Raw genomic sequence first — 72089 nt, forward strand, 5'->3', positions numbered from 1 at the left:
CTTCCTCTCTTTTTCTGTTCCCTTTTTTCCCTTACTATTCTTTTTTCCTAATTCTATATTTATTATTGTTACCCCCCCTCCCACACTTTTAACCTCTGATATTCTTATATATTCGTCATTACCCCACACACACACCCACCCTTGTTTTCCTTTTAACAACTATTTTTTATTATTCTATTTTTCTTTTGGACAGAATTTGCATATTACTTATTGAAATGCAGTTTTTCTTGAATGTTAACAACAACGCGACACACCAAATTTTACTATCAGATTTATTTAATATGTTTGAGATGCATATTCATTGAGTAACCTAGTATATAAACGCTTATTTAAGAGATTTAACTTGAATTTATAACCATCTAAATTTAGCTCGACTGAAGTATAGTTCTTAAGTGTAAGGACATTTGAACATTTCAAACACTTCAAATGTGAAAAGCGGCAAATTTTTCAACCAAGACACAAACCGGATTCAACACATTTAAATCACTTTGCTTAGGCGGGAAAATCCAAACTTTACAATTGTTTTCCAACGTTAAAACATTTACGCGGCTATTTCAAAACCCTGCAATTGTTTTCCGAGCTGAACAATTGCTTTCCTTTAACACCCGCTTTAACATATCATTATTTTTAGTATCCGACTGTTCAAATCCTGTGAGCGGTACATTTTTTTGCATTGTTTTTACATACAAAATCTAAATTTTAATCATATTTGTATTATACCTTCAAAATTATATTCTTCCTTTGGCACTTAGAACACTAAATAAAAAATTTAAATAGTTATCTATAAAACATTAGGGAATTATATCGCGATTAAGCGGTTTTCGCTCAAGTTTTACGTTTAAAATTATAAAGAAAAGTTTTCTTATAAAACAGAAAACATGTAATGGATTTTTCACGGATTCTCTTCTCTTACAAAACTTATTTTATTGCTTTGCGCTTAGAATAGCAAATATAATATATTATTATCTATTTGCAAATCGTTAAAAAATTATACTGACATGCAGTTAATTCAATGTTGTTAATTATTAAAATGTGTATTGCGACTCACCACGTTTTCTGAAAAATGCTGAGATGCTGAGGTGCTATTCCTACCAACGGCTTCTTGGTGAAGATGTTGTAGCCGATGGAGAAGAAAGCTGCTTGGAGCCTCGACACCTCACGAAAATTAGGAGCTTCGGGGCTTGTTCTTCAAGGGATATGGCAGACATTTGATCCTACTCTTCTCTTCTGATCCATGGTGCTGTCTGATGGTGCCTATGGCCCTCTTCATGGCTTCCCTGCTCTCGGATCCACGCGAAGTGCTGCATATCTGCTTTGCCGACAAGTTTCTGCTGTTCCTTCTCCATGTGGCCAGCCTAATAATTCGCCAACGTCGAAGGGAGGAAGTCCTCAGTGTATCCTCTCGGGAATCCTGAGTGAGATTTGTCTTCTCAGACTGTTTTTCTCTTCGAACGTTCCATGGCTCTCTTCTACACTTTCACTGTTCGTTACTGATGTGGATGTGGGGTGCTCCCTGGCACTCCTGACCACCACACCACAGCAATCAATTTTTTTTCACAACTTTTCAATACAATACGATTTTGTCATGTGTCGCCTCTGCGAATCCCGTAGCCAAAATAAGATACCGTTAGAGTGAATGAAGCTATTAACAGATTGAGATTAAAATTAAATCCTGAAAAATGTTCCGTATGGTCTTTGATAATAGCCGTATAGTAATTTTTTTTCTTTTTTTGCGCTTACAAAAGTAAATAGAGAATTTAATTATCTATCTAAAAATCACTAGAGAATTTTTCCGCAAAATAAAATTGGCATTTTTATGTGATTTATTAAAAATACCTAGCTTGGCCTTCGCGGGATCAAATTTATGCGCCCTCCATGACTTTGTTGACGAGATTGTAAAGAAATGGCGAGAGGTTCTCCTTTGGCTTCCTGATCACCAACTTTATGGTGACCTTGATGGTGCTCTGAGTAACAGCCAGTGGTCGTCTAGTAGGTGGAGATGGGCTCGAGGTTTGTTGAGAGAAATATGCTGTAGCCGGGGGAGACGAAAATCCCAATTTGCGACTAAAGCTTAAATAATATATTTATCCTTGAGGGAAAAAACAGCTTTGTCGGAAAAGGAATTATGCAGCACTTCGCGTGGATCCTGGAGCAGGGAAGCCATAACGAGGGCCATGGAGACCATAAAGCAGTACCATGGATCAGGAGAGAAGAGCATGAACCAAATATCTCCCCTATTCCTTGAAGAACAAGCCCCTGAGTCTCCCCAAGGACGTCGTGATCTATCGAGGCTTGAAGGGTTTAAAAGGGATTAGCTATCAAAGTTATGACGATAACTATTTACCCCTGAAATGGTAAAGGCAATCAGAGTTTGCACTTTGAACCCTTAATCGACATTATTCACCTCCGCATGAATATTATATAAACTTCAGTCACAAATTGGGATTTTCGTCTTCCCCCACTGCAACATCTTTCAATGCGGAGGATTCAATGGGGACTTCCTCCACGGCGCGTAGACGAATGATGAGGTTTGCCATAGGCAGATTCCACATTCTCCTTGTGACCAGCCTCATTATTCGTCCACGCGCCAGGGAGGAAGTCATCATTGAATGCTCCCCGGAATCCTGAATGAGCTTTCTTTTTCTTCTCAAACTGCTTTTTTCCTCGGACTTCTATGCGGTTTGTCGGTCGTTTCTAAATATCACACTAAACACTTGCACTATTCCAACTCATTTTTTCAGCCCTTCACTAGACTAGACTAGACACTATTTTTCCTGTCTCTGCGACTCCCATTTCTGTATCCAAAAACGAGAAATACCGTTAGCAGGTTGTGGTGTCGTGGTGTCTTGCATTGCAAAGTAACGCAACATTTCGAAAAGTGGAATTTATGCCAATGTCAACCGCTAGATGGCACTACATATCATAAATGTCGTTTATGAAGTTTCAAAATTCAAATTATCATCAGAATGATTGCAGCGCTCCTGTGTCTCAACAGAAAAACAGAGCATTTGTTTATTCCGGAGTCAGAAAAAAGTTTCTCCTCTGCGCTATTGGCGCTATTACTTCTTGCTATTGAGATATTCTATTATTCAAGTTAATCGCTTAAGAAGTGGTTGGTTGTGAGTACATTAATATTAGACAATGTGTCCCATTGTAGAAAACATTTAGTTATTTTTGCGAGCTTCCAACAAAGTGAGTATCATAACCTTATTTTGGTGTCCACTGCGGCGCAAATTTTAATCAATTTCCGGTTTTTTTTAGCAGATTCATCCCCAATTGTATTATGAAAGCCGTAAGTCTGAATAGCAGAAATCCTCCATTGGGGATCAGATATAAAAATGCTGCAATGAAATAAGGACTGTTTTACATCCCCTCAGCGAGGATTTCTCAAAATGGGGACACTCATAGAATTGTCTGGGATTAGATATTTAGCTCTGAGTGCAGTAAAGTTGATTAAGCAAAAGATCACCTTGCTTATTGTCACCAGCCACACTTTTCAATTTTCCCTCTAAAAGGCAATTTTTGAAATTTTCAACAAAAAGAATATGAATATGAGAGGATATTTAGTAGACCAACAGCTTTGGACAAGTATGCTTTTAATTAATTGTCTACTAAGGGGCAAAAAGATAGATTCCCTCGACAGCTCAATTTAACGGATTTAACGGAAACGACATCAGGACAATTCCATAGTTCGTGAGTATTTTGCCAGATTTCACTACAATTCGTCGGATATATTTGCGAGAGATTATTCATAAGGAAGTTGATCATCATTCATCACACTATTGTAGTCAATAATGAAAGACTTCCTATTCCTGAACATCTCTTTCATTTTTCTAGTATTGGGATCCAGGAGATGGGTTTACCAAATACTGTCATGAATGATTTAACAGCCTGTCCGCCTGAGACATTTGAGCATCTCTTGGGCAATACTATATTTGTAGTGGATCAGCGGAATCAGCTCATAATCTTGGAAAAAAACAAGATTTCAGCAAGAAATTCGAGCTCTCGTTTCTCAAGAGTACAGAATCCATGTAAAAATTGCCTACAAGGCTGCTTCTTCTGCTTGGCAGGATGAAAGAAAATCAGCCAGAGTCGGGACTCCAAGAATGAACGAATTTTACGAATGTCGGAAATCTTGTTAATTATCTGTAAGATGTGGAGACTCATCAGGCAACGCTTAAGTCCGGAAGAGCGTAATGACGGAGATTGAAGAGGTGCTCTCCCTGTAACGGAAGATTACACCATGTTGGTCAGGTCAGGAATACGGTCAGTATTACTACTTTGTCTTACGAAGTGATAAAGATCGTCTTTTGTTTTTAAATATCGGTCTTTCATTTGCGCAGTTCCACGTACTCTTCTTGGCAATGGCTGGGATGCAAATGATGCCTTTCGTAATGAGAACGATGTCAGCTAATATCGTACTCTAAGTGCTCAACTTCCTCACCCTGAACACAAGTAAGTTTGCGTATAAAACAAAAGCATTAAAATTTTCCTAATATTTTCAAAGTAATTATTTTAAATTTTTCATCTTTCCAATTTACCGATTTATAATCGTTTTGAACGACAGGGACAAAAATAGCCCAAAAACTAATTATTTTCGCTATAATGAAAAATATGTAAGAGTGTGGTAGTTTTTATTTCCAAAATGGGGTTGCTTAAAAAAAGGGGTGGCAAAGTGTCCCAGGCTTTGCGAAATGCTCGAACTCGTGACTTAAATGCTATACCTCAAAAGTACTTTCGCATCATTTACGGTTTACCAGTACTTAACCGATTTGAATCGATTTATAAATCACTTAATAGATTCCACAAAATAGTTTAAAGAGTAATAAAAATTGTATTCGAACAAAAATTACGTATCGGTAAATAACCGGTTCATTATCGGTTTACAACCGATTTGAACCGACTTATAAATCACTCAAAATATTTCCCAAAATACACCTCAAGAGTAATTTAATTGAATTTTGTATAAAAATTATTTATCAGTTATGAATCGGTTCATTATCGCTTCAAAACCGATTAGAACCCAGTTCAGTTTTGTTAGAAATTCCCAGACCTTTCCAACGAGCTCAAACATGACACCATTCGCTTGATAAATGCGCTCTCTAGTGTCTTTTTAATCTTTGACCTTGAAAAACCGTTGTTAGGAATGATTCAACGGTATTTTCGTCTAAAAACGAAATGTCCACCTGGGTAATCTCTAAAACATATTCAAAAATGAAAAAAATCGCACAATACGTTTTCGAGCAATCCCAAAAATACATGGTTTTTTAAGAGAAGGGGAGGGGTGGGGGGAAAATGAGGGGCATGTTAACGATCCTTAGGTCGACTTATGGGGGTGTCCCCCGAAGGTCCCGAGTCGCTATCTCTAACCGTTTGGCCTCTAGATCTGGCGACAGCCGGACGGACAGACGGACAAACAGTGTGACACCAAAAAACTCGAAACTTCAGATTTCCAAAATTCTACCAAAATACGACTCCTTGGGGGGTAAGGAGTCGAAATGTATATATGTATAATTCAAAATCGAGGGATTATATATACTGCTCTCTCTGTTGTAACCCCTTCAGGGTCACAACATCTCCGTGGAGTTCAAACAGTAATAAGAAGTATAAAAAATAAATAAAATAAATTATGAATTTGAGATTTAAAAAATCTTCATTTTTGAGCTTATATAAGTATTTATTAAATATCAAGTAGCTAGAGACTTGCAAGAAATATTCTAAATTCCTTTAACCTCTTACTTTACAATTATGTACAAAACTTAGAAAAATTTTTTATTTATTTACGAAAACTTCAAATTACATGGTTAAAAGTCCGGAAGTCAGAGTTTGAAATAAAAATTCTTGCAGCTGTTGAATCATATTGAGAATATCCTTAAGAATACAATAAGTATAGAGAAAAAGGAAAAACAATTTTTTTGACCTTGTCGCAAATGTAGGAAAAAGTAGAAAAAAAAACTGATAGAAAAAAATCTTCATGAAAGTGAATTTAAAAGTAAGATACAACAATATAGTATTAGCTGAAGGCAAAGAGAAGATATACAATAATTCTAAAAATTCTATACGTTTTTTTCCTTAAAATTATCATAGAAAACTCATCCATAAGAAACGTTCAATATTCATTTATTTTACTACTATAGGGGAAACTGGGGCACCACCAAACACGGGGTACCACCAAACACTGCGATTTTTTAATCGGATATTGGATATCAGAGGATAAGACCGATAGGAATTTATAGGCACTATAGGGATGCTTGTATACTGAAGGAATGGTCGTGATAGTCCTAGTAGTTTAGAAATAAAAATTAGTGTTTGGTGGTACCCCGTGTTTGGTGGTGCCCCAGTTTCCCCTATTTGTTCACTGGTCTTCAATAAAAATATTTCAGTCTTTTGATGCCTTATGGCCTCTACATCTACACACTAGACAAAATTATGTCGATATACGCAAATTCCCTACGCTTGTGTAGGAAAAACTCTTCAATATGTACATAATTTTCTCCAGTGTGGAGAGGCCTTTAACTCTTTCGTCTCCTTAGGGACTCTGGGTACACATGGAAAAAAGAATTTTTTTTAGACTATTTAGAATCGATAAAATTCCGATTTTTGTGGATGATTACAAACTATAAGGATGTCCAAATCTAGGATATTTTTTGCAGCATCCCAATTAACTCCTGAGCTAAGATATTCTTGGTCAAAAATCGTGAATTTTCGATTTTCTGCTTCCTTGCAGATATTGTGACCCGAATAAGGAAAAACCTCTCGGGGCCAATAAGTATGATAACTAACAATTACAGATTGCATAAATTCGAAAAACAATTTTTTCTTAAATTTTCAAAAAACTTGTTCAAACTTGATGGGAATTCTCGTCCGCAAGAATTTAAAGGTCATATGTAAGGTTATCCCGCCAATGTCCGCCATTTGCTTTTTGACACCAACCTTGTAAGAAAATTCCAAGCGGGAGCGAAATTTTTGTCAATATGGCCGATAATTTTGACACATGGCAGCGAGATTTTTGATTTTTGATTGTCCAGGAAGTGTTTTTTTGGCTCTTGAGAAAGCTTAATGTGTCTGCAATAACATCCTGTTGAGAGAAATATGTGTTAAAGTGTTATTCTGTGAAATATTTTGAGGAATCTGTTGGCAACCAGAAGCTGGGTGTCCTTTTTAGCACTTCCTGGACATCCCACAAGATACTAGTCAATAATTCTTCTTGTTTTAGTTATCAACATTGTAAAGGAGTCATTTGACACGCAAAAATAATTCACAAAATTGATATTATTGGCTTTTGAAAAATTGAAGTTTGTCCAAGTTTGTATCCTTTGCAGCAGCCTGAACTACGTACCAATTTGACAGTACCAAATTTCGCAATAAGGTACACTAAAAAAAAAAGTAGTAGGGTAAGTGTGCCAAATTCCGGCCAGCTTGCAATTTCGGCCACCTTTTTTGTTCCTCGAATTTCCATGAACTTTTAGATTTTACGTACTCTAGAGATTATACAATGCAAAACGATAACAAAAAATGTAGCTACGACAAACGAGATTGCGTAAAAAGATATTGGAAGACTTCCCGAAGGGCAAGGAACTATGAGAATGAAGGTGGCCGAAATAGGGCACCAAAGCTGTGTCTATATTTTTATTCATTTTAAAATGTATTAAGAATGATTTTAGAGTAAATAAAGATTGTAAACTCTTTACAAGGTTCCAAGAAACACTCTTTCAGAAGAAAGAATAAAAAAATCAATTTGTATTTAAAATATTACATTTCAAACTTAAGGCTTTGACGCTTGCATGCAACTATGCCGAAATTTGGCACACTTACCCTACAAATTGAAATGAAAACAAAGTGGTTTTTCAGCGTTTTAGTGGAAATTACACACAAATTCCATCCTCAGAGCCTCAGTGAATCCTGTACTGACTCCCAGAAACTTTAATGAAACTTGTGCTATAGTGAAAATAACGCATTTTATTAAATTTGTGGCTCAGTACAAATTAGCCAGCTGTCAAATTGGTACGAAGTTCAGCTTGCTATTCTTTGCGTTCTTTAGGGGACGAGAGTTCCCATGAGTTTTCCAATTTCCCAGAGGCGGAGAAAATTCTTTCTCTACAAAAGTATCATATTTGACCACTAAGACTTACAATAAAGTGAGTTTTACTGAAATTCGTTCGCTGGATATGTTGTGGTCCGGAAAGAGTTAAACAGATTTGACCGTTTACAGACGGTCTTTACCTTTTCTCATATGGTGCCCAAATGAAAACAAATAATGAAGAACGGATGTTTAGTTGGATTTTGGGGGTAGAAAATCGCAACGAGCCATTTTATCTGTTTCTGTCGCCAAAAACAGCAACGCTATTCTTACTTAATCCCAAGATCCAATGCACAGTCGAATTTGTACGCATTATAGATTACAAATACTCCAAATTGTACGCATTTCGAGGTCGCATGTAAAGAAAACTTATCTGGGCTTATTATTTTTTTCTAATTGTTTTATAAACAATTAGAACTTTTACAATATCTGTATACGTTTAAATTAATACTTTATTTGACAAAAAAAAGAAACAATTTCGAAAATTAGACTGCTTTTTCTTAAAATTGTAGTATATTATAGTGAGACTTTTCCAACGGTGGGTCACGCTCCTTTCTCGATGTACCCTGAACCAAAAATATTTTGACCGGACCGTATTTTCGGTGTTTGTGAAACGATTTCGAAGAAATTTTAGTATATAATTGTATCTGAGATCAAGATCTTTTTAACGATAGGTCCCATCCGTTTCTGCTCCACCCCACTGACTGTACCCAAACCTTTACTATAAAGGAATCCACTGGACTCTATCTTTAATGTTACTTGACTGATTTTAATAAATTTTCCTTTTTTTTTAGTTGGTCTTCTGTATACTCAAACTATTTATAATAGAAAGTGACCAGTCATAAGCTCAGATAAGATAAGGAGACCTCGGAGTGCTTGTAAATCCGGGTGCTTGCAACTCTTTATGCGTGAAAATTCGTTTGTGAGTTAAGTTTTTTAGGGGTTTTAGGGCTAAAGATTCGCGTCAAATCAATTTTATCCGTTTCGCCTGTAGATAACGGTTTGCGCGACGCAAGCGTATATCTCTAAAATTCACGAATAAATTAAAGAATTTTCACGCATTCCGAGTTGCAATCCAAGCACTCCAAGGTCCCCTGTAAAAAATCTCAGCTACCATATCAGGGCTTTTTTGTTAAATACAAATAGACATTTTTAAAATGAAAATGTTTTTGTTTCAAAAACAGAATTGAAACAGGGACTAAATAAAATAAAAATGCGTTAACTTACTGTGATACTGTAAGGATGAAAAGCCTCTAGGGGAGACCGGGGTACAATTAGCCAGGGGCAGAAGTAGACAGTGGATTTTTCTCGGTTCCCTTAAAATGTACCTTGAGCAAAGTATTTTTTAATGAAAGTAGGAACACATCCCCATATTCCCAGAAATATTTATAAGTCTGATCCTGTTGTCCTACAATTTAGAAGCATTTTTATAAAATGGGTATAAAACTGCAGTTTTGATGTTTCAGTTTTTGGACCAGCATTTGGTTTTCTGAGTTTGTAGTTAAGATTTCATAGTTTTACCTCGTTTCTGGTTTCATAAACCTAATTAAAAAATATTTTTCACTTGGATAATAATTATCCAATTTTTTTATATAAGATGAAAAACACTAAAACAGCCCTCGGGGCAGTTGTAGTCACTCTTCCGTGGCCGGATAAAACCATCAATGATTTTTCACTAATACATGGATAATTGTTAGATGAAAGAGTACTACTGATATTCCAAGCAATATTGCCATTCGGATGAAAAATTTGTGAAATAGATTTTTTCAGGATATTTTCATCAATTTTGCCACAATTACAAAAATGTCATAAAAAAGTCGGCTAAAGTCTTTTTCATTAGTTTTAAGTTGCATATTTAGTATCAGTGGGCTTCAGTGGATCAAGTGAAATAACACTTGGTATTTCCAGTTTTAAAATTTCGTCTGGAAAACTGGTGGCAAATAGCACCCCGAAAGTGGCTAAATCTACCCAGGCCGGGGCAGGTGTAGCCAATGTGTCATACTTTTTTCATTATCCTCTCTAGAAAAAGCCAAGGATTTGAGAGCTCTGAACTATACGGTTTTATACATTATCTTAATGCTACTCATGAAACATAAATACATTAGACAAACTTTATCATTTTTTCACAAATCATGCGCGAAAAAAAGCTTCATTTGCTGGCTAATTCTACCCCTGTCTCCCCTACGTCTTTCAATTCCGTAAGTTCCAACGGAGGCTGTTTGTGTGGTGTTGCTGACCAAAAAGAGATTAACCACCGATTTCCTGTATATCGATCCTGCCAGTAGTCGTTGAGGACATGTTGTTGAGGACAAAAAGAACAACACCCAGGAGAGTTCAAGTCCCAATGGTCATGTAGGTCATGTAGAATGGTGAGAAATTACCGTATATAAATGTTTGGTGAAGAACGGATTGCCCAGTGTTGTATCCTCTCTCTCTCTCTCTTCTCAGACAACCTTTTAGCGCTTCTGTGTGGTTTTTTCACTCATACTAAAAATATATTATTCATCTCACTGCAACGTACATACACTGAGAGAAATCCGAAAAAGTTAAAATAACATTCCGGAAATGTTAATTTTACCCTGCAGTATTCATCCAAAATCGGTGTAAATATTACCCTTTTTAGGTGTATTAGGGGTTAAAGGTACCCTTCTTCATGTTAATTTTACCCTTAATTAGGCGTAAAATTAACATTAAAAAATGTTGATATATTTTCACACCTAAAAAGTGTTAAACTTATGAGGAAAAAAATGTTAATCGCACCCTCTTTTTTTTCTCAGTGTAGGAAATGTCTAAAAGAGTGAAGTTAAGAAAATTATTAATTCGTGATACATTTGGACGTCAGTTTTTTGGTAAGGTGTTGAGACACTTGAAAATGCGTTGCTATATATAAGCACAATTCAGAGTGGAATTTTCTGCTGTTTATTATTGCTTGAAAATCAAGAATTGTTTTAAGGGAAAATTGTAAACCGGTTCATAATCGATAACTAATTTTTATCCGAAATACAGTTATAATATTCCTAAAGTATTTTGAGCAATATTTTGAGTTATTTATAAATCAGTTGTGAACCAGTAATGAATCGCTGATTAATTTTTGCCAGAAAATCAATTGTATTACTTTTAAAAATCAGTGATAAGGCCAGATAAGCTTATGGTAGTTGAGATTCATTACAGGCTGTGCAACTCGGAATATCTAAAAAAACTCGATTGTGAATTGTATTTTGGGGGTAAAGAATTGCGTTGAGCTAATTTTATTCGTTACTGCGGCTGAAAATAGTTTGCTCGATTCGAATCTCTACCCCCAAAATTCAACTCACAATCGAATTTTCACGCATTCCGAGTTACAAGTACTCCGAGTTGCACGCATTTCGTGGTCACATCTAAAGAATTCCAGCTACCATAAGCTTATCTGGGCTTATTACTGGTCATTTTCTTTTTCAAATAGTTTGAGTACAAAAGACTAACAAAAGGAAAAAAAGTTCATTGAAATTGGTTATTAAACATTAGGAAATAGATAAACAAAAAATAATACACTATGCCACTAGACTAGGGGATAAGTTATTATTATAGGAATAAGTAGGGTTATTCGTGGTACAATTCACCTATAAATTTATAAAAAAAATTCAATATACAGGAAGAAGATTTGTGATTTCGCGAGATATTGTGATCAATAATGATTAACAGCGGCTAGGCCAACGCGTCCACTGGTACAAGGGGTACGAGGCATTGGATTTCGTGGTTCGGCATAGCTGTGGCGATATCCCTTTACTAGATTTCTTGATATCATACGGGGTGGCTCATGATCGCGATATGTCGGCACAGAAATGTTCTGCAATGAAAGATCTTCATCTGAACTCCAGTCGTCCTTACAAAGTATTGGACTCGATCTTAGATGCTGTAAGGAGTGCCTCGAAGAAGGATCGAGCGATTCCCTTTTGGATGCCATTACATCATATGAACGACTTGGCTTATGAACTCCACATTCCATAGCTTTGAATTTCTCTCTAGCATTGTAAAAACGCTCTTTTGGAGACACCTTCTTTCCTTCAATTACATAATCACGTCGACTCGGCTTAAACTCTTCTTGAGCATACTGATACATTTTGACATCCTCATGATAGCGTTTCTGCGATAAATAACTTTTCTTGTCATTCCATGTTTCTTCCATGGGAATAATCTCAAGATGATACTTAGAATCATCAAAGGATTTGTATCGCATTACTGGAGACTTTATCATCTTCTCAATTGATTCCCGGTAAGGCTGACTTTCTAGCTCATGATAGGGATTTCTCTCAATTCCATCTTCTGCAGCAAAGTCCCCGTACTTGGATATTTCTACTGATTTTTCCCGACTCGCATTACTGGATTTTTCTGACAAATGCAATTTATAACGTGGCTTCTCTTCACGATATTTTACATTTTCCATCTTCTCAATCATATTGTCCATTTGATCAGATCGTAATCTTCCTCGATGACAATTTTGTCGACATTTTTCTGCCATATATTTTTGTTTGTCTGTCAGGTTCTCTCTGAAATTTTAAATATAATATATTGAAAAAAACTTATAAAAAATATGAATAATTTTGAAATTACCTAAATTTAAAATCAATTTCCTTTGTTTTTGTAGAAGACACCCTTCTTACTGGTCTCTCAATTTCATCTTTTTCTAAGACATCCTTTTCATCTTCAGAGAATTGGTTTTTTTTTAACTCTACAGCATAATTTTTACCTTGATCAAATACCTCTCGAAACCGAGTTGACTCATTGTATGGATGGCGATTTTTTGTTAGAATTGGTTTTACCTCGTCTTCACGTGATTGTGAAGAATCACTCCTTCGTCGCTCTTCAGCCGGTGCTTTTAAAGGAATTATTCGGTGCTTGAGAAGTACATTGTGATTGTCAACAAACTGATCATTACGTGGAGCTTCGTCGGGATACAAATATGTGGTTATTGGTCTCTGAGTCGACAATCCGATGGGTGTCAGATTATCTGGGGCAGGTCTCCGTGGTGCCTGCATAATAATAATTGATTCTTGATGATCATTGGTCCAATCATCATCTGTAGAGAATAAAACATATTTTAAAGATTAAAAGTAAAAATTATTAACTCTCTCTTATTTTCTCATTTCTAAAACAATTAACCTAAATTTTAAGAGAGAAATTTTTTCATACTTTATTTATTTTTCATACTTTTCTAATATCAATGTGTGGAAACAATATTAGAGTATTTTAACTCTTTCGTATCTTTTGGGACTCTGAGTATCCAAAGCAGCATATGAATATTCAGTGAAAAACAGAGTTTTTTAATTATTCAGAACTGAGAAAAATTCAATTCTTTTGGATGATTACATACTATATAAGGATGTCCGAATGTAAGATATTTTTTGTAGGACCTCAATTAATTCCTGAGCTTAAATATTTTTGATTAAAAAATTGTGAAATTAGCTTGCAGCATATGCTGCGGTCCGGAAAGAGTTTACTCTTTCCGGACCGAAGCATATGCTGCAAGCCAATTTCATCATTTTTTAATCAAAAATATCTAAGTTCAGGAATTAATTGAGGTCCTACAAAAATATCTTACATTTGGACATCTTTATAGTTTGTAATCATCCACAAGAATCGGATTTTTATCAATTCTGAATAATTAAAAAAGATTGTTTTTCACAGAGCATTCATATGCTGCTTTGGGTACTCAGAGTCGCCCAAAAAAGAGACGAAAGAGTTAAGCTTCAAAGTGCGGCCGGCCAGGAACGTAACTTTGCCACACATATATTCGTGATCAGGAAGTAGCGAAACACATATTGGCAAAGTTTGGGCCTGATCGGAGGACGTGAAATTTTGGTAGGATTGTAGTAGGTGAGATTGTTAAGAATCTCACCTAATATCAGAAAAGAAATTACAGGCAATTCCTAATGAGAGGAAAAAACACATATTGGCAAAGTTTGGGCCTGATCGGAGGACGTGAAATTTTGGTAGGATTGTAGTAGGTGAGATTGTTAAGAATCTCACCTAATATCAGAAAAGAAATTACAGGCAATTCCTAATGAGAGGAAAAAATGACCAATGATAAGCCCGCAAAGCTTATGTTAGCTGAGATTATTTACAGGTGGCCTCGAAATGTGTGCAACTCGGTATACTTGTAATTGCAACTCGATATACATGAAAATTCGATTGTGTGTTGAATTTTCACGCATTTCGGGTTGCAAGCACCCCGAGTTCCACGTATACCGAGGTCATCTTTAAAGAATCTCAACTATCATAAGTTTATCTGGACTTATCATTGGACATTTTCTATTTTAAATAGTTTGAGTACAGAAGGCCAACAAAATATAGTTTCTGAGGCCCAAATTTATTTTCTCAATAGCTCAGCCCCTATGGCATCGATCAATCTCAAACTTTTATAATATGATATAGACGGGCCTAAGACATTTCGAGTAAAAAAAAGTTAAAGGTGACCCAAACTACAAGGTCAAAAATTGAATTTTCAAATGGCCATATCTTCAGTTCTAATTTCCAGAATTTGAAAATTTTCGGTTTTCTGAAAAGCTCTCTTAGAATCCTATAACTTTTTAGACGATGTTGAATATTTCGAAAACTAGACGATGCTTTTTCTCGAAAGAGATATAGACAAGCGGTTTTAGACAAAGGTTAAAAAAATGTTGTTGGACGGCTAGAAGTTGATGATGTCAGATCTACCCGCGCCCCCTTCCCCTTTTTTGGAATACCCTCAAATTTTGTTTTCTCAATAACTCAGCTCCTATGGCATCAATCGATCTCAAATTTTAGTATGCTATAGTTAAACCTGAGCTTTCGACTAAAAAAATTAAGCCCCCCAAAACCCCTGACCTGAATTACAAGGGGTCAAAAATTGAATTTTCAATATGATCATATCTCCAGTTCTGATTGTCAGAATTTAAAAAGTTTTGGTATTTTGGAAAGCTCTCATGGAGTACTACAACTCTTATGACACATCAATTTAATATGATTTAATCAAAGGTCCGCTTACTCGAAAAATCGATTTTCGAGTTTTTGATCTCAAATATTTTAAAAACTAGACGACGCTTTTCTTTTAGATTTTAGTATGTTGCAACTGAGATCGAGACCTTTCCAATGGTAAGTCGCAATCCTTCGATGTTCCCTGACCTAAGTTAAAATCAAAAATGCCGTGACCTGACTGTGTTTTCCGTGTCTATGAAGAGATTTCTCTGAAATTTTAATATAGTAATTCGAGAAGATATGGACCATTTCGGCTCCTGCCTAAACCCCACGCAGCATCTACACCTCATTTGGTCTATTTAAGCTCTTCAACATTCAAATGAAAATCCCCAAGTTACAGCTTTACCTTAAAAATTGTCCGAGAAAATAAAAATTGAATTTTTGGGTAACCAAAAAACGGCCAAAAGTTTTTGTTTTACCATAAGAATACGTGTAGTCTACTGTATTTGTATGACGTTCATCAGAGAAAAGTAGGAATTCGATTTCACATATATTCGTGTGGGAATGTGCAATAATTTCTCTCATTGTAATTCTCCGCAGAGAAATATTTGAGAAAAAGCACTATAGAATGTCTAGGACTTTGCTGGACAACTAAAATGAGAGGGAATATGTGAAATGAAACTTCTATTTGACCTGACGAATACCGCACAAATACTTGTGACTTCCTATTTTGCGCCCGGCCGGGAAGCTGTCAAATGTTTTGATGTATGGAAAAATAGGATTTAGAGGCACACGACATTAGCATTTAAATTTAAAGGCTGCTGCAGGGTGATATTTGCAAATTTTTGCCACCCACAAAAATTGTGTCATCTGAACCAAAATGTATTAACAGAAATATTAAGCCTGATTAACCTTCTATGTGTCACAATGGAAGATTTATTTGTAAAATGATTTTTACTATGAAAAATTTGTGGAGCATTAAAATTACAGTTTAGAGCTCATTTTCATTTTTTTTTATCCACCATATAGGAAATAGGAGCTAGGCTCTCCATTTTTGATGATTTGTGAGGATGATGGATAGCTACCTAATAGTTAATAGAATATAATTTATGCTTTTGAGAACAACGAAAAAATCGCAACATTTAAAGGCTGCTGCATTTAAAGGCAGACGACTTTCCCCTATGTTCCGATTTTGACGTTGTAGTATGTTCAAAGAAAAGTCCTGATTTGTATCAATATGTTTTGTAGACCTGAGGAAGGAGGAAACCCCCTTCGAAACGTCGGTTTTATGAGAAAATAAAGGAGAAGGACCCAAAGGTCAAATCCGTGTTCACAATTTTATCCATTTCGACCAACAAGAACAGTTTAATCTACACGATTGTTTGCACACATTTTGAGTTGCAAGCATCCCTAGTTGCATGCATTTCGAGGTATCCTGTACAGAATTTCAGCTATGCTATAAGCTTATCTAGGCTTATCACTGGTTTTTTCAACAGACATGTAATTGTATAAATTTAAAATTTATAAATATATAAAAACTATGTGAAAATCTCCTATTATATTAATCTATATTGTATTCTTTATATATCAAATTCATGTAATATAATTCCCTTATACTTTAGCAATGTGCTACAAATCGGATCAAGATTTTTGCTCCGAAGTACCAATTTATTGCTTAAGCTTATTTATGTTGTGTTTTTGAGGATCTCTTTAAATCACACTTTAAGGAAACACTCAAGAATTAATATATCTCAATATATAGCAAAAGAAAAGTTTTACAGGAACTGTTTGATAATACATCATCCAAAACGCACTTGATGACACAAACTAAACTAACATGAGAGCGGTCTTCAATTTTAGACTACACTGCTAATGCTCATTATCACAACAATTTGAACCAAGACAGCTCAGTAAGCGATATAGCAATAATAACTATAATCTCAGTAGAGTTCCGTGACTTCTTGAGAATGACCGTCAATAATATAATTGCAAAATTGCTCTAAATGATGATGCGAATCAGTATTTTTTGTGTGACACCTGTGACACTGTGTTTCTATGTTGATAAAAACTATGCACACTCATGGACGTCAATGATTTGGCTCACAATGATCGAACGATGTTAAATAAAACCATCATAATAATGGCTCGTTAATTACAAAGTGACTCACCACTAGATATTTGTATATCCTGACGCTCAGGACTGGGTGCTAGATCTGATCCAATGCCAGAAGACCCACGCGAGGACACACCCTGCTTTCCAGAATCTGGTCCACCTACAATCGACTGGTTTTGACACCGCCGAAGTTCAGTGGCTGCTAGATTTCCCTTTGAACGGTGCACAGTGTCGTAATCACGTGGCGGAAGCAGTATGGGAGGGCCTTTTCCGTTCAATTTGGCACGCAATTCTGCCGCCAAAGAATCATAAAGTGTTGTCTTTGGTACTCCTATAGTCATTGAACATATGGGACTGATGGGTGAGCGCTCCCCACTACATTCAGATTCACGATTGCTGGTGTCATCACTGCCTACCGAAGGCACAAAAGTTTTCGAAGGATGTGTAGAATGTTCCAATTCAACACGGTGGCCATATATCGGATTAGATATTTTCGGGGACAGCTTAGGGGATACATGAATCATCTGTGGGAGACCCAACCTGCAAAGATAAGACATATGTATATGTCAAGACCTCAATGAACACAAATTGAGTTACTCTAGTTTCGCATGGTAAATATTCCATCAAGGTTTACGTTTGCTCCTTATGAAAAAAAATCGCATTACTCAATATGTATACATAGGTATATGAACTAAAAAGAATCAGACATAATTCTCTTTCATATACATGATATCTATACACATAAAGCTATTTTACCAACCAACGGCTTTTCATATTACCCAACTACACATGTCTAATTTTCTCACGGAAAATTTTTAGTTATTGTTGTTAGTTGCTAATCAAATGAGCACGTGTGTGTCTGTGCCCTTAAGCCCTATATGACATTTTTTTTTCGACATTTTGGAGCAAGAGCCATTTTCTCTTTCAACTTGTTTCCCTTAGGAAATGTGATCAACATATGATCCATCGATCTGTTAACTTTCTACTTGCTATTTCCTTTGTATTATAAGATCGAATGGGGATCTCAGTGGCGCAATAGGCAAAACCGTTGGCTCTTGGGCGGTGAGATCTCTGACTCGACTCTCACAGCTGTGAGTTCAAGTCACGTCCGGTGCAAGCAACTAAATGTATAAAAACAAAATACATTTTCACATGTGATAAAACGTAATTTAATGCACCTCCTCTCTGCCCAAAAAGTTCAGAAGCACGGAAGAAGCATTCACTACGGAAAAGGTGTTACTGAACGATCTACGATCAGAGCAGATTCTTCCAACATGGGACGCATTGTAATGATTACATTGTAATAGCAAATAAAGTGTATCTATACGATTAATAATAAGATTTAATATGCATTCACTAGTCGGAATTTAAACAAACGATTTAATGTAGCATCAATTGGTGTAATTTTATAATTATTTGCGTAAGTATATTGGCCTACTCACAAGACTCAAAATGCTAAAAATGCCTCTTAATATTTACAGTCATTAGTATTGTAAATATTAATTTCCTTTCATTTGTAATCCAGAGTATTAGTGTAGCATTAGTTTATTTCTACGTTTGCTGATTTTTTTTATTTTTTACAATTTTCGTAGATAATCATTTCGCGCAAAAAAACAATTTTATTGTATAATTAAAAGATGTTTTTTTTTTAAATAGTCTATGTCTATACAATGTGTGGCATTTGTGAAGAATCTAAGTCAAATACCGAGAAATTTAAAGCACTTTAGTGGCGTTTTCTCAAGATTCTTTCGTTAAAAGAACACGTTTTCTCTACAAATATTCAATTTTTTCTCTCGAAACTATACAAATTCTCTTATTTATGCTCTATAAAATAAAATTATTTAAATTTGAACGCAAAATCAACGTGGGAAATGTGTTCAGCAAATGCCATTTCTATATCTCAATATGTGACTGAAATTAAGTATAATATAGATAATAGATAATAGTTATTATTAATCGTATTGAGATATACAAGGTAATAATTTTTACAATATCAATTCCCGTGGTGTGGATGCTTCTTCCATGCTCCCGGAGTTGTCAGGCGAAGGCGGTGCATTATATTTCGTTATTGTTAATGTGAAAATTGTCTAAATCAGACATTCAGACATTTGCACTGGGCGGGCTCGAACTCTCAACTGTAAGAGTTGAGTCAGAGATCTCATCCGTCCAAGAGCCATCGGTCTTGCCTATTGCGCCATTGAGATCCCCTATAATAGTGACACTTTAGAAATAAAAACGCGAGTCGCACAGTGTCTGCGGTCAAAGCCAGTCGCGCTTGCTTGTGTTCTTATTTTGCATAATTTGTCATCGTGGCTTTTAACCTGTTGAAAGGTAAAAGTTCTGTTAAAAAATCCCCAGTGCCTTTGCCCCCGGATCCCAAAGGAGCTTGTGTTAAAAGTGATCCTTCAACACTCCCTCCCTCGACCCCAAAGAGGGCGAGGAGCTCGGATGAGGAGTGCGGCCCTAGAACTAGAAAAGTTTCTCGTGAGGAAGTGCCATTTACACCATCCCCTCTTGGGTCCAGTGATAGTGACAGTGAGATAAGAGACTCAATAATCATGCCCAATATTTTTGAGCATCTAAAAGATGATGACAGTGGGGACGCTCTCGGTGCATCCAATGTTCAGAGGAGGTCATTACCTCCTCCACTCATTATAAATCATGCTGACGCAAAAAATCATGCAGTTTTGGAATGTCTGCGCAAGTTGATTCCGAGCAAATTCCACACGAAGTATATGAGCATTGGGCTCAAATTACAACTTCTTGATAACAGTGCATATAAAGATATTAAAGACACTTTGATTAAAATGAACATCAAGTTCTACACCCACGATATGAAGAGTGAGAGTATGAAGAAGTACATCTTAACAGGCCTCCCTGAGATCAGCAGCTTGGAGTCTGAGGTCATCTCAGAAATGAAAGATGTCTATGGACTTACACCGAAGGAAGTGAGAAAAATCCCGCCAAAAAATAGGCGATATTCAGATGATTGCATCTTAATAGTTATTTTTGACAAAAATGGTCCAAGTCTTAATGACCTACTTAAGATCCAATACATCTACAATGTAAGAGTTAAATGGAGCCACTTTAAGCCAAAACCCAGAGGTCCCACCCTCTGTGATAAATGTTATCTCTTCGGCCACGGAGCCAAAAATTGCTTCATGGAGGTTTGCTGCAAACGGTGCAGTGGCCCACATGGTGTGGATAAATGTCCTTTTAAAGCAAAGTTTAAGTGCCGAAACTGCGAAGGACCTCATGCTGCTGATGATCCCGATTGTCCGGCGAAAACGAAATTTCTAGCTATGCGACAACGGTTGAGCCAAAACAAGCGTAACCCCCGCTCCCGTAGATTTTCTTCTACCTATGAAAGACAACCAACATCGCGTAGGAGCTCCATAGTTCAGGATAGACGTCCACCACCACCCACCGCAAGAGACTTTCCTCGCCCAGACTTTTTGACTGAACAACCTGCTAGAAAACCAGAAGGCGCTTGGGGCGGCAGAAACTTTGATCGACCATTCAACAAGTCTGACAGCAACCTATTTACTGCACAGGAGATCCTTGCTATCTCCAAAGAGCTCATCAGTGGCCTGAGAAAGTGCAGGAGCAAGAGCGAACAACTGGACTTAATGTTCACCATTACTGTCAAATACCTGAATGACTAATCAGGAACCATGTCTAAGTATCATGTTCTGGAATGCCCAGAGCATCTCGAATAAGATATCTGAATTTTCTCAATTTTTATATCATAATAATATTGATATTGCTCTTGTTTCAGAGACCTGGTGGAGTCCAAAACACTCAGCGACCTTGCAAGGATACTCTATTTATAGGAATGATAGAGATTTGAAGATTGGTGGTGGCGTTGCTGCCATTCTTAAAGAAGACATAAGACATAAAGTATTACCTGTGCCTAACACTAAAGTTATAGAGGTACTTGGAATTCAAATTTTTGGGCATAAGATATTTACAATTTATGTTGCATATTTTCCTGGGACTCAGTTGTCTCCTCAGAAATTGACAGATTTTAAAAGAGATATTCAATTACTGACCTCGACTCGGGGGGATTATATTATATGCGGAGACTTTAATTCTAAGCATCGCTATTGGAATTGTTTTCGAGCTAATAACGCTGGTAATATTTTGTACAAGGAGATGATTGACCGGAACTTCTTTATTTTATTTCCATCAACCCCTACCTTTTTTCCTCACCAGGCTAACAAAAATACTAATTCTACGTTGGATCTATGTCTAACAAATAATCCAGAGCTTGTCCAAAATATTCAAACCGCTCAAGATTTATCATCTGATCACCGTCCTGTAATATTTCTAAACTCCTACGGACTAAACCCTAATCCAACTACCAGCACTAGCAGCTTCAATTTCGATAAAGCCAATTGGCGTAAATTTCGTAAAATTATATGTTCTGAAGTTCAAAAGAAGTTTCCTTCTAAGATTGGTCTTATCTCTACGCAAAATGAAATAAACCTTAAAATTAATTCGTTCACTGATATAGTCCTGTCAGCTTCTAAAGAAACCATTCCTTTTGTTAATAGTAGTAAATCATTTCATTCACCCTTGCCGAATCATATTTTAAATTACATTTCTTACAAAAATTCTTTGCGTGTTCGTTGGCAAAGAACTCGTGATCCTTTTCTTAAACAACAATTAAATCAATGGAATTGTTTTATCAAAAATGAAGTTAAAGAACATAGAAATAAGCAATGGAACCACCGATTGTTAAAACTTAAAAACAACAGCAAAGATTTCTGGAAAATTACCAAATCTCTTAAGAACCGGAACTCTCAAATTGCGCCATTAAAAGTTGACGACACCTGCATTTTAGATGATGCAGATAAAGCCAAAATTTTAGGTAAACAGTTCGCCAGTGCACACAATTTAACATCAAATACCAAAACTGATCCTGGTCTCGAAAATATGGTCCAAGCGAATGCTAAAATGATAGATTTTATAAAATCTGATCCATCTGAAATTGACTTACCTACCACCAATGAGCTCCGTGAACTTATAAAGGAACTTAAACCCAGAAAAGCTCCAGGTCCAGACAATATTTTTCCCAAAATGATCAAAAATCTACCTTTGAATGCCATAAATTTCCTAACTTCAATTTTTTGTTCCTGCATTTTATTGGGATATTTTCCAGTAGCATGGAAAGAAGCCCGGGTTGTACCTATCCCAAAGCCTGGAAAGGATCTTTCAAATCCAACTAGTTATAGACCAATCAGTTTGTTAAGTTCTTTAGGTAAACTCTTTGAAAAAGTCTTACTAAATCGCCTAAGGCTAATTCTTGATAGCAAAGATATTATTCCCAAGGAGCAATTTGGATTTAGGCCCAATCATTCCACTGTTCACCAGTTAACTCGAGTGAAAAATATAATTTCGAAATCTTTCCGAGATAAGAAGTCTACAGGAATGTTGTCATTCGATTTGGAAAAGTGTTTCGACACGATATGGCACGAAGGCCTGATCTATAAAATGTCTAAGCTCAAAATTCCTTTTTATTTAATCAAAATTATCCATTCTTTTCTTATTGATCGTTCTTTTCAAGTTAAAGTTCGAGATTCCCTATCGTCTAAGCAACTGATTCCAGCAGGTGTTCCTCAAGGGAGTACCCTCAGTCCTACCTTATTCAACATTTTTGTACATGATTTACCATCTATATTCAAAAATTGCCATGTTTCTCTTTTCGCAGATGATACGGCAATTTTATACTCTTCGAAGAATCCAAACAAAATCATAAATTTGCTAACCCTTAATGCTGAGAAATTTGCTGATTATTGCGGCAAGTGGAAACTAAAGTTAAATGCAGACAAAACGCAGTCAATCTTCTTTACAAAAAGGAAATCTGCCAAATTTAAGCCAGAACGCCCAATAACTTTTCAAAATAAAAATATCCAATGGTCCTGTAGTTTAAAATATCTTGGCCTTGTTTTTGATCCAACTTTAACTTGGAAAGAGCATATCCATCATTCCCAGGAAAAAGCGATAAAATGCATCAAAATTTTTTATCCTTTAATTCATAGAAAATCTAAACTTTCAGAGAAAAATAAAATGCTTGTTCTAACAGCCATTGTCAGAGCATTCCTTTTATATGGTTGCCCAGTTTGGGGAAATTGTGCTAAGACACACATCTCTAAACTTCAAATTGTACAAAACAAATTTTTGAGGTTAATACTAAATTTACCTATTTTCACTCCTACACATTGGCTACACGAAATAGCAAAAATCGAAACTATTGGTCATCTCGTTGTCAAAATTTCAACGACTTTTCAGGAAAAATGTCACAGTAGTGCGCACCCTATTATACAAGATCTTATGGTTATGGACTCCACCTCGTCTTAATTCTTATAAGAATACAGTTTATGAAGTTTTTATTCCTAATTTTCTTCTTCACTATTTTATAAACCAAACCTTGTAAAATTCATGTTAAAACTTTTGAATATTGTATAAAGTTGAAAAGTGTAGTAACACTGAACACTAATTTTATTGTTAAAAAAAAAATTTTGTAATGTTATCAATATAATTTAGAAATAAATCGTTGTTGAAAAAAAAAAAAAAAAAAAAAAAAAAAAAGAAATAAAAACGCAAAAATAAATGTTTTCGAAAATAGTTAGTTGTATTGACTACATACTTTCACTGCAGCAGTACTATGGGAAAACTCTTTTGTTTTACAGTAAATCGACGAAATTGGATAGATGACATAATCTGAGCAAAAAATAATGTATGGACGAAATATAGACATAAATGTCTTCTACTATTACCCGTCAAATCATTATTCTACCTGCCGATTTTACTCTGAGGTTTTTTGAATTTTAACGGTATATTCTAGTACATTCAGAGAAAATCTGCAGATTCTCGGCAGAATTTCTCCCTAGAAAATTTGCATAACCTCCATTACTTCACAAAAATATTGTTGATTTATGAAGAAACTGTAGAAGTTATAAAGAAAATTGTATGCTCTGCTTAACAAGCATTACCGAGTACACATTTTAGATAAGTAAAAAAACTGCGAGCAAAAATACTAATTTCTTAAAAATCGCCAATCGAATGATACAAAAACACGAAATTTTGGTCGACACTCTGTTTAAAGTTTTCACTTCACTTTTCTCTACTTGTAACACGGCGTCGCAGAATTCTTTATTTTATATAAACACCGTGATATCACTAAGAATAACTCTATAGAATTTAGCAAACTTCAGTGAAAAATTTTTCCATCTCTTCTGACACATCTTGTCTGGAAAGTCTGGAATGTAGAAAAAATCTACAGAATATCTACAGAAATTCGTTTAGAGATTCGTCAGAAAATCTGCCGAAATATTCTGACGAATTTTGTCCCAAGCCCAAATAAAATTCGTAAGAATATCTACAGAATTTATCTGCAGATATTCTGTAGAGGTGTAGATTTTCTCTACAGAAGTCTTAAAGATATCTGCAGATATTATTTGACGGGTATTTTAAAGTAATCATCAAAATTGGTTAAGTGGAAGTCGAGACAATTGAGGTTATGTGCTATGAAAATTGGTTTTTCGACTGTGGCGTCCATATAGCCTTGGTCCTACAAAGTTTAAATTTTCTAGAAAGTTGTTGTGCTTACCGAAAACTTTTCGTTTTTGCGCCCTCACTTCAAATGCGGTAAAATAGAACCGGAGATATTGGGTTTCGAATTACATGAACTTTAACCCAATATCTCCAGTTCTATCGTAACCACAGCGATCCCACAGTCCCACATCACTTTTTGTAAACTTCATAGCCTAGTAGACTGCAACACCACAAAATGCACAAATGGTGTTTTTGAGAAAAATTAATTTGAATTTTTATGTGAAGAATTTACAACCACTATCGTTGGTAATTTTTGCACGAGCATTATAGTTGTGAGGTTTGTGTATTTGAATTTTTATGTTATCACATAGCACCACTGACTGGTGAAATTTTAAATTATCTTCTAATATCGCTGATCGTGACAAACCCACAAAGAAAAATTCAGGTCAAAATGTTAATTATAACCAGAGAGAGTAAGACGGAGTAATTTGGAATCAAGCCTATTTTGCAATTTTTAGAGGTTCTCACTGTTTCATATGGTCAAAGGAAATAAGAAAACCACGAGGCAGTACAGGACTTTACGTTCAAAAGTACTTCTTCGTAGTTTTATTGTTTTGCCATCTGAAATTGGTTGGAAATCTCATAGTTCCAAATTAGACATGATTCCAAATTACCACATCTTACCCTATAGTCGGGTCAATTTTTGAACTTTGATCCCTTCCTTACAGCTCGGATCAGGGATGTTTGAGACAATTAAGATTTTTTTAAGATATAATATTAGATTTTATTTAGATATTTAAACGTAACTACAGCATACTAAAATTTCAGCTCAATCCACGCCATAGGGCCAGAACTACAGGGGAAAGCGACCTGCCTTTGAATATTTCAATTTTTCTATTTATTTTCCAAAGCAAAAACCCTATTCTCTAAACTGTAGTGTTTAAAACCTTAGAGAAAATTGGGGCAGCAATAAACACAGGGTAGTTATAAAAATTGCAATTTTTTAAAATTAGATAGTAGACTAGGACGAAACTTATATGAATTCACAGTTGCTGTAGGGATCCTTGTTCAGTAAAGAAATAGTCGACATAAATCCAAGTAGGTATAGACATAAATATCAGTGTTTATTTCTACCTTGTGTTTCAAAATTCAACAATTCTCTGACATTGTATCACTTTGTTATATAGAGGGGGAGTGGGGCACCTTTTAGCCTACACAGTAAAAAAATTTACAACCACTATTGTTGGTAATTTTTGCACGAGCATTATAGTTGTGAGGTTTGTGTATTGGAAATGTTGTGTATTGGCAAAGTTGTGTATTGTCAATTTTATAAAATGACTTCCTGTCTATAATTTTGATTGTAGAGCAATTTTGTTCGGTTTATGTGTATTATATCTGTGAAAAGTCTCTGTATTAAACTAAGAAAAAAGAAAAAAAAGAACAAAAAAAGAAAAAAACATGAAGAGAGGGGGGGTGTCTGAGACTTGAACCCCTAACCTTTGCGTTGATGGTCTCGCGTTTTCCGGCCGCGCCACGAACTTGCTTACTTCTCTTAAGTAAATGGCCAAGAGTTGCATCGTCAATTTTTCTAATTTATGTGATGCTTCCTTTGTTTTCTTTTATTACATAATTATTCCTCATTTTTTACGACTAAGGTATATTTTAAGAAACCAATGAATGATTCTAGAAGACAATTAGACAATTAGAAATGCGAAAAATGACTAAAATTGCAGTAGTAAACAATGAAATTTTGATAGTTCTCACACAAATTTTCCCATACACAAATTCCATTACACAAACATAATTTTACTAGCATTATGTTAGTATGGTACTACAAATATGATAGTAATTTTACAATTTACAACCAAAATGCTTGTGACATTACACAACTTTTCCCATACACAACTTTATTTTTCACACAATTTTTTACGTGTATTTTTAAATAAAATTGATCTCATCAATAATATAATTTAGTTAGATGCACAAAAAGATTGAGAAGCTAAATTACATTATGTTATGGCTAAATTAAACTTAAACATAGGAGAAAAAGCCCAATTTCAAAGGTACCCAACTTCCCCCTACTAGGCGCTCTCTGGTCAAAAAATGAATTGAACAACCAATAAATTAAATTATCTCAGTCCAGAGCAACAGATAACAGATCAAGGTCTTCGACAAAATTATAAAGGACTCTAGTCAATATTTCACCCATAATATTGTTTTTCGGTTGGTTCATCCAAATCTTACACAGAAAAAATATTTCATAGAATTGTACGTAAATATTTGTAAGTGCCCATCCCAAGCGGCATTTGATATCCAAATAATGTATGTCTCAAATGTAACCAACATATTTTCAACGTAACCAATCTATTTCTAAAAAATATAATGTATGAACAAAATGGAAGTATATAAACTGAAAATTGTACGCGATAAATACCAAAAAAACAACTTAACTAAAAAATGTATAGAAAATATTAGTTATTTTCTATCAATAAGAATAATACTTTTTATTTGATAAATTACAGTTAATATATTGAAATTTCCCCTTAAAATTACGACTAAATGTTTTTAGATCCATCAAAAGGTCATAATATAATCCATTTTTGAGTGAAAATGTGTAAATCTATGTCGAAAACATCGAAAGTATATTTATTTTACATAGTGAGAAAAACGTTTGGTGAAGTTCCTTGAGATAGTATTTAGTGAATTTCTGAAGAAAATCTTCTAAATGCAAGGGAGCAGTGTTTTTCTGGAGATGTCGTTCCTGGTGGAATCCAACCCAGCCTTTGAAGGAACATTTCCTGTGATTTTCCTCCAGAAATTGCCGGAAGTTAATCCATCTGTGTATTCTTGAGGTGTTCCACAGTACAGTGACCTCGTACTCCATGGATTGCAAGATGGATGGAAAGGAGAAAATTTACGGGCACTATCTCAAGGAACTTCACCAAACGTTTTTCTCACTTAATTATCCGAAATCCGATTTTGGAACAGTTCAATCCCAATCTAATGCGGCGGTGTAAATAGCCTCAATGTTTGATTTTATGACAGGATCCCGTGATATAAACATTAAATGAATAAATTAGGGACAGTTTCACTCAGCTAAACTTTTTTTCAAAGTTTGTTTGCTAAACGAATAAGAACCAAATTTAAAATAATAATTTTTTATTAGTTTCTCTCGAATATGAAAATAAAAAAATAAAATTGCTCACCATAATTCTCAGTCAAAAATGTTGTGTTTTCGTAAGTAATACATTCGTGAAACTACCCCACCCTAGCCTAATTATGAATTGCCGAATTGCCTAACGCGATCTTATAACAGATTTGTTGGAAAAATACATAAATAATACGTAAGGAAAAATTGGTTGTCATTTAAGAGTTTGGTTGTTTTTTCATCATTTACGATAGTATGTAAATGATAGAGAAATTTCTTAGGTACAGCATCATGCATTTCATCACGCAACTTAATGTAATATAAGTCATTGTCAATAAGTATCCAGTGGTATAATTAATTTATGTCTGAGAGGAAAAAAAGAAAAGACCACTCACCTCGATTCGAGTTCATTGAATCGTTTCTGATTTTCTGGTCGATTGATCAATATTTGAAGTTGCTGTTGAAGAGCCTTAGCTGTACCTTCCGAGTCACATCTATAGGCATGCACATGTAGAGGACACCGTGTTGCTGGATTGTATAGGAGAAGAATACATGCTACAAGATCATCCGTTTGCATTGAACAGGTGATCGCACTGTGCGGTATAAAATGCTTTGAAGAACCCTGTTAGACAAAAATGTAGAGAAGGTACTTACGTCATCGGAAGTTTTATAACTTTAAGAAAAAGCAACCTAATTATATACATCAATACTCCCATTATAAAGAATATTTTACAACTCGACATGTTAGAAGATGGAAAAAACACAGAAAAATGCACAATTTTGGGTGCACTTTTTCAAAAAAATCTTTAAAAAATACACTTTACTTTCAGCGTAGGTTCTTGATATGTTCACAAGAGTTATAGAGGATGAAATTACGCATCATTTTAGCTTTATGTGACTACTACCGAATAAATAGGACCGGAGATATAAATTTTTGAATTTTAGAAAACAGCAAAAAACTAAAAATGTATATTCAAAAAAAATCCGGACGTGACCCGGACAAACGGATTTCAGATTTGAGTTCCCTAAATGACCCTCTAACAAATTTTTGCACTCTCGTCAGAAACACCCACAAAAACCTAAATTTTATCTCACAGTGATATTATACAAAATTAAAGTGTTTCCACTCGTTGGATACGCTGCAAATATTTTACAATTTTCTAAGTAGCTGTAGCCCTACGGCACGGATCGAGCTAAAATTTTAATATGCTATAGCTTTACTTTTTATCTGTCAAACAACAACCAAAATTAAATTGCTCAAACACCCCTGACTCGAGCTATAAGGGGTCAAAGTCGAAAAATTGATCGCCCTATATCTCTGGTTCTAATAAACTTTTTGACCTTAATTTTTGTCTGAAAGTTCATCTCGATGAGCACTTTCAGCAAGCGATGAGCATTTCTGACCCATACCAAGGGCCAGAATAATTAATTTGGAAAATTCGAAATTTTCTTTTAAATAATAGCGCCCCTAGCGGTGGTTTTTCGATTGTGAGTTGAATTTTGGTGGTAAAGAATCGCGTCGAGTAAACTGTTCTTGTCGGTCGACATAGATAAAATTGGCTCGACGAGATCCTTTACCCCCACCTGTAAAGAAACTCAGCTACCATAAGCTTATCTGGGCTTATCGGTTTATCACTGGTTTTTCACTGTGTAGATAATTATTAATGGGACTCTTCACTGTTAATTAGGACGATTCAGATTTGGTTTCGGATTTTAATTGTGGCACTACAAATAAAAATGGCGCTGAATAATTTGGACGACAAAAAAATGTCAATATTTCAGAAAAAATCGAAAGTCAATGATATTGTGTAGGTAGAACGACCCCAAAGTAAAATTAAGGGAGTATAATCAAGCTAATATTTCAAAAATGTCATATAACTGTTTTGTCAACATCTCACATGATATTTTTTATCGAATATCCAAAAAAGAAGAAAAATTCCACGAAATTGGATTTGACCTGGTCCTTTAGTCGTCATATTCGCAAGACCAGGATTCAAGGGAGTTTTAACGAAATAAATGGCTCACCAATTAGCGATTTCTGAAATTATGGCTAAAAATCTGAAATTATGGCCTATTTTGGAGAGTTTTCGAAAATCTTCTTTTTGGACAGGATGAAAAAGTTGGATAATCGTTGAAAACGCTATACAAACTTTTAAAGAATGTACCTTGACGAATAGAATTGAATTTGACCAAAAAAATTCTTGTCTACGGACTTATTGACCAACGTGTTAAAGATTCTCAGCTAAAAAATACTGAATATTCAAAATGATAGTCTACTCACTTGAATTATCTTCAATCCTTTATGTGAAACTTGAAGAGTTATTTTAAGTGGGTCGTGCTCTCTGGAAGTGTCAATGAAGCGTGGAATGGCAGACATTAGTATCCTCTGTCCACGGAGTCCTTTAGCCTCCTGGGCTCCAAGGAACCATACATAGTAGGAAGCTTTCTGAACATCTTTTCTTAGTCTCAAAGCCATAGTTCTTCGTCCGTTTCTATGCTTTTGTTTCAGACCTTCATTACGAGTATGTATGAGTCATAAAGCTGGCGAACATCTATTGAATTTTCTATAAAAATAAAAAAAAAGTCTTTTTTAGTTATCTAGTGATGATTATTATAATTGTATGCGGGTTTTGCTGAAGCCCAAGTACGGTAAAAAATATTATTATAAGAGGACAGTCTTAATGAAGCATTTGCTCGTGCAAAAAGTTAGCTGAGATTCTTTACAATCTCAGTTATTTTGTTTTCGTCCAAATTTTATTTTCTCAATAACTCAGCACCTATGGCATCGATCGATCTCAAATTTTAGTATGTTATAGCTGGGCCTAAGAGCTTTCGATTAGAAAAATTTAAACCCCTCCCCGACGTCCCTGATCCAAGCTATAAGGGGTCAAAAATTCAATTTTCAAATGACCATATATCCGGTTCTGATTATTGGAATTTGAAAAAATCTTGGTGTTTTGGAAAGCTCTCGTGGAGTACTGCAACCCTACCGACACCCCAACTTCATCCGATTTAATAGAAGGTCCGATTAATCGAAAAATCAATTTTCGAATAATTAATGTCGAATATTTCGAAAACCCAACGATGTTTTTTCTTTATATTTTAGTATGTTGTAGCTGAGATCGAGACCTTTCCAACGTGGGTCGCACTCCTTATTAGATCTTTCCTGACCTCAGCTTTAGTCGCAAATGTTTTGACCGGACCAAATTTCGGTGTTTATGAAGCGACTTCGATGAAATTTTAGTATATATTTTATCTGAAATCGAGATCTTTCTAACGATGTGTCCCGTCCGTCTCTACACCAATCTACTGTACCCCAACCCTTACAATATTCAATTGGACCAGACCGTATCTCTAGTGTTTATTAACCGATTTCAATAAACTTTTAGATGAGATTTTTTCTTTTGTTGGCCTTCCCCACTCAGAATATTTAAAATAGAAAATAACCAGTGATAAGCCGAGATAAGCTTATGGTAGCTGAGATTCCTTACAGGTGACCTCGAAGTGCGTGGAACTCGGAATGCGTGAAAATTCTATTGTGAGTTGAATTTTAAAAGTAAACGTAAATAATCGCATCGAGCCAATTTTATCCATTTCGACTGACAAAAACAGTTTGCTCGACGTGATTCTTTACTCCCAAAATAAAACTCACACTCGAATTTTCACGCATTCCGAGTTGCAAGCACCCCGAGTTGCACGCCGAGTCGCACTTTCGGGGTCACCTATACAGAATCTCAGCTACCATAAGCTTATTTGGGCTTATCACTGGTTTTTTTTAATTTAAATTGCAAATATCGAGAACCAAGATACCTTTATGCTTAAAGTAAGAACGCATATCAAAACACATTTTTCAAAATTATTTCAAAAAGTGAAAATTTCCGAAAACTCGTTTGCTCAGTTTTGGCAGCAGTTCAGGGACAGAAATGCTTGAACTTGTCACTTAGGGAACATCTAAACGGGGGGATTTTATTTCGAAACCGCCATTTTGAAACAAAATTCCCCCACTGAGCTTTAGACCGGTGCATTTTTGCCTATCTTTTGCCGCTTAAAATCTCCCTCTTCGAAAGCTCCATTTGTTTATGTTCGAATATTTTGACATTTCAAGCTATTTTAAATAATTTTTTTTTAATTTTTCAAGAGATGCTTTTTTTGTGAACTATTTTCAAAGTTATCAAGAGTCGAAAAGCAGGTAACATAGGGACCTGGTATTGATAACTCTTCTGAATGTATCGTTTAATCTTCATTAGAATATGGTCGAATTGTTAAATATAATTCCTTAAATAGAAATAAAGAAATAGGTTAATAGAATAAAGTTGATTTATAGAAAAATAAAAACTTAGGATATTTTCTTAATTTAGCAAAAATGTTAGCATAAAATCCTGCGGTAGGACGGTTGTGACACAAAGGATGGGTGCCCCATCTCCTTTTCCTTATAAAGTGTTCGTCACCAGGCATAAATATTAACTTTACCACTCTTTAACAAATTCTTTGATTGTAAAACACTATTTGATTGACGTTTGAAACGTTTCGAAATAAAATAGAAAGTCTTCCAGACTATCTATTTTAGTTAGAGCACACTTGGAGAATTTATAACAGAGGGTGGAGAAAATTTATCTCAGGCATGAATCACTAGGGGAGATTTCCCGAGACTCACCGGTGCATAGAACAGTGGGGTGCATTTCGAAATCCCCCCGTATAGAAGACGCCTTAAGGTTTGCACATATCACACGACGACAAGATGAGAGGCGACTATAAAGTGAAAAATAGATGGAAAAGGGGTGGCAAAGCGTCCGAGGCTTTGCGAGCTGCTCGAACTCCCGAGAAAGAGCTCTGCCTTATATATCTTTTCGCAAGTTTTTCTGATGTATAGAAAATTATTTTCGAATTAAATTTGTCTATAAATCACGACAAAACCATCTTGAAGTTGAAAATTGTTCAAGAAGAGGGTTTCAAAAACTCATTAACCTTTTAATTAATTAATTGAACAAATCGGGTGAAAATTAAGCTTCGATCTTCAATAATTCCAGATGGCGATTTTTCCGGTGATAGGTGTCTAAGGACGAAATCTTCAGCTGGACTAACTCCAAAACATATCCAAAAAATGAACGAAATCGTCAGGGCCAATTTTTTGCAAAGTCAAAAAATCATGTTTTTGGAGGGGATAGAAGGGTGGGGGGTAATTTGGGTAAGTTAGATAGAGAATGTTGACTTGTGGGGGTTCACTGAAGACCGGAAGTCAATATCTCTTACCGTTTAGCAGCCAGGATGGAGAGAAGTTAACTTCTCGAACATAAATTCTTTTCTCGTCTTTTTCTCATCTCATAATAAAATTAATTGAATGTTCAACAGGTTAAGAAATACACTTTTAGTAATAATCATACTCTCTTCTTATGATCACGTAAATCATAATTTCAATTCAAAGGTGCACATAGATTTGAGGGAAAGTATCTTTTCTGTCACATAAGACTAATATATATTACAAATTCTTTATGTATTAATTAATGCGATTGAACTTTGAATTCTTTTATTTTCAGAAATTGGCATTTAAGTGTCCGTGTAAATTCATCCATTGTTGAAAATAACTACAATATTTGTAAAAGAGAATGTTGAATGCTTTTAAAATAGTGTGCGACATTTAAGAGGAGAGGCTGTTTTTATTCTTGTTGAATATTTATGAATAAGAAATATAAGCTGAAAATCAAGTTTATAAATACCAAAAGAAGACACCATGGCATGTTCATGATGATGATGATGAGAATAGCAAATCTTATTACACAATCTCTAATATTTTTTTTTTCCTAATACTTAAAAATTTGCTTATTTTTCCTATACAGCGTTAGGATTTTTTTACACTACTCTTTATACTTCCACCTCACCTGTTTTACTTTATTACATAAAATAACTCCTCTTTATTTTGTTATTATACCTATAGTGTATATGACTAATTGACCGGAGTTATATTATTTAATAAGTTTTTATAAGACAATTTCATTCCTTATTAACTCGAAATCGTTTGCTCATTATCAACTAAACATAAATTGAACTAAGATGAGCTTCTTTGTTAAATTCCGGAACTTGTTCAAAATAAAATAGTTTCCAATGAGTTCACTATTATACTTAATATATTTTTGATACTTTAAAATTAATATGGTTAACAAGACTCCTTTATACTATTAGCCCGGTTTTAGACTTAAGAATGAGCCATATGGCTTAACTGCTCTAATTTTTTATCAATAGTTAATAAGGAAAACTTCAACTTGGGAATGGATTATTAAAGATAACTGACCTACAGGATTCTCAAAAAGCAATATCATTTCTTGCTATTTACGATTTACAGACTTTTGAGAACCGGGCTAAACAAAAAAAATATAGTAATTTGCGGTATCGTATTTTTATTACCTCTTGGAGAAAAAGAGATGGAAAATCGTCCCATTCTTTGTGAAATGCTGGAACTAATAACTTAGATGCAATAGCAGAAAAATAGTGGGAAGTGGGGCACCTTCGAAATTGGGATTTTTTCCTATATTCTTTGGTAACCCCTTTGGTGATTTGTAAAAAAAATAGTATTTAAATTTACCCGATTTTTTGTACGGGACAACATACATAATTACTGCCTGATGATCATTTCAGATAAGCTCATTTCTTCCCTGTTAGGAAAATTAAAAAAAAAAAACATTTTATGTACTTTACTTGGGTATTTCATTGGAATGATTTCTTATTTTTCTTTCCCTGCGATTATAAACAAACACAAAATTATTATAAATATTTAATGATCTTTCACATTAAGTGATGTCATTACGAACATCTTTATTATCTCATGCTCTCACACTCTTAATTCATTAAAGAATTACCGTAGACTTTGCCCCCCCCCCCCCTACTGTTCGTAAACTTTTTTCAATTCAATGTGTAAGAATGATCCTCACCGATCAGACATGACAGATTGGATCGGTAAAAAAGTGGTTTAAGTGCTCAAATTAAAGAAAAGCTCACACACAGGAGGGGGCATAGTCACCCACTGAGGACAAGTCACTCAATCAAAAAAAACACTCAAAGAAAATCAATGTCGCATAATTTACCATTTTATTTTTTTGCACTTTAACTACTATTTCAAAATATCATATTTGTGACGCAACCGGCTTTTTCGCATTTTATTTTTCGCTTAAAAAATATTGTTCATGACACGCTTAACATAATGGTCAATTGTTGGCATACACGTAGGAGAGACTGGGGCAAAAAGTCACAAAACGGATATTTTATTTTTTTACAAGCTACTCGAGCGCTTCAAAAATTTCTAATTAGCGCAGTTTTATAGGAAATTTATCGCTCTACAACTTTCTGAAAGTAATTTTCCTCTATTTTGTAAGGAAATACGTTCATCGAGCCAATTTCTAAAAGGTAATTTTGTGACTATTCTCAAAAATGCTGGGCAAATAGTACCAAACATTGGGTATTATCATATTTTGATTCGCTTCATTACGGGCTTCCGTAAATTTGAAAATATACCTAGAGGACATATTTTCATAGAAAATTTATTCATCTACATCTTTGTAAAACACCGTTTTCTCTGCGAGAAAAGTGAGAAAACGAGAAAAGCGCTTTTCAAACTATTTTAGAAAAACACACAAAAGACTGCAAATCGTTTGACCAATGCAAACCATGATCCAGTCACCACAAGGTCCGCAAGATACCGTGGCATACCAACACATAGTAACCGTGAGGTAAAGTCTACAGCACGAGTCTCCAGATAAGGAAATAGAGGAAGACCAAGGATTGAATCCACCCAAGGAGAAATATGATCAAACTTTCGGAGTCCGAAGACATACCGCAAACAAGAGTTAAATGCCCAATTCAGTCGGGCCTGTGTTTCAGCGTTAGCACTGAAAAATAGTTCAGCCCCGTACGTGAAGAAAGGGACAATTAAAGCTCTAACTAATAGAAGCCTTGTACCCTGAGGCGTGAAGGACTGAAGGCGTCGCAAAGTGCGCACTCTTCCCTCGATGTTCCCTAGCTTTCACGCATTTCAACACTGAGAGAAGGTTTAGTGAATCAACCAACTTTCATATGAGGCTTGGTATTACGCTTGAGGCTTGTTCCGACACTCTGGCAAATTCAAGCCTTATCGAGTGTGAGAACTTCTCAACGGCTTCCAGACGCATTTCGAAGTCACATGTAAAGTATCAAAGATCTCAGCTCATAAGCTTATCTGAGCTTGTCATTGGTTTTTTTTCCTTATTCTGGTCTAGAAATATTGAAAAAACACAATTATATGCAAGGAAACAGAATTTCGAATTTCGAATATTAACGATTTTGATCAAAAATATCTTGGCTCGAGAATTAATTGTGTTCCTGCAAAAAATATCTTAGATTTGGGTATCCTTATAGTTTGTAATGATCCACAAGAATCGGATTTTTAACGACTTTAAATAGTCCAAAAAAATGTTTTCTCCATGGGTACCCATAGAATCCGAAAGGAGACGAAAGAGTTAATGCAAATTTTCGTAAGTTCTTGCCTAGTAAGAAATAGTGAGATAGTGTAGTTCGATCTTTTAAATTTAAGATATTTTATTCGTCTGCATGACAGATATAGTAGACTTTCACTCAATCGGCTCTTTTTCAATCAGGAGAAGAATTTTATTGATAATTTTCACGTTTGATTTTGAAGCATATTTGAGGCGCTCAGAGCAAAAAAAAACTCAAAGTCGTAGGGGAAACTGGGGCACCACCAAACACGGGGTACCACCAAACACTAATTTTTATTTCTAAACTACTTGGATTATCTCGACCATTTCTTCAGTGAACAAGCATCCCTATAGTGCCTATAAATTCCTATAGGTCTTATCCTCTAAAGTCGAATATCCGATTTAAAAATCGCAGTGTTTGGTGGTACCCCGTGTTTGGTGGTGCCCCAGTTTCCCCTATGCATTTCCCTATTAAAATAGCGTTTTTTTGCTCTGAGCTCCTCATTTGATCAAATTTGCTAACGTTGAAACAATCATATATATGACAATGTATTGACCAGATGACTTCGTTTTGGTGGCGTTTTTTCTTCACTCTAATACTTTTACTAAAATTTTGTACTGTGTTTGCTTCTGTTATCTTCATGTCGTGCGAGTTTTAAATACATAAAAGATATATCAAGTATCATATTTTATCATACACATCAAGTAACTAATAATTTTCACAACAAGTAGGTACTTTAGTTATTTGAAATATATTAAATTCGTTCGAATCGTAATTTAATTCCGTAAGATGAAATAGGAGAAATTCTTCTTCAGCACATTGTATCACTTGAAAGTCAATTCACTACATAACCTGAATACCATATAAATATTCAAATATACGCCTTCTCTAATGCTATGCAATGAGGACACATTTGATTACCAATGAAAGTCTCTCGATTTCTTTAGCAAATATACGCTTAAATACAAAAGAATTCATCACTTCAAAATATATCTGAGAAAGTTATTTTTTCTTTTGACCAATCGATACCTTCTTTTACATTTTCATACTTAATTGTGACCCTTTTTCATTTACAGGAAAACCAAACCTGCTTTTTAATTGATTTACTTCTGAAAAGTCAGCTACTCTACAGTAAACACCTTACTTAGTAAATTAGGATTGATCTTGTGTTCTGCAATTACTATTTGCTAAGAAATATTTTCATCATTTTCATTGTTGTTAAAAATTATAAAGTCAAACGATAAAATAATAACCACCATTATCTTCATATCGCGACCTACATATATTTCATACTAAGCATATTTCCGAACGTACCTCCTCTAAAAAGAATATAAATCTACATAGGACAGTCTTCATCTCAACAATGCGAAAAAACAGCAAACTGATTACTTAATTTTATGATGTCAAATCAAATTTTCTTATAGCTTTGAATACTCAACTAGTTTCTGTCGTTTAAGCTATTTGCAATTTTTCTTTAAGCTTTGCGAAAACTCCCGTTTTTCTCAAGAATCCATTGCGCGGTGAAAATTCTTGAAAGAGTGCGTAATTATGATTTTCACCGAGCATACAAAATTAGCATATTAATAAAGAAGAGAATCATAGTGTAATTTCTCTTTATTTTTATTATTATTATTATTATTGAATCATTATTTTAATTAATTATTTATGTGATCTTTCGCGCGATACAATTACTTGCAATTCGAAGAATCACACAGAATCTTTCTGCGAGGGTATCAGGTTCGTCACTTGAACGTTGAACTCTTTTTTATTCACATTTTGTAAGTCTTTAAATTCAGTTTACAGTAATTCCTTTCCATACTATTGTGACTTTAAATAAAATACCTAAGGTAAAGTGCCCTCGAGTCGACCGGTTCCTTGACTCGACCGGTGGTCAATATTTGAATGTTTTAATGGTGAATTTCTATAAAATTGTCACTGATTCGTATTTATTTATGAAATAATTGACCTATTAATGTTAGCTCATACGCCAAATATTAGTGCAAATATATATAAATTGAATATATAACTCTACGGGTCGACTTGAGGAAAATTTACCTTATATATGAATATAAGGTATTATAGACTATATAATAGACTCAATTATAGACTATATAGACAATTTTTAACGAAAGAAATAGTAAATACAACAATTAATAACTTATATCGGAGACAGTCAAAATCCCGAAAGGCCAAATCCCGAAAGGGCCAAGATCCCGAAAGCCAAAACCTCAAATGTTCAAAATCTTAAAAGGGATGAAATTATATGGAGGATAATCTGTAGAATAATTTCTCGACACACTAAAAAATTTTCCTTTGCCTCAAGTAAACCCGGGTGATTATTCGAATCATAGTATTAGCAGTATTAAAAATCATAGGAGTTTTCTTCCAAAGACAAAAACTGAAAAAAAACTTCTAGATGCATTCGCATCGAAAACATTTATGTTCATGATATGATAGTAAGGTAAAATACTTTTGGATTCTCTTGTAGTATTGGCAACAAGAGGTACTTTTCATACCTTCGCAGGTAAATTGCAATGGCGATATTAAAACTTTGAAACCAGAGATGGGAAAATTTATCTAATTTTTCTGTTTTCACTTTCACACAATATTAGTGAACTTTTCTGCCTTCTACCTTTCTCTATATCACTCCCTTTGCACACTTTAGTAGTAAAGTAACTCACTTAAGCACAAAAGGTACACTTTTATAAATTTTGAATGTAAAAGAATATATAGTGATAAATGGTAACACTCTTTATTATCCAGTATACTGTGGAAACCTTTCTACGTGGATAGATTTCTCCAGATAACACGGCTATTAAAATAGTTTCCAGCAAAGGCACAGTTAAAATTAACACCGTTTCTTTACCTTCTTCTTTCTCTACACTACTTCTTTTTGTTAAACTGGGAGTTGTATAAAGTTAAGACATCTTGACTGGATGAATGCCTTCTCGAGACTATTTATAAATTGTTCGACGGACGATGTGAAGCCCGATGTTGAAGTTGGAACCAAATACACATTCACATTTTCTTTTCCAAGCTTTAATTCTCTTTCTCAAAGTCTCACAACATATCAACACATTACAGCATGCCAATGGAATTTTTGGTATTTTTAACTTTGCGTTATATAAGGGAAATGTCCCAGCGATCGTCAGTGTAACTCGGATCGGAAGATTGTCCCGTGTGGAATCTGTGGTAATTCATCTCTGAGTTGAATTTTATCGGAAAAGAATCGCGTCGAGCCAATTTTATCCATTTCGACCTAAAGGAACAGTTTACTCAACGCAATACTCGACATTGTGCGCAGATCGGGGAGCCGCATTCTTCACAACTCTCTCTTTGTTGAGGGAGTTACTTACCAAACCTTTTTCGCATCTTGTAGTTTGCTTTTTCTTTTGCCTAACGTCAGAAAGATTTTTTTTTCAAATGATGCAGATGACTTATACAACCTGAGAAAGAGAAGTTTCACAGTTTGGCTCTGGAGGTTGGTCACCAACGCTAAGACGGCGGTGGACGCAAAGCAAGCATTGCTTTCTGACAAATATTTATATCCTAATACGTGTATTCTTTTTCTTTCTGCTTTCAAGAGCACCAGCTCAAAAGCGTTGTTAATAATAATAATAATAATAATAATAATAATTCTTCCCAGTCCAAAATTTAACTCACAATAAAATTTTCACGCATTTCGAAATCACCTGTAAAGAATCTTAGCCACCATAAACTAATCTAGCTATAATTTCTGGGGATAATGGAAAGTTTTATGATCCTATAATGTTCAGGAGAATATTTTTGTAAACGATGCAAGTCGTCCTATGCATCCTTTAATGGATTTAAGGATATTTAGGGATTTATGAGGAAAATAAGTGCTTGTATTTTATTATTTTTATTTTTCTGCCATTTTTTATTCTTAAAACAATATTTTGTGGCAATGTACAAAGGGCCACCGAAACTGCGCTTAGAATATAACTGTGATGAACCCGATATTAATTTTTTCGAATATTAAAATTGTGAAACGAATACTAAAATTCCTTATTTATGCTTTTGCATTCCGTATTCCAAATCACGAAAGCTTTTCTTCCAGGATGTGATTGATTTCTCGGACTCCAGTTTGTTGGTATTTTTCCATTCAGAAGTTTTTTTTAGCTCGCATGTCTCGGATGTTTTCCCAACTAGAAGAATATGAAACCCTGTCGGGGTTTCTTGTGATGGTTTTCGATTTCGAAGCCGATTATAAGAACATGAACAAAGAGTTTTCGGGAGCAGCAATTCGTCTTCCGGAAGCCTCCTCTCTATCCAAGACTTCCTCTTGCCTTGCTCTAACATCGATGTGAATAATTGTTGACAAAATGAGGTGGTATACAATATTAAACTTTCAGAGACCTTGTATATTAAATGTTTGCGATGCAGAAAGCATAAAATGTTGAATGATAAAGGAATTGATTAATATAATGATATAAAATTGCGAAATTTTAGTTCATTATTCCATAAATTTTACGAAAATGACAGACCCCATTGGGAAATTTTGAATTCCCGCCAAACTGCAAACTCTCCATACTGATTTTCGATAATCAGTACCCATTAGGAGCTTTTTTGGAGAAAGCTTATAACCTGTGAATAGCTACGCACATTTGTTAATTAATCAGCTAAGCAAATCAGCAAAATCTCTGAATTGTATTCGATAGAAAATCTATATAGCATTTATAAATGGAAGAAAACAGTAAAAAAATCATAATGGGCAGTACAAAATTAAAAATGAGCAGTAAAATATATAATTATGGTTAGTAAAATACTTAAATCTTCACAAAAATGTGTCTAATTTATATACAGTGGGACCTCGATAGAGTCAACTAATTATTTCCAGGCCTGTTGACTCTATTGGATTTGTTGACTCTATTGGAGTTCGAAAAAAATCAATTAAAATGTGAAATTTTAATAGGAAGGGTTATTGTTTTATGTTTGTTCTAGATCACTGATAAATGCAAAACGATAGTCGAAGATTTATTTAATTAGCCCATAAATTCTACACTCTTTGACCCAAAAAGTCATATGTATGGGCAAAAGTTGAAGATTAAGGACATATTTTACGGAATGTTTTTATTATTAGTATATCGTCAGTTAAATCAGCATTTATCGTAACTTCATTTTTGCGATTTTGAGATATATACATATTTGAAATCAGCGTAATTTTGTTTATTTAACGCACTTGTGAAAAAAAACTTTTATAAGCCCAATAAAAATTATTTTAAACAAAAATTATCGTAAGTGCCCTTAATTAAGAAAAATTTAACAGAATTTGTCGTAACTTCCATTTTTGGGGAAGTTACGACAAATTTCCATACAAAATTTCCAATAATCAGCATTTGCCGTAACTTCTTTTGCTCACTTGTGTGACTTGTAATTTGCAGCAAAATTGCAATATTTCTCAACAAAACGTTTACAAACTCTTCCAAATATCGAAAGACAGTGCGAATAGTGTTTATTCAATAAAACATATGAAATAAAATGTTTCAGGGACAGGGATAACAGTATTATTGACTAATTTAGTCAAATAAAGGCGCTTATTATCACTTGAGTCATTGAAATTGTTACAATGCATTTTTGAAAATTGTCGTAACTTCCAGAATCTCCATAGGGTGAAAGGAACGTCTATTGACACTTTAAGAACTCGTGTCAGCACCTATTGACACCCTACTCTGTACCATTCCGGATATGAAATTTGAACATCTCTGTTTATATTAAAAAGTATATTACAGAAAAAACATCATATTACTTATATTTTACTAGATACATTAAATAATTTTCAACATTTTGACAAAAGTGTCAATAGGGGTTCCCTGTCGAACAGACGTTCCTCCGACCCTACATTGGAAGTTACGGCTTTATAAATGATGGAAGTTACGATAAAATCTTATTGTGTTTCTTCTAACATATATCTCAATATCTCAGCTTTTAAATAATTTTATAAAGATTTTCTCGAGTTAACTTACAGTTTATTAGTGCCACTTTTATTATTTTGACTCAAAAGTATCGCATTCGGGGCTCATTTTTAAGAAAAATAATATTGAACTGAAAATTTCGTCTCCTGAAAAGTTGCCAAAAGGAAGTTACGACAAATGCTGATTTAACTGACGATATATCTTAAGTATAAATTACTCTCCATGTGGTAATATTGAGGTCCACCCACGATGTTAAGATAAGGAAATGGTGTCCTAAAGATTTCTTTTTTCTCCTTATTTTGAAGAGCTCCTGTAGATGTTTAATTTTTGAAAATTCTGATACAAATAACATTTTTAACTAGGAATGATTTAACTAGGCCGCTATCACACAAACATTGAAGTCTTTGTCATTGTCTCATTTCTTCTCTACCCTCCCCTTCTCCACTAATATCGTTTTTTTTTTTTGTGTTTACAGGAAATCACGTCATACTGGTTTTTCGGAAGATTAAGGGGAAGGGTGGGATGAAAATTAGGGTCGTATTAATAATCTTCCAGGTCGTCCGAAGACTCCAAGTCATTATCTTTAACCGTTCAGCACTTAAATCTTAAAATTACAAAAGAAGGAAGTCTTAACCGGTTTTTGCTGACCAATTTTAATTTTCTGTCGCTTATTTTGTTTTTGATCCAAATTACCTTAAATTAAAAATGTAACTTAAAATTAATTTACACGTTTTCTTTAGAAGGGTAATTTTTATGGTCGTTTATCATGTACATTTTTTTAAACAAGTTAGTTCTTTAAAAAGTTTGATTAAATATAGAAAAAGTTTATTCGCTATGTTGTATTCAAAAAATCTAGCATCATGTACGTTTTTCCTTACATTACAATTTTCCTTATATACTGATCATAGGCTTAATCAAAAAATCTTAAGACAAGACAGAAGAGACAGGAGAACTTTCAATCCGTCACACGCTTAAAATATCGAAAAGAAAATTAATTTGTTGGAAAATGATTACACGGTTAATATATGAATTTTATCATAATATTACCATGTTACTTACATAAATGTTTTCTTGTGTAAAAACGTTACATTGAGACACCAAAACACTAATTTTAATTTCGAAAAAAATAAAATAAAATCATATAATATTATTAGTTTAATAATAAGGGAAAAGTTGACTCTATCGGAATCCGTAAGAGTAAAAATATAGCTGTCGACTCTATTGGAGATTGACTTTATCGGGGTTGACTCTATCGAGGTTCCACTGTATTTAACATTTAAAATTGTTGCATACAGAATGAAAAGCCCTTTATTTTTCCTTTCCCAAAATCTGGACGATAATATCACTGTTTCAAATTTTTTCTTACGGCTCAATTTTAACTTTTTACTGCTTTTTTATAGCCTTTATGTTATAAATTCGTCGGCTGCAAATAAAACTAATATAAGTCTACTTGCAATAGTATAAAAAGACGGTATTATTGGATGCAGAAATCTTACATCTACATCTGCACAAAATTTTATTTTGATTAAGATATTCCTGCAAGTGACAAAAAAAACTGCAAATCACCGTGCGTGCCTAATTATTGAGTTTTTTTCCCGAGTAGCTTTAACCAGAAGATATTCAATGCATAAGTATGATAAAATAGTTTCAAAAGTTGAAAGTATATTAATAATTGCAGTGGAATTAATAAAAATAAGTTTTATCTGTTAAACTTTACACCTCTCTCCTGTAAATTTTACTTTTTAGACTTATAATAGTCTTCCATGGAGCCGACGATATGTAAAAAAAAGAGCCTGCGGGAATATTACATAATTCTGTAAAAAGCTTATCATAGGTAAATCAAAAAATATTAATTATAATTACAAGAATTTCGATCCTTCTAGATATATTTTAATAATTTTACCTTGAAGAGGGGTGACCGTGAGACACGGACAAGAGCTCCCAATTCAAGCATTTTTCGTAAATTTTAGACAGTTTCATTTTTTGACGTCCGATAAAAGCCTATTCGTGTATGTGCAATAGCCTGATATAAATGTCAGCGGCTTAACCACACTTAAATGCGCTATTGTTCTGTGATTTATATTATGATATTTGTACTACGAATTGCTACGAAATTGCTGTATAATTTTAATAACAAAGGCAACGCAAAAGGTTAGTTTTATAATTTAAAAAAAAATCGTAATTAAAAATATTTTTTGACACAGGTTGCATGATATTTAGGAGACAGTTTTGCAGTCCAAAAATGACATCAAACCTTATTTGGATAGATATGGAAATGACCGGCCTGAACATAGAAAAAGACAAAATTCTTGAATTTGCATGCATTATTACTGATAAGAATTTGAATATTATAGCATCAACAAAAAATTACATAATTCATCAACCTGAGGATGTACTTCGATCAATGAATACATGGTGTATGAAGACGCATGACCAAAGTGGTCTTATAAATGCTTGTCTCCAATCCAAATTAACTGAGAAGGAAGTTGAAGATGAAGTAAAGAAATTTTTAGAGCAACACACTGAGAAGAATCAATGTCCACTGGCTGGAAACAGTGTTTATATGGACAAATTATTTCTGATAAAATATATGCCAGATTTAGCAGATTTTTTACACTACCGTATAGTAGATGTTTCAACGGTGAAGGAGTTATGTCGTAGATGGAATCCATCAATCTTCTGGAAAGCTCCTGCCAAAAAATTAGTTCACAGAGCCCTGGATGACATTACAGAGAGCATTGAAGAACTCAAATACTATAAGAAATTCATGTTTGTGCATACCAACGAGAAAAAAGAGACGGAATAGATGCATCAGCAAATTTTCTCTTTAATGTTCTCTACACAAAAATAAAGATTAAGATAGTTTTTCAAAAACTCTTTCAAAAATTTCAAGATTTGTTACTCTGCGATCTTGGAAAAAACCCATAATGAAATGCATATGTCATTTTATGACTTTGGTCAACAAGCCGATTGTGCTGTAATTTGTAGTCTTTGTAGTCTAGTCAGTGCATTCATATTGTCATATACCTGCTTTTGAAACTGAAATGGATGAAGAAAAAATCCCAGTGGTATGTGCTGCATAATTATGATGACTTCAAGCAGAGTAAGAATGTAGAAAATAACCTCACTTTTCACATGCTTACTCTTCAGTTGTCGTCAAACAAATCCTGGAACTAAAAGAGTTCGAAAGACATTAAACACCAAAAAGTCTGAGGGAATGTTTTGTGAATTCCGCTATAGAAAAAAAAACTAATGTTTTTCAATCTCTTGCCTCTGGATACGATGCATCATGGTACGAGCTAATTAAGATGCTGAATGATTTAGAGGAACTCCTTATAGAAAGTCAAAAACAATTGGATTAAGGTAAAGTAATCCTGAAGTCCACACATTTGTATAAATAATTTTAATGCAAGTATATGTATGCGGTTTGCACAGAATTTCAGAGATTGGATGTATCAGTTGAAGTACAAAGAGAGATCAGGTAGCAAAAGATATTTGAGTAACTTGGAGTAGAAAGCATTGAATGCTTCCGGGAATATCTTTTACGAACTTGGTAGTACTATTAAGGCACGGGGGATGCCTTCAACTTCAAGTCACTCCCAGTTAACTACATCAACTTCTGGATCATTTTTGCCACCAAGTAATGGTTTCCGGAGGATCTTATCGAGGAACTTCCAGACCCTGAAACTATTGCAGGTGAAATTTCCAGGAGCAGTGAGGATCAGGGAGGAGTGGGAAGATGCAGACCGAAAAGAGACAAACTTTGGATGTGCTCACTGAAAATCTGGAGTACGTCATGTAGAAAAAAAAGAGTGAGACAACCGACCAGTCAAAGCCTGAGAGCTAGAAGCTGCTACTGAATCCTAATATTTTAGCTGGTCAATTAAATCCAATGTCAGAACGAATAATTGCCAAAATGGTTTCTCAGGCAATTCAAAGGGGTTCTTCAACTGACTGAAGACTGAAGTGTAAAAACTATAAAAAAAATGTATCACCGTTTAAAATGAAATCGAAAATATTTAATCTTATTTTCGTCTTGGCGACGGTCGTCGCAATTCACACAATACTCTTATTATTGACAAAATTAGGACGTCTTCCATTTCTAAGGCTTTACACATTCTAATCAATACGCAAGTAAAGATTTCATAGCACCGCAAGAAATCACCACTTTGAAATCTTGAGAAAAATAAAGACTATTGAGGTTTGAATCATCTTTAAATTTTACTTGCAGAATATAAAATCTCGAAATATTTTCATCCAAGCGAAAAATAAAGATATTTGACAGCTTTATTTTGAAATCTTGGTTGTAGAATATCAAATCTTTATTTTTCCTTTTATTTATTTATTTCTATCTCTAACTTGATTCGTAGAATATTGATATTCAATATGTCTATATTGAAGCAAATTTCCTATGCTTGTGTAGGAAATACTTTTCAATATGGACATAAAATTTTCTAGTGTGTAGAGGCCATAAGGGCCATAATCCTGAACAATAAATTACACTATGCAATAGTGATTTTGTCCTTGGGTTCTTATGCTACTTTTCTATGCTTGTGTCAAATGATTTACGGAAATACTTATCATTTTGATTTCATTTTGTTTTTGTGTCTGGAATAGGCAAAAGGCAAAACCGTTTTTTGTCGTTTTTTCGTACTTGGGTGCCTATATCTGCGATTCTGCTGAACCGATTTATTTCTGAATATAGGAAAATTTATTCTCCTTTAAATGCCCGATAATCTTCTGGACAAATGGAGATCGTACAACTGACACCAGGGGCCCGGTAATCTCATGTCAAAAATATGGAAAAATTGAAATTTTTGGCAACTTTACTCAAATATATCTCGAAAATTAAAGCTGCACTTAATGCCCAACGCACAATAACTTTTGTTTGTAAACATGTTTACAAAATTTTCTGTGAGATCTATATTTCATTCACTCTCACTGAAATGTCAAAAACATGTTTACAAAACAAAAGTGATTGTGCATTGCGCATAACAATCTGTTATTTTAAGGGTTTGATAGAGAATTTTATTAGCTACATCTTCGTCCATGTGCAACTTTTCTCTCAGATTGTTTTTTAACCTAGACATCGACATTCAAACGAAAACTGAGTACTTAGCAACTAAAGAAATCCCAGTTTAAAACAAAGTATGTTTTCACTTTTTTTACAATTGTAGTAAGTTTAATATTTTTTAATGTTTTATGAAATGTGTTTAGGTATAATATAAGGAATACAAGTTAATAACTCAAGCAATATCTTTAGTAACTATAAATTTCAGTCTTATCTCAATCTTAAAAGACTTTTACAAAGAAGGCATATTATTTGCATATTGCATAGGGGAAACTGGGGCACCACCAAACACGGGGTACCACCAAACACTGCGATTTTTTAATCGGATATTCGACTTCAGAGGATTAAGACCTATAGGAATTTATAAGCACTATAGAGATGCTTGTCCACTGAAGGAATGGTCGAGATAGTCCAAGTAGTTTAGAAATAAAAATTAGTGTTTGGTGGTACCCCGTGTTTGGTGGTGCCCCAGTTTCCCCTATAATTTTAAATAGTTTTTAATCAATTTACGTTTTATAATTAATAAGTATCTATTTTACCTTTACATACCAGTTATACCTGGAAGACTTTGCATTCCATAGATTTAATTGAAAATTGTCTCTTATGATGACTGCAAAATCAGATCCAGGAGTAGTGTTATATTCGATAAAATTCGGTCAATTCAAGGTTTATAAGACAAATGCATGGATTTTTGCCCTGGTTCAGATTCATTGGATTATACAGGCATTCGATGTTTCGGGGACGATTTTTCCCTTTTCTCAGGTATGAAAATCTTATCTCTTGGAATAAAATTACTACCACTTTCACTTTGGAACAATTTGATACACACAGCATGCCGGTCAAATGCAGTAAAATGAATAAATCTGGACTAGGTCAAAAATCCGTGCATTTGTCTGATAAGTAGTTTTATATGTACAACTAAGGAGACATAGTTCACCAGTGATTGTGATGGCTGAATAATAATAATTTTTATATACCTACTTCAGGAAATAACATATTCAAGAGAAACGATTGTGTTATTTTGATTTTTTTTTAGTAAAAGGCAAGATAGAAGACGAAAGGCAATGGATTAATTGTGCCAATCGTTCTCATGAGGAGATTATTAAATGAATGGAATTGCTGAGGAAGCAGGACGGTGATTCATCAACAATTAGATAGCGTAAGCTTTCACTTATTTAATATTCCGTCTATTCAAGGCATTTTATCCACCGCAATCCAGTGTATAATCTGGTTCAATTCCCTAGTGATGCCCCCAAAGAACCGAATTGAGTGGCTACAGTCAGCTTCTGAAGTTCTCTTGGAAGTGTTTGAACTTTGAAAAGCAAAAACTTAAAGAAACAAATGCAAAGGAATAGTACAGTGGCTCTCTCTCCATCGGGCATATGGGGCAAAATGTCACCAAAATTTTCGAGAGATTTGGGCGCCAAAGTCATTAATAACAATATAAATAATGGTGGCACAACGTTCCATAGAGGAACTAGGCCTTCCCACAAGGGGAGTTCGGGACATCCATTATTATTTTTTATACATGGATGGGGGGTTGTCAGTCCCATGTTTCGTGGAATCAAGTGCAGTGAAGCTCACTGGATGCAATTCGAACACCTTTAACGCCAGAAAAATTCCTGGTGACCTAAAGGGGATTCGAACCCGAGACACTTGCATCATAGAGAGAGTGCTCTACCACTTGACCCATTTAGTGCCCAAAGTCATTGTAAATTTCACAAAAAGCGCTCAATTATAAAGAATCACAATAACACAAGAGGAACTACAGCAAATTTGAGCAAATTTCCGTCAAAATCAAACGTGATAATTGTCACGTGGCTGAAGTTAGCCGAAATCCACCCGAAATGTGGTTTGTGTCTTGGATGACCCGAAAGGCTATAAGCCGACAAATGGTTTGTGTCTTGGCTAAACAAAAAGGCGCATCACCCGACATATGGTGGGTGTCTTGGCTAATGAATAGCCCTATCCGTTATTTTTTCATGCAAAAGAAACCCAATCACAAGCAAACTAAATTTACGAGGCTGAAGTTAGCCGAAATCCACCCGAAATGTGGTTTGTGTCTTGGGTGACCCGAAAGGCTATAAGCCGACAAATGGTTTGTGTCTTAGCTAAACAAAAAGGCGCATGACCCGACATATGGTGGGTGTCTTGGCTAATGAATAGGCCTATACGTTATTTTTTCATGCAAAAGAAACCCAATCACTAACAAACTAAATTTAACGATAAGTGATTTTTTTTAAATTATTTCCTTGTTCATTTTCTTTTGATTAACTCTCTTTTTCATTTTATTTGTTTAGCAATCACTTTATCTGTGATCACAGCGACACCCGAAAAATTTCGGGCGTTGATCTCAGCGACTCACCCAAAAAAAAATATTTCAACTGAAAGAATACTCTAATAAAATTGTATACAAAAAATAACATTAGAGTTAATTGTTTTGATTAAAAACATAATTTCCTTATTTAATACAAGTGCGTTTTCCTGTTTATTTTTTGAAATTATTAGTTTATCGCTGATCCCAGCGACACCCGAAAAATTTCGGTTGCTAATCTCAGCAACACACCTGAAAAAATCAATTCCAATGAAAAAAAATATTCTATGCACTTTTCAAAACGGAAATTATCTTGTATTTTTTTGTTAAAAATATCACTTCTCAATCAATTTCTTTGAAGTTTAAGTGCGTTTTCACTTTTATTTCTTGAGAGTTGTTTCCACCCGAAAAAGATTTGAATATTTTTAACGGCCCACCCGAAAAAATTATTCATTTTCAAGAAAAGTAATTCTAATGCATCATTCAACACAGAATTGTATTATAATTAAATTCTGTGTATTAAAAGTACCATTTTTTCTGAATTTTCTTTCATTATAGTGCTTTTTAATTCTTAATTTTTGACAAGCCACTTTGTCGTTGATCACAGGGACTCGCCCGAAAAAATCTCTTACTTAGTGCGCCCACCTGCAAAATTTGAATTTTTTTTAACGGAAATCACGTTCAAATGCAATTTTTTATTGAAAATTATTCTATAATGGTATCTACACACAAAGCAATTTTCGTCAAAAATTGTCTTTTCCCGTCATATAATTTCGTCAGATATCTTTAAGTTTTCTGCAGAAAATATCTACACCTCTGCCGAGAAATCTGTAGATATTCCTACGAATTTTATTTGCGCTTGGGACAGAATTCGTCAGAAATTTTTCCAGATTTTCTGACGAATCCTGGTGCATACTCTGACGAATTTTTGTAGATATTTTGCCGATTTTCTGTAGATGTTTTTCTACATTCCAGACTTTCCAGACAACTGTATTTGAAAAGATGGAATATTTTTTCACTGAAGTTTAGAAAATTCAATAAAGCTATTCTTGGTGATATCACAGTATTTACATAAAATAAAGAATTCTGCGATGCCGTGTTATAAGTAGAGAATAGTGAAGTGAAAACTTTAAGCAAAGTGTCGACCTAAATTTCGTGTTTTTGTGTCATTCGATTGGCGATTTTTAAGAAATTAGTATTTTTGCTTGAATCTTTTTAGTTATCTAAAATGTTTAATCGGAAATGCTTGTTAAACAGAGCATACCATTTTCTTGTAATTTCTACAGTTTCTTGATAAATCAACAATATTTGAGATTTGCCGAGAATCTGCAGATTCTCGGCAGAATCAACAGCTCTGTTTAACAAGCATTTCCGATTAAACATTTTCGCTGAGATTAACGGAAAAATGATTTTTCGTGAATTAAAAACGCAAACGCACTCACATTGTAAAAAAAAATGAATGGAAAAGTGAATGTTTTAATCACTCGAATTTATTTAAATGCAATTCCGTGTGGAAAAATGCATTGAAATATTTTTTTCAGTGGAAAAGAATTTTTTCGGGTGTGTCGCTGAGATCAGCGCCCGAAATTTTTCGGGTGTCGCTGGGATCAGCGATAAACTAATAATTTCAAAAAATAAACAGGAAAACGCACTTGTATTAAATAAGGAAATTATGTTTTTAATCAAAACAATTAACTCTAATGTTATTTTTTGTATACAATTTTATTAGAGTATTCTTTCAGTTGAAATATTTTTTTTTGGGTGAGTCGCTGAGATCAACGCCCGAAATTTTTCGGGTGTCGCTGTGATCACAGATAAAGTGATTGCTAAACAAATAAAATGAAAAAGAGAGTTAATCAAAAGAAAATGAACAAGGAAATAATTTTAAAAAAATCACTTATCGTTAAATTTAGTTTGTTAGTGATTGGGTTTCTTTTGCATGAAAAAATAACGTATAGGCCTATTCATTAGCCAAGACACCCACCATATGTCGGGTCATGCGCCTTTTTGTTTAGCTAAGACACAAACCATTTGTCGGCTTATAGCCTTTCGGGTCACCCAAGACACAAACCACATTTCGGGTGGATTTCGGCTAACTTCAGCCTCGTATAATTGTCAATAAAATTCTTCTCCCAATTGAAAAAGAGCCTATTGAGCGAGAGTCTACTGTAATGTTTTTTTTTTCTTCAGTAGAAAATATAGGACAAAATAAAAAATGAAGTATATTAAACTTTTTTTTAATTTAGCATAGATTTTACATTGAGGATTTTTGTGGATACATTGTCCCCTCTTATCTAAATATAATATCCTGCATTTTTGTTTTCTTTTCTACAATTTATTTTATTTCATATTTCACAAAAAATACATTCTTTTTAGAATGAGCCAATTTCTGTTATTCTCACCCAATTACCCTACCTACAGTCTTATTTTTCATATTATTTAACTTACTTTCTTTACCTGTGCTTTTTGTTCATTTTTTTAATCTTGTTTTTTACGCAACCCTCAAATCAGCATAAATGTTAGAGAGAAAAAAACATTAAACCAGTAGAAAAAAACAAACTTTTAGTCAATTCTATTTTGACTTATAAACATTTTTACTTTTAATTTAGAAAATTATAATGTAGTAATTTCTATTTCGGATATGAGTATCAAAAATCTACTCTTAAGATATTTTTTTCAAGAAATTTTCTATAAAAATTTAAATTTATCTATGTAATTGGAATGCAAAATCAACACAATTTTTTCGTACTCCTCTTTTTTAACTTGATTATTAAGTGAATTTGTGTTTCTGATGAGCAGCTGAGACTGCCATGACTAGCTTTATTATTTTGTTATTCTCTGTACATGTACACTATTCCCTTGTGTAATTAGGGAAACTCTTTTTGAAACGAAGAATTGAATTACATGATTTTTGTATTTAAATAAATGTATAAAGAACAAGATTATGTGCTGTATAATTAATGACTTTTTTTTATTTTTCAAATGAAATTTTATGCTTGAGTTTTCGGACTCTCTGTTTTTTGAAAAAAAAATACATGTAAAATTAAATAAAGCGCAGATTGGGAAATTCCCTATTTTTTAATGAAAATGTTTTCGGAAAAAAATAGATACTTTTTAGACTTGATAAAAAGTTTGCAATTCAAAAAAGGTAAAGAGAAAAATAGGCTAATTATCACATTATAATTTGTTGCGAGTACCTCTCTAGAAATTCAATACATTTTAGAGGGTATCACAACGCGTAATTGTATGCAGGAAAAGATTTTGTTAGGCTGATGTTGGTATTTATGACATCTATTCACCTTTGAGTCTCTTAGTAAATTCTTCTTGCTGCTTTTCTCTCCATTCCTTTTTTGGCTTCATCCTCTTTAGCTGGCCATCCCACATAAGATCCACTAGGCCACCCTGTTTTGCAATTACACTCTTCACTCGGTTCGCAAAGTCAATTGCTGACTCGCCTTCTTGCCTGAACATTGGTGGTAAATACCACACATCACAAACAATCGCCCATGATGTCATCATCATGTACAGATACTGCATCATAGAATAACGTGAACTGTTCCAAAAGGCATCGCCAAAACGAGCATCATATCTATTGAAAAGATATGAATCAAATCATTTTATTATCAATAATAATAATAATTTATTTTTATAACTATATAATTATTAGTAGGAAATTTCTCATGCTAAACAAGAAACCCAGATATGTTTACGGTAGCTTTAAAAAAAATCTAAGCTGAAATACTAACTTGATTGCGACGGGATAGATGACCCCTCCTACTTCAAAGCTGCCTTTTTTGAATTGCATAACAGAGGTATTGTTGATGCAAGTTCCTTCCGGGAAGATGAGAATCGGTGGGTTTCTAGGATTCGAAACATGATGTCGTAGACGCTGAGCTACTGCCAACCGATCCTTTGCTTCAGCCCGCTCGAACCAAATATGGGGTGATGCTCTGGCCAGGGCACGTTGCAAAACACCCAAAAATCCTCCATGTCTTTGCCCTATCTGCCCCACAAAATATATATTAGTAAACTTATTAAAAAAAAATTGTTCACAATCACCAATTGCAGCCAGTGACTATTTAAAAGCAATTAAACACAAAACAAACAAAAATGTAGGCACTAAATACAATGAATGGAAATTAAGGGAAAAAATACTGTTAAGAAAAATTGTATATCGTGTGTACGAAAATATAATGAAAAATGGATATGAGTGACCCATGAAAATGATTTGAAAAAAGAAAACTACAAAAATTTAAGGTTTATTAAATAAAGAAATACCAACAGTTCTCTGTTATGTTAATAATTAATCTGAAATTAAAAAAGTAATGATTTAAGAAGAATAAACTTTGCTGTTGATAAAGAAAAAAATTCTAAAGTAAATATTGTTATTAGAAAATAAAAGTTTTACTTTAGACATGCAACGTAATAATTTAAAAAAAAAACTGATTTTTATCTAGTATTGGGATTAAAAGCTCAATGCAATTACTTCCCACTAAAGGGTTACGTGGGTCAGGCAGACTAAAAGAAACAGCATATTTTCTCTACATCTCATTTCAGGATAATAAAGAAATATTTAATTCGAACTCTTAAGCGTATAAAGGTACATCATTTTATTTATATTTTCTGAAATTTTCATTTAAAAAATTTAAAAATTCAGCCGTTGAACTCTGATTTTTAGAGATGGTTTTTGAAAAAAAAAACATGCTTTCCGGTGGATAATTATTTCAGAGTCTGTTAATCTGACGTCAAAAAACTAAATAATTCCCGTTAGCTGATGAGTTAAACGCGTACTTGAACTTTAGATTTTTTTCACTTCGATCATAACTAATTCTACAAGACAAAACGTGGTGTAAAATACGCCGAGAATTGTATTTTTTGTTATAAAAATCTGCCACATCCGAAATTTCATTAAAAAAATGTACTGTTCAAATACCGATTTAACTTAAAAGCTAACAGGAAATATTTGGTTTTTCGATGTCAAATGATTATACTCTGAGAAACTCTGTCTACGGAAAAGTATGTATTTTCCAAAAAGGTCTCCGAAAATTAGGCCCCAACGGCTGAATTTTCAAGATTTTTAAATGAAAATTTCGCAAAATATAGTTTAAATGTTGTAATTTTGTATGCTTAATAACTAAAAAATATACAAATTTATTTTGTTTGAGAAAGATAGAGAAAATATGGTGTTTTTCTGTCTTTTTGACCCGCGTAACCTTTTGCGAAAAGAAAATTTCAAAATAAGACTGTTGATTGAAGACTTTTGTCAAAATAAAAGGTGCGTGAGAAATGTTTTTTTTTTAAATATTACTGTAGTAGAATGTTAAGTCGTTAACAGATATAATCATTTTGTCGAAAAACTAGATTAAATCAATAAAAACCAATTATGAAATATTTACAAATTGACTATTGAAAAAAAATTGGCCTCCACCTTTTCTTCACCAACTTCTCATTATCATTATTCATTATTCAGATTACATTGCCAAAATACTATATAAAAACTAAATAATAAAAAAAAACTAAAAAAGAAATTTGACATGCCAAAATAAAGATATATCATATACTTCTACTCTAAAAACTAATTTCTACGACAAATCTCTAGCAGTGTTTACTGTAAAAACAAACCACCCTACAATACCGGTGATTAAACTCACCAGTGAGTAGCAATTGTCGTGCATGAGAACGAGGGCATCGATTGGTGATGTGTGATTTGCTACACAAATCCCATTGACTGGTCGATTCTCTTCATTGTGGTAAGTGATGACTGTGGATACTGAACTGGCCAAAATTGAAAAACAGTGCCTCAAAATTGGTGGCACAGTCCATCTCTTGAACTCATTATCTGGCAACGATCCCACTAATGCTGTGCAAACAACCAGCCACATTACCTGTGATTTGTCCATTAGTCATTGCCATGATTTTATGTATTATTTATATCACTTATGAAACTCCCTCATTTATTTTTCTTTTTTTACGTCCAGGATAGAGCTTTTTTTAATGATCTTGGCGAATTTGATGTGAAAAACACTTTCGATGGCTAATGAAATACCAGTGGGCATATGGACATTTATAATGACTAAAATGAAAATGTAAGGATGGAGCAATTTCACTCAGCACATTTCTTTATATATGTTTGATTTATTAATTTACTTATTAATAAAATCTAATCTCCAGATTAAGAACCTTGTTTTACTTTCGCTCAATCACATCGTAATTTTGTTTAATTATTTTTGTTTCTTTTGACTGTTTTATCTTAAAATAATAATATTAATATTTCTTAACCAATCTCCAATTTGAGTCTTCTGTCGACATCACAACCGATTTCATTACGAGTTTGCGTCGCTGTCGTTAAGTCATTTACAATAGTTAATAGTTAAAATCTAAAGATTTAAAATTATCAACCATAATTAAAAGATGTTATAAGAAAAAAGGGTGATGTGAGGTGAACGCGAAAGGCTGGCTGGGGAGGGGGATATATGAAACATTTAGATTTAACTAACTGATCAAATATCAAAAATTTGAGATCAATTAGACAGACTAATATAAACTACAAGAAAAGGAACAGAGACACAAAGGAGAGTGTGCTGCCAGATGGAAAAAAGATAGAAAAAAAAAGACTTTTTAAAACTTTTTGCAAATTGGTTGTCTGTAATCCGTAGATTTTATTTATGGATTAAAAAATCATTCAATTTCACATAAAAAATAATTTGTTCCAACAATTTAATGGGACGATGTAGGGTATGATGGGATAATTCGTAATCATGTCTATTTTGGAACTTTAGGAGTTTCTCACTGTTTCAGATGATCAAAGAGAAAAAGAAAACTACGAAGAAGTACAAGACCTTATATTCGAGAGTAATTCTTCGTTGTTTTTCTTTCAGGCATTTAAAACTGTGAGGAAATTTGAGAGTTCCAAATTAGACATGATTCCAAATTTTACTCCATCTTACCCTAAATGGGTTCAATGTCCATATCTTTATTATTTTTTTATATTTTCAACATTTAATTTGTACAATGGGAAAATTGTTATCGTGTCTGAACTCGTTGGAAAAACCTTGGATGTTTTTACAAGTTTGAACTGGTTCCAATCGGTTATGAATCGGTTATGAACCGATTAGCAATTTTTCTTCGAAAATCAATTCTATTACCTTTAAGTTATTTTGAAGTAACTTAAGCGATTTATAAAACAGTTTCAATCGGTTACGAACCGGTAAACGCTGAACAATTTGAAAGTACTTTGAAACATCTAATTTATCAGTTTGAGCATTCAGGAAAGCAAGGAGTATACTTTGCCTCCACTTTTTAATCAAATATACTTTATTCTATTAATTATATAATATTTATGTTTAAAAAAAGGGGAAAAGAAAAAATGCAATATTTGAAAGCTTACGCGTTATGAAGTTGACCACATTCTCCTACTCATATTTTATAATCGGTTTCCAAATTTAAAGGTAAACTAACTATGTTTGAATTTGAAAATTCAATAAGATTAGATTAGCCACTATCAAAGCACTAAACCTTCATTTCAATGAGGACTTCGCTAAGTTTCCAAATTTTTTTAGCTTAGCCACAACCTGGGGTGACATAACTTATTTTCGATAGTATCGACTGTCGATTTTGAAAACTTTAAGCGATATCTGCACTTCCTGTAAGTGATATAGATATTTATTAGCTGTCACATTCTTTTAAAAATGTCACTATGAATGGCTTAACAATGCGTAAAAAGTCGACATTTGCTTAATCTAATAGATATAGCTTTATCGATACAGTCGATTCGATAGTGTCGAAAAGTTATCATTCCACTCCTGACATTTTCAGACTATGACTTATTTATGCACTAAGTCTCAGCCATAACTCTCTAGTCTGAAGCCTGTATAATATTCTAGGTAATTATATTCCCTTTATTGTGAGATAAAATTTTAAGCTTTAAATCTTTAAAATTTTTTCATGACAAATTTCTTCCAAATTTCTTTCTTTTGGCGGGGATTTGAAGGATTTTTAAATTTTAAATGGGTAAAATAATCAGGACATTAGAATATGTTTTCTCTACGGACTTCGGGAAATAATATTTATCTCAGTGCAGAATATTCTGCACTGACTGATAGAAAAAATCACATCTAATATAACTTGATATTTTCAGCACTTTTTACCAGTGTTTTATTTACAAAATTTAAAAGTTTCGTGAACTATGAACGGCAATGAATGAAGTGCATGTTTTTTATAATGCAAAAAAAAAAAACATTCACAATAGATAAGGGAAGAGCACCACGAATCGGTATGTTAAGAGAAATATTTCATATTTTGTTACAAATATAAGCCTCATAGCACTGTAACTTGTTTAATTATTTCTATCCAGTGGAATTTTTATTATTTTCAAACAATTGTACCGCGGATTGACATGAATTTAATCAGGTGTATCACGGATATGTGGTTTTTAAATGTGAACCAACGAGTTGCATCCTTGTAATAGTTAAATGGTAAAAAGTCGATTAATTTTCAAAAAGTCATTTTATTTCGGAACAATAATACGAGAATATCCTGAGGGTCCTAGAAACACTAGCGTTCGTCGATGCCCTTCTCTTATTCCTTTAAAAATCATTCAGAATGGTATTTTTCCCCCTTTAAAGACTCTTCACAACGTTCTCATTTTAAGGAACATATATACAATAAAAGGATTGTTTGGAAATAGCCTCACCAAAGAATATGTGCAATCAGTCGATAAGATTGATATGTCAATTGGTGATGTATGATTTGCCACGCAGAAACCGCAATTTCTTGGCCGGTACTCGGGATTGTGGAATGTTATGACCGCAGAAATTGAATTGGATATCAATCTGAATGTTATCTTAAAGGCCTCATCATTAAGATGACGCCTCAAACGTCTCATTGGAATACATCCAATAATGGCAAAAGATATAACAGCCCACGCAACCTGTTAAAATCACATCAAATTCCATTCTATCCCAAAAAACTTTCTTAAATTATGACGAAGAAAGCAATTTAAAAAAATGCTTTCTTTTATTCTTCTTCTTATTTTTGTTAAGGAGCACAATTGACTCACTGTGAGGTTTCAAGTGTCTTCAAATATGTCGGTAATGTCCCAAAGGACGCAATAACTCACCCCAAAAAAGCATATAAGGACTCTGAGTGGCATCAGAACTGCATATCTCACGAAGAATCCACACATCCAAATCACTGTTAAACGCCACGATATAAATTCATAGTGACGATTAGTCCGTGTTAGAAGATTCCAATTTTTGAGTTCTTCAGCTTCAAATCTAGATGTCACATCATCCTCAATTATGGCTTCCATTCCCGCCTTCACATAATCCAGACAATTTTCCAGATTGAACTCAAAGTTTTTCTCCTCGTTCTGTTAAAAAAAAATCTCCAAGTGATTTAAAGTGTCATAATAAGTTTACTATTAACCTACCTCAGGATTAAATTCATCACTTATCTCTCCATCGCTACTAGAAATTTTTCTTTGTAGTTCCTTCTTTGTCGATTGATATTCAGCGTCCGGAGCCAGAATCAGAGGATCTCTCGAAATCAAATGGTTACCATTTGATTGAGTCTTTCCCAAGAATCCATTCCCATTGGCCATTACTTTCTCAGCGATGGGTATTTGAGGTGTAGCAGAACTGTCATCGTCTGTTTCTGTGGCCCCAACTTCGGCATACCGAGATTTCTTAGCTGTCTCAATATTAACTCGCCCATACTACATAATTATGGAAAAAAAGTTTTTGAAACATATTCTTGTGAAAAATAGACAACAATTTTATTATATTGAAATTTTAATAAGGCATTCTATTTATATCTTACAGTAGTAAAAAACTCATGTTGCAATTATATTTTGCCAGAAGTGTTGAAACTCCATTACTTAAGCGAACTTGGGATATGCATTTTGAGGTCAGTTTCATTACTTTTTATTTATAGAATTAATACAACTAAAAGTAGCCTATGAGTATTGGCGCTCAAAGTGTACGCAATTGTGGTTGAGGGTTGAATTTTAACTCACAATCAAATATCCAGGTTTTCCAAATTTTAAGTGCTCTCTCAGGTTATTTGATAAGAATCTTACCTACTATTAGCTAATTCATCATTATACAAGTTTGCTTATTCTAAAAAGCTTGTATACAAAAGATCACAAAAAAAACTATATTAAAATCGGCTAATAAACACCGGACATTAGAGAAAGTTCAAATAATGACGGCTTACACCTCATAATAATAATAATAATAATAATAATGGTGGCGCAACGTTCCGTGTAGGAACTTAGGTCTTCGCGCAAAAGGCAATTTAAGACATTCATTACTATTATCTGGGATTCTTTACAATCTCAGCTTTTATGGTCACAGGTGAAATCCGACCACGTAAGATCGGGCCAAAATTTGGGATTTACACGGATAGATCACGAATATTATGTATGCTAAACATTGATTTTTCTAGACATCCTGTCCCGTCCCGTCCTTCGTATAAGCACTTGTGGGGAGATAACGGAGAGGGATATAGACAAGCAGTTTTCGGCAAAGGTTAAATGTCGATTGACCGCTATAAGTAGATGTCAGATTTACTTCCGCCATTTTACAACACCCACAAATTTTGTTTTCTCAATAAACTAGTCCCCATCGCATCGATCGATCTCAAATCGATCGATCTCAAATCCCCGACGGCCCTGACCCGAGTCATAAGGGGTAAAAATATAATTTTCAAATGACCATATCTCCGAACAGAAAACTGTTCTCGGTGGTCGAAATGGATAAAATTGGCTCGACGCGATTCTTTATTCCCAAAATTCAATTCACGCATTCCGAGTTGCAAGCACCCCGAGTTGCAAGCACCCCGAGTTGCACGCATTTCGAGGTCACCTGTAAAGAATCTCAGCTACCATAAGCTTATCTGGGCTTATCACTGGTCATTTCCTATTTTAAATAGTCTGAATGGGAAAGACCAACAAAAGCAAAAAAGTTCATTGAAATCTGTTAATAAACATTGGAGATAGAGTCCGGTCCATTTGGATATAGTAATGGTCAGAGTAAAGTGGGTTGGGGTAGAGACGGATGGGACCCATTATTAGAAAGATCTTGCTCTCAGATACAATAAATGCTAAAATTTCATCGAAATCCCTTCATAAACATAAAAAATACAGTCCGGTCAAGACATTTTTGATTATAGCTCGGGTCAGAGAACATTGACGGAGGTGTGCGACCCAGCCTTGGAAAGGTGTCGACCTCAGCTACAACATACTAAAATTTAAAGAAAAAGCATCGTCTAGTTTTCGAAATATCCGAGATCGATTAATCGGACCTTAGATTAAATCGGATGAAGCTAGCGTGTCACAAGGGTTGTAGTACTCCACGAGGACTTTCCAAAACACCAAATTTTTTCAAATTACGATAATTAAAAGCAGAGATATGACTATTTGAAAATTGAATTTTTGACCCCCTCTAGCTAAGGTCAGGGAGGTTAGAAGGGATTAAGTTTGGTATCGGTCGAAAGCTCTTAGGCCCAGCTATACCATACTAAAATTTGAGATAGGGACAGAGTTATTGAGAAAACAAAATTTGTGGGAGTTCCAAAATGGCGCAAGGGAAAATGGTGGAGGATCTTATATAACCTATACTTCTAGCCATCAACAAACAATTAACCTTTGTCGAAAACCCCTTGTCGATATCTCTCTCCGTTCTCTCTTCGGAAGTGGTTATACGACGGACGGACGGGACGGGATGTCCACGAAAATTGATTTTTAGCATACATGATATTCGTTACTTATGAATATCAAATCGTGTGGATGTAAAATTTGGGCCCGATCTGACGAATATACTTTGAATATCACTTTGAATATTTTAATTTTTCTCTTTTTTACCTAAACAAAAAGTCTGTTCTATGAACTATAGTAGATACTATTAGCTGTTTTGTATAAACTTCGATTAATAAATTCGAATTTTTGCTTTAGAATATAAATGTAAATGATATATTCAATATCAGGACATTTTCCACTACGTAACCGAGACCAGAACCAATTTCTGATCTTCCTTTGACTCAGGATAAGATCCATCACCACTCGAGCATTATACTAAAATTTTATTCAAATCGTATGGGTTTTTCTAAAATCGATTTTTCATTTATGTCACCCTTACAGATAGTCGTACGAAGTTCGTAAATCAAAATATATAGTGATTGATTGGAATTTTAACTAAAAGTAGGGAAATGTAAGTCTTTCTCATTCGAATTAGAAACCACAAAGTTAGAAGCTTCTCCTGATAAGAATATTGTTCCTACAATAACACTTTTCACGTGTAACATTGATTATATATTATTGATAAAGAGTTCAAGGCCTCTTAATCTCGAAACACAGATATACGATTTTGATATAAAAATTATCTGCAATATTTTCAAATCCTCATTTTTTTTATTTCTCTTATAATGAAAAATTTATTGTAGTATTGAAGCAAATGACAAAGCATTAGATTGACATTCATTGCAACATTTTCTTTTAATTTTTAGGAAAAAATTAATAGAATCCTGTAAATTGATGTGAAGTGTTTTTCAATAAATCGACTCATACTATCCACAAAAATGTAAATCCCACAATCGATGTTTGAGACTTTCTTATGATTAGATAGTGTTTATATTTCGATTGATTTATGGTTACTGTAGAATCGTAAAAAAGGCAACTCTTTGACGCTTCTGTGATGAAATAAGAAAATAAAAAAAAATCAATGTCTAAAGGTTAAGTTGAAACTGATACGATTAAAAAAATCTCCTGTTTCTATATACATTTCTCTCCCGCACAAATTTTCTTGTCATAGCTTAGACTGAGATACTAAAAAAGTGTTGCGCTGTGTCAAGTTGAGGGACAAAGGTTATCAAACGACAGAGGAAATTGTCGAAAAGGTATTAAAAAATGTAATTTTCTATTTTGTTTCTCAACAAGTTCGCTATCATCTTCGCCAAGTCATACGATTTACTCAATCACTACTGTGTCGTGTGCCTTATGTAATTGATAACATTAAAGAACAGAGAATAAGGTTTTAGCTGAGTTTATACATGCAATACATATAATGTGTATGTATTCATCATAAAAAAAAGCCCAGCTAAGCTTATAGTAGTTGAGATTCTTTACAGGTGACCTCGAAATGCGTGCAACTAGGAGTCATTGCAACTCAGAATGCGTGAAAATGGTGAAAATTCAATTGTGAGTTGAATTTTGGGGGTAAAGAATCGCACCGAGCATGTTGTATTCGGGAGGCAGCAACGAATAACATTGGCCCGACACGATTCTTTACCCCCAAAACTTCAATTCCCAATCGTATTTTCAAGTATTTCGAGTTGCAAGCACCCCGAGTTGCACGCATTTCGAGGTCGAGCTACCATTAGCTTATCTGAGCTTTTCATTGGCCATTTTCTATTTTAAATAATTTGAGCAGGGCCACATTTAGAAATATGGGGGCCCAATGACCATTTGTCGTCTTTTTTAGTTCTTACAGTTGAATTGTGAAAATTTTAAATGAGCGAAATCACAGGTGATTACAGATAGAGGCCCCAAGGGAATAAATTATTTTATAAAATTAAAAAAAACATATTTACAAAATATTTAAGAGAACTTTTCGAGGGCAGGAGCCCTGTCAGCATTGCCTCTTTTCTACCCCTTATATCCGTCCTTTGAATCAGATAATTTCAGTGAAATTATATCATTGTCATTTTGAGCGATTATAATTCTGATTCAAATCAGTTACTTAAAATTTAACTTAAAATATAGAAAATTACGCAAAACAAGAAATTTTACTAAATTCTCAAACTCGAGTGCACAATGCATTTCTTCATAGGCTGGACCAATAAAGATCTTTATTAATGTGAATAAATTACGCAAAACTACTTTTGGGATTGGGTACGTTGTTTTAGTTTATTTTTTTCTTACTGTAATACCCAACACACAATAACTTTTGTTTGTAAATGTTTTCAAAATTTCCTATCAGAGAGAGCGAGATGACTAGATCAAAATTTCATTCACTCTCACTGAAATATCAAAAACATGTTTACAAAACAAAAGTTATTGTGAGTCGGGAATAAAACAATTTCTGCAATTCTTAATGCCAACGCACAATAATTTTTATTTAGTAAACATGTTTTTGACATATTAATGAGAGTGAGTGAGATCTAGATCTAGTCATCTTACTCTTTCACAAGAAATTTTGAAAACATGTATGTATGTATGTATTTCAACTCAATGAACATTACAATGAACAATGATGATGATGATGATGATGATGATGTACAATGAACATTACAATCAATGATATATGTTGACAAACAAAAGTCATTGTGCGCTGGGCATTAATAATATTATAAAAACAATAACGATTTTAAGTGGAGGCCCCATCACCAGAAAAGGAAACGCAAAGTACAGTGCCCGCTTTGTAATCCGGATGATTGGGAGACAAAATGACAGATGTCCGCTTCGTAATCCGGATGGATTTTTTGAAAATGTTCAACGTCTCGAAAATATAATACAAGTTTTTTTTGTAGAATTAGAAGAAAACCTTTTAAAGAAGATTAAAAAGACATAATTGGAGAAGTATATTCTATTATACTTCATTTATTAAACAAAAACATTACAGGATAATTCATTTTCATTGCTGAACACGCATGCATACATAACCTCAAAAGTGTTTTAAATGTAACCGTCGTGAACTTGTCCGGATTACGGAGATCCGGATTAGAAAGCGGGCACTGTAGTAGAAAAAATACTTAATAAATAAAATAATGATTTTGAAGGGGGCCTCAGCACAAAAAAAAGATTTTTTTCCAAAATGCAAGACGTTTCAACGTTTCTTTATATATTTTTTACATTAAATGCCCTAATCGCTAACTAGCCAGTTTAATTTGCAGTTTTTTTTTTTTGTAATAAGTTTATTTTAAGACCATTGCGACCATAGTGAACTTTTTAATGTGGGGGCCCGGTGTCGTGGCCTCATGGTACCCACGTAAATCCGGCACTGAGTCTGAGTGCCGAAGGCCAACAAAGTAAAGGTAAAGTCCAGTAAATTTAATTTTAGTAAAGGTTGGAGTATAATGGGGTGAGATAGGGACGAATAAGACTTTCCGTTAGAAAGATCTCGATCTCAGTTACAATATACTAAAAAATTTCATCGAAATCGCTTCATAAACACCGAAAATACAGTCAAGTTAAAACATTTTTGATTATAGCTCAGGAAACATCGAGAGAGTAGTGCGACCCACCGTTGGAAAGGTCTCGAACTCAGCTATAACATAACATACTATAATTTTAAGAAAAAAAGCATTGTCTAGTTTTGGAAACATTCTAGATAAAATTTTCGAAAATAGATTTTTCGATTAATCACATTTTCGATTAAATTGGACGCAGTGGGTTATCAAAATAGTTGTAGTGTATTCCACGAGAGCTTTTCGAAACACCAAAATTTTTCAAATTTGACAATTAGAATGGAAGATACGGCCATTTGAAAAAAAGAATATTTTGACCCATTTATAGTTTAGGTCAGGGGTTCATGGAGATCTAATTCGTTTTAATCGGTCGAAAACTCTTAGCCCCACTTATAACATTCGAAAATTTGAACCCGATCAATGTCATAAGGTCTAAGTTATGGAGAAAACAAAATTTGGCGGTGTTCCAAAATGGCGGAAGGGTGGTGGGGGTGGATCTGACATCACTTACAGCCACCAATAAACACTTAACCTTTGCCGAAAACCGCTTGTCGATATCTCTCTCCACTATGTCCCCAAAAGTGCTTAAACGGCGAACGGACGGAAAGGCCACGAAAATCGATTTTTTGCGTATGTGATATTCGTGATCTATGAGTGTCAAAACGTGTAAATCCAACATTTAGGCCCGATCTGACGGGGTCGGATTTCACATTCGGACCACAAAAGCTGAAATTGTAAAGAATCTCATGTAAAATATAAGTTTAACGTAGGGTCTAAATTCAATAAATATAAAATTCTGTCGCTCTATCTGTAACTATGAGAAACAAGTTAAAAAATTATTTTAAATGTTCCCAGTGGGTCACAGTCTCACATGGATATTGCAAATACCGCGTAACAAAATGTGAAAGTTTTTCACTCAACATAAACAGGTATTAAAAATTGATGCAATTCAACATTAGACTCTCACTTTCGGTTTCGAGATCCCTTTTTCTTGCACTTATTGATGGAGGTTTCAACAAATGTTTAAGTTTAGAAATATAGGTAAAATATAACTAATAGATATTTTCTTTTTTAGTCAACTAAAAAACTTTTCATTTTTACGTGATTTTAAATGTAATACAATCTAAACAGTGTCACATTATGCAACACATGAAAAAGCTTCAAAATTAGTTGAACATGTGCTCGGTTTTTATATTTTCTTAAGCATTCAGATTCAGATTAGAGCCTGGCGATTAAAATAAAAATCCAAATATATTATGGAAGAGTTGTCTAGTTTCCTGAGGAATTCATAGGATTTCTAATTGTGAAAGTTGACCGTCAAATTGCGTCGCGTTTCTGGCATTAGAAATGCCAGTCATAAATTGCTCAATCATTCATTACACTGCACACGTACGTACTTGAAATGCGTAATTTATGCAATTTGCTTTAAATATATCAGGATATGCAGGTGCTAAAGTTCTTACCTCAAATATTTTGAGCAGGAAGTTAACGTAGAGTCGTCGTATTCCAAAGGATTTACCCAGTGATCCCACAAATATTATACAAAGAATAAACATGAGCACTGGAGTAACCATTAGACTACTGCCCACTCCACACATCACTTGAATGAAAGTCATCTTTATTTTATTTGCCTTATTCCCTGCTTTTTACGGTTAGTTTTTATTGCCTTTTCACTTTATCCCGCTCAACATTCAATTTTACTTCACTTTTTTGCCGAATAGCAACACAGTCATGGTTAATATGATGCGATTCTCGTAATATTTTATTTATTAGATACACTGTGAAGCAAGTACAAAAGATTTTCTTTACCAATGTTGTTCGCCGCGTCGCCCTTTTAACCATTTTCTCGCCAGTGGAGTCATCTATTTGTTAATTTTTCAAATTACAACAACATTTAAATTGCGGAATTTAATAAAGAAAACAATTTTATCTAAATTAATTATTTTATATAATGTATATAAATCGTTTTTTATCAAGAATAATTAATTATAATATTAGGTAAAATACACTTTTCTCATGCCTATTTCAATTTAAATATTTACTGTATTTTATTTATCGCATATAATCAGTGTGTTGTATTATTAAAATATATAATATATTTTGTGTATTGAAAACTAAACGTATTATTGTAAAAAAAAACTATTTTTACCATCATAGTCTGTATTGTAACTTATCGTCACTGCAAGTACAATGCGATTTTGGAAATTATTTTAGGATTTCTCATAAATCTTTTTACTTCCTTGTAAAATTTACTTGTTTAGCTTTTTCCATTAATTTTTCACATAGCGCATTAGAAAAAGTTTATACACTTTTAGTTTTAAAAAATGGACGTGTCGAAAACGAATATTAAAAGAAAACTTATGGTAAAAATATAATATAAATGTCAGTTAGTTTGTTTCCTCTGAAATTCATTCTCTATATTGTGTTAGGTGTGATTCCTTCATAATCACACCTATTTTTTCCTGCAATTTCATCCTTAATAATTCTTTTAAATCGATTTCCAACTTGGTTTGTACATATTTTTAATCTATATGAAATGAAATAATTAAAAATAAAAAGGAAAAATATTGTTTCCGAAAAAATAAAAAAAAAATCGTGGAAAAAATCCACAAAATTACCAAAGAGCATAACATGCTCTTGTTTTCATCTTTCAATATTTAATTCTCGCTCCTTATTTTTATTATTATGAATTCTTTTTTTGTTTTTTGTTTTTTTGAAAAAGAATATGCCTGGTATATTTCTAAATTCATACATTTTTTGTTTTCATTCAGAAATTAACTACGAATTGCCCATAAATTTATTCTAGCTTACATCCTATTTTCTCTCCTTTCAACTTCTTATTTGTTATTTTTTACCTTTTTCATATTCTGTTTTAAATATTTATTCGTGGTAGAAATTTAACCAATTAACAGAATCATTTAAAAAGGATATTTCTTTTAACTTTATTGTGGCTCCTCCTCAATAAAGAATTCTTCACAATTATACTATGAGAAACAAAAGGAATCCATTCTTTTATATTGTTTATAAAATGTTTCCTTTATTTCTTTTATAAAGTTAAAAGAAAACCTGCTAAGGTTTATTGTGGTAACATAGTGTCATTTTCATTGGATTGTGTAAAAAAAAAAAACAAAAATCTATTAACAAGAATTATCTCACAACAAACTTAATACAAATTTGCATTTTGAGAAAATCCATTAAAAATGCAAAATTTTATCATATTTATCCGAATTGAAAAGAACATAAATTTCCAAACTTTTTCAATTTTTGTATTTACTACATGTTTTTTGTAATAAAGGAAATGCAAGATTATTTAGACAAATACATACACAATTTTTCATTTACTCTGATGCGTGTCAATTTTTACGTGCTCCTAAGATTAAGTCCGAAAAGAAAAATAAATCGAATCTATCCCATCTTACACCGATCCATCTATTCCTGACATGTTGCTCATGATTATCAACCTTCCCGCTTAATTGTGGCCGGAGTCTCGGCCAATCCTTTTACTTTGAGTCGGTCTGCTGTCTTGAGAAATGCGGGAAGTTGTTCCTGCGACACATTTACTTCACCAGCGTACATAAACTCCAGAATGGCTTGTAGATGACTGTAGGACACATCCTTTAGGATTATTATTGGATGTTTCGATGGGTTTTCCTGCAAACATAATTCTTTTTTTTTTTTTGCTTTTTATATTTAGCAAAACACTTTTACCTCAAGCAGAGACTTGAAGTATGGACTGCAGGCTGATAAAACCATCTTGTGAGCTTTGCACGTTTGCCCTTCACAAGCCAGAGTAACCTGGAAAGTCGAAGAGGTAAAAGAGTGAATATAATATTTTGTATTCAAAATTAATTGTAACTAGGCTCCCACCGAAGCGAGAAAGAATACTAACTACATTATGAACAATAAGAAGGACAATTCTACTACTCATTTAAAGGTTTAGGGGAAACTGGGGCAAATTTGTCAAAACGTTCCACTTGAATAATGGTGAATTTGAAATTGATTGATACCCATCAAATATCAAGTTAATTTTTTTTATTTTTTACTCAATCAAAGATTTCTCTGTAATCAGGAAAATATTTTGCGGCTTTTTGCTGTAAAGCTTGTCGTCTAAAATGCACGATGAAATTCACTATCAATCCCAATTCAAATTTTCTACTACCCGGTTGAACCAATATAATAGTAACCATCTAAATCTAAACAATTAATAATTTTGGAACTTCTATATCTACATGCTCAGGGAGTTTTCCAATTGTTCTGCGGTTTCTGTTAATCATCACTATTGTAAAAATCAGTGAAATTGAGATTTATTTGCTGCTCTCTTCATAACGATATTTTTTTGGGGATTTTGCTATATACCTTGTCCAAGATATCACATTCCAGATATCGCATTCCACTGATTCTGTGGTAATGAAAGTTTTTGTGATAATTATTCTAAAAGCCATCGTGCTTTATTATTAGAATGCAAAGTTACAGTGTCCTCAGTTATAGTCTTACTAACTTATTTTCTGAAGCTGAACTCATTTTGACCTTTCGTTTGCTTACCATCTTCAGTTTTGTGTGACAGGTCAGAGAAAAAACAACAAAATCTCGTTCGTGACATTTTTCGTTTTCAAGTGCAAAAAAGATTGTTTTAAAGTAATCTAACTGTAGTAAGAATCTTATTTCCTGAAAGATATGTTATTCTAGTTCGTATATTTCAATTCATAAGTGTGAGAAAACTAAAAGTATGAGTTTTAGAAGAAAAAAAGTAAGATCGCCTGTGGGCGGTCTTATCGGTTTAGGTGTAAAATTTTCAAAAATTACCGATTTTTTTGTTTAATTGTTTTACTTGTTCTAGTAAAATATATTATTATTTTGCAATATATTAATCATGGAAAACAATTGAGATTACACGAAGACTATCCAGAATGAGTAAAATTGTCGATTTCTGCGAATTAAGCAAAATTGATAAAGAAGCAGACTTCAACAGTGATGATGAATTCCCTAATTCGTCCTTTAATGCCCCAGATCGTGAAATAAAACCAGAAGATGAGCAATGTATTTCAAAGGAACTTCAAATTATACGAGAAGATGACGTTTTCATACCTAGCCTGCGACCTATTAGTTTAAAATCAGTCTCATTAAAACACCTAGACCTAGAGCTTCACTAACGTCTAATTATAAAAATTATAAACGGTTTTGTCCTAAAAATTATCATTTCTTAACTAATCATAGAACATTCATCCATAAAAAAACGTTTATAACTCATTTATTTTACTATTTGTTCACTATCTTTCAATAAAAATATTTCAGTCTTTTTATGCCTTAAACCGATATGACCGCCTGGAGGCGGTCTTTACCTTTTCTCACCTGGCGCCCAAACGGAAAGAGATAATGAAGAATGGATGGTATTTTTGAGTTCAGTGGACCATTAATTACCGTAGACAAAATTATTTAACTACTTTTTTTGGATATTAAAGAAAACACTGTTAGAGGGTTAAGTCTCATTGTTTCACATGTTTACTAACAATATTAATTTTGGTTCTATTATACGTTAAAGGTAAAAAAAAATCAACATGTTAAGGATTTAATACAGGCAATATTCTGAAATACCTATCTGTAGAAAAAGAACGATTAATTAGAAAATAGTAACGTTATTTTACCACAGAGTATATTTTATGTGTACAAAATCGTTGATTTACTTCACATCAATAGGTTTTCATAACAAAATTTTGTTCATGGCTTTCCCAAGAATGTTTTCTTGATATTCCTCGTAAGCAATATTAATATTGATATTGCTTACAGGAAATGTTTAAAAGATTCAAAAATGCTTAATTTTCCTTTTTTTATATGTTTTTTACATGTAAAATGTAAAAAATATTTTTTACTATGTAAAGGCGCAACCCTGATACCCAATATGCTGCTGCTGCAGCTAAATGTAGCTTACATACTTTGTAATTATTAGTTTCTCTCCTTTTGGCAAACGTCATTTCAAGCCTGATGACGAAGGGAGAGCATGAGGGGACAGATAAAATAACTAAATTAGATACTTACATCTGTAAAGCTCTTTTCATCCCGCAGATGCCGAAAGGACGTCACCATGTTCGTTTGGAAGTCGTTCCATTTTAAAAAGAACTGTTGATCTCCCATTATTGATTTTATTTTTTATTATCTGTCCTTCTCTAACTTGCAGTCAGTGATTTCCTGACTTAGTTTTTCGTCCTTCACCTCTTCTTTAATTTCTTCTTTAATTATTTCTTTTCTGTTATTTTCTCCAAGTTAGCTACACACTCATGCAGAACCCACACTTGTACACCACCTTTTGGGGATGGCTTTTCACTTCCAATAGCTTTTCCAAGAATACAATCTGCAATAAAAAAAGCAAAATATTTTAAAACACAACTAAGTGGGTATTTATGCAGGGTTGCAATTTTTCTAGAATAGTGTACTCAAAACAATGAATTGAAAAATAAGTAGGATAGAAAACAATGAGGGGAAAAAGCAGGATAAAACAACAGTGAGGGGAAATTCGACGCTTTATGGACGCCACTGGTCAAAAAGAGAATTGTGTAATGTCGAGGAGAAATTTTTTTCAAAAATATTACTGCAATTTTTGTGATATCACTTCACTTTCATTATTAAATAAAGCACAAGGGTACCAAAAAGGATTGCAGAACAAAAATTTACTTACCAATGCTGTGAAAAAGACTTAAAATTTACATTTAAAGCAACGCGATACTCATAGTAAATAAAAAAAAACCCACTGTCATGACACTTTCTCAGTGGCGTTGTAGTCGCCAAGAAGTAACATCGTTTTTTACTATAATATAGATTTTTTATCGACTGTAACAATTTGTTTTTTCGATGTCCTTTAATCTATTAGTTTCAAAATACACGAAATTCCACTTTTTAGATGATGAAAAGAATACTTTGTAATAAAATAAATGTGTTTTATTGTTCAGTGAAAATCTTATTAAGCCCTAAGAAACAAACAGAAAATTTATCGCAAAATTCAAATTTTGAGCAACTTAACGCTCACAAAAGTGTGATTATAAAATCCAGCAAAGAAAATATTATCCATGATCGCTAGTGAGTGTGCAATTGCAGCGCGATTGGAGGTCGAGGGATGGAAATGACCATCCCACCCGGCAAATTCCGCAGAATTCTGCAGAAATTCGTCAGATTTGAATTACTAACTGCCGAAAAATCAGCAGAATTTCTGCAGAATTTTGTTCTAAGGTGGATCCGATCGTTGTATGAAAATTCTGCAGAATTTTCTGCAGAATTTCTATAGAAAATTTTAAAATTATCGGCA

The 72089-nt window shown here is 33.7% G+C and overlaps 4 protein-coding genes and 2 long non-coding RNA genes across 12 annotated transcripts; 2 read left to right on the plus strand and 4 right to left on the minus strand.

Moving 5' to 3' along the window:
• Positions 1-155: 155 nt before the first annotated feature.
• Positions 156-2813, minus strand: LOC129801132 (uncharacterized). Its single transcript, XR_008751664.1, has 4 exons — positions 2671-2813; positions 2405-2470; positions 1837-2346; positions 156-1596 (listed from the first exon to the last, which is right to left on the minus strand). It is a non-coding gene; the product is annotated as an uncharacterized LOC129801132 (long non-coding RNA).
• A 196-nt stretch (positions 2814-3009) lies between these two features.
• On the plus strand, positions 3010-37561 carry LOC129800282 (uncharacterized). 3 transcript variants are annotated; one of them, XR_008751611.1, is made up of 5 exons: positions 3010-3192; positions 3262-3693; positions 3838-4266; positions 4344-4455; positions 37371-37561. It is a non-coding gene; the product is annotated as an uncharacterized LOC129800282 (long non-coding RNA). The 3 variants fall into 3 exon arrangements; XR_008751610.1 differs by lacking the exon at positions 37371-37561 and adding an exon at positions 33369-33612 and having other exon boundaries at positions 3265-3693; XR_008751612.1 differs by lacking the exon at positions 37371-37561 and adding an exon at positions 32862-33612 and having other exon boundaries at positions 3262-4266.
• LOC129800280 (uncharacterized) lies at positions 11620-39402 on the minus strand. Of its 3 annotated transcripts, none has more exons than XM_055844556.1 (6): positions 39161-39402; positions 30116-30398; positions 28230-28456; positions 17182-17666; positions 12671-13136; positions 11620-12606 (listed from the first exon to the last, which is right to left on the minus strand). In XM_055844556.1, exons 2-6 carry the CDS (start codon positions 30308-30310, stop codon positions 11745-11747), a joined length of 2235 nt encoding a protein of 744 aa, XP_055700531.1. In that variant the 5' UTR covers positions 30311-30398; positions 39161-39402; the 3' UTR covers positions 11620-11744. The 3 variants fall into 3 exon arrangements, with proteins under 3 accessions (XP_055700531.1, XP_055700532.1, XP_055700533.1); XM_055844557.1 differs by having other exon boundaries at positions 38811-39252; XM_055844558.1 differs by lacking the exons at positions 28230-28456; positions 30116-30398; positions 39161-39402 and adding an exon at positions 24742-26150.
• Positions 39403-44150: 4748 nt separating this feature from the next.
• Positions 44151-45113, plus strand: LOC129800281 (oligoribonuclease). Its single transcript, XM_055844559.1, has 2 exons — positions 44151-44378; positions 44432-45113. The coding sequence occupies exons 1-2, from the start codon at positions 44285-44287 to the stop codon at positions 45031-45033; spliced, it is 696 nt and encodes a 231-aa protein (XP_055700534.1). The 5' UTR covers positions 44151-44284; the 3' UTR covers positions 45034-45113.
• A 6720-nt stretch (positions 45114-51833) lies between these two features.
• On the minus strand, positions 51834-66551 carry LOC129802020 (glycerol-3-phosphate acyltransferase 3-like). Of its 3 annotated transcripts, XM_055847551.1 has the most exons (7): positions 66259-66551; positions 59043-59327; positions 58731-58982; positions 58305-58541; positions 55264-55497; positions 53359-53615; positions 51834-53201 (listed from the first exon to the last, which is right to left on the minus strand). In XM_055847551.1, exons 1-7 carry the CDS (start codon positions 66409-66411, stop codon positions 52904-52906), a joined length of 1716 nt encoding a protein of 571 aa, XP_055703526.1. In that variant the 5' UTR covers positions 66412-66551; the 3' UTR covers positions 51834-52903. The 3 variants fall into 3 exon arrangements, with proteins under 3 accessions (XP_055703526.1, XP_055703529.1, XP_055703527.1); XM_055847554.1 differs by lacking the exon at positions 58305-58541 and having other exon boundaries at positions 66259-66545; XM_055847552.1 differs by lacking the exon at positions 55264-55497 and having other exon boundaries at positions 66259-66545.
• A 186-nt stretch (positions 66552-66737) lies between these two features.
• On the minus strand, positions 66738-71568 carry LOC129802024 (longitudinals lacking protein-like). Its single transcript, XM_055847561.1, has 4 exons — positions 71466-71568; positions 70829-71141; positions 68504-68590; positions 66738-68446 (listed from the first exon to the last, which is right to left on the minus strand). Exons 2-4 carry the CDS (start codon positions 70922-70924, stop codon positions 68252-68254), a joined length of 378 nt encoding a protein of 125 aa, XP_055703536.1. The 5' UTR covers positions 70925-71141; positions 71466-71568; the 3' UTR covers positions 66738-68251.
• Positions 71569-72089: the final 521 nt, after the last annotated feature.

The sequence above is a fragment of the Phlebotomus papatasi genome, chromosome 2 (genome assembly GCF_024763615.1).
Source record: "Phlebotomus papatasi isolate M1 chromosome 2, Ppap_2.1, whole genome shotgun sequence".
NCBI classification, from domain to species: Eukaryota; Metazoa; Arthropoda; class Insecta; order Diptera; family Psychodidae; genus Phlebotomus; species Phlebotomus papatasi.

Bases quoted from the DNA above. Each gene is read 5' to 3' on its own strand.
- LOC129800280 (XM_055844556.1), bottom strand. From the start codon at position 30,310: ATGGCTTTGAGACTAAGAAAAGATGTTCAGAAAGCTTCCTACTATGTA. The intron at 28,457-30,115 runs GTGAGTAGACTA...TTTGTCTAACAG, and splicing joins AAGGATTGAAGATAATTCAA to GGTTCTTCAAAGCATTTTAT. The intron at 17,667-28,229 runs GTGAGTGGTCTT...TTATCTTTGCAG, and splicing joins TTCAATGAACTCGAATCGAG to GTTGGGTCTCCCACAGATGA.
- LOC129800281 (XM_055844559.1), top strand. From the start codon at position 44,285: ATGCGCTATTGTTCTGTGATTTATATTATGATATTTGTACTACGAATT. The intron at 44,379-44,431 runs GTTAGTTTTATA...TTTTTGACACAG, and splicing joins TAACAAAGGCAACGCAAAAG to GTTGCATGATATTTAGGAGA.
- LOC129802020 (XM_055847551.1), bottom strand. From the start codon at position 66,411: ATGACTTTCATTCAAGTGATGTGTGGAGTGGGCAGTAGTCTAATGGTT. The intron at 58,542-58,730 runs GTGAGTTATTGC...TGATTTTAACAG, and splicing joins TCCTTATATGCTTTTTTGGG to GTTGCGTGGGCTGTTATATC. The intron at 53,202-53,358 runs GTTAGTATTTCA...TCTTTTCAATAG, and splicing joins ATCTATCCCGTCGCAATCAA to ATATGATGCTCGTTTTGGCG.
- LOC129802024 (XM_055847561.1), bottom strand. From the start codon at position 70,924: ATGGGAGATCAACAGTTCTTTTTAAAATGGAACGACTTCCAAACGAAC. The intron at 68,591-70,828 runs GTAAGTATCTAA...TCGACTTTCCAG, and splicing joins ATGAAAAGAGCTTTACAGAT to GTTACTCTGGCTTGTGAAGG. The intron at 68,447-68,503 runs GTAAAAGTGTTT...TTATGTTTGCAG, and splicing joins ACTTCAAGTCTCTGCTTGAG to GAAAACCCATCGAAACATCC.